We start from the raw sequence: 72,089 nt of genomic DNA, 5'->3' as shown, positions 1-72,089 counted from the left end.
GGAAAGCCGAGAAACCTGCTCTCTATTTTTCCCCCGTACAGACACTCGGTTTTCCCGTCGGTAAAACTCCGATGAGAGATTTTCCTCAGGAACCCCGACCGTGTTTTATGCTCCATCCGAGTTTTTCCCCACAGGAAAACTGCCAAAAATGGCAGTTTTTTGCTACACACGGCCGGGTTTTCTGACGGATAAAAGTCAGTCAGGAAACCCGCCGGGAAAAAAGAGAGCAGGTTCTCTTTTTTTTTGTCTGGCCGATTTTGCAGGTTTTACCATTGAAAAAACTACGTGGAAGCATGCACACCGCCGGGATTCCTGGCCAAAAGCTCTCCTCACAGTTTTCCCTTCGGGAAAAACATCCGTGTGTACGAGGCTACAAAAGAGAACAGAGACGCCTCTAAGTGAAGCAATATTTTGCCAAATGAGGTGCCTCTCTTCTGTTTTACACTCAGTTGTGACATGACGCTACTCTTATATCAAGACATCGCTTGTATATCAAGTCAAAATATATTTAAAAATGTAGCTTGTCTTGCAAAACGCTTTCAAACCAAGTTACTCTCAAACCAAGGTTTTACTGTATTCCTGTTACTGCACTTGGACTTGTGTATTTTCTGCCAGCCACATCACGGTGCACCTACCCGGAAGAGGTGCCTACTACCGTGATTTCAAGCTTCCATGGGGATCCCACAGGTATGACCAGGCCCGGACTGGCCATAGGGCACACCGGGCATTTGCCCGGTGGGCCGGTAGCCGCCGGGCCACGAGTTCATGTCTCCCCACTCTCAGCTGCTTGGCCGGCCTCTCAGCGACACGTTCGCGGCCGCCTCCGCGGCCGACTCTGCTGAGACGGCCGCATTTATTTCAGGCAGAGTTCCGGCCGGGTCCCCACTCTCAAGGAAGCGAGCTTGGCTTCTCCTTGTGCCGGTGCTGGCGCCGCTCACCACGGCCAGCTCCACGGCTGTCCAGCCAGCCTTCTTCTCAAGCTTAGAAGGAGGAAATTAAGAGGTCAAGACCGGTCATGTGACCATTAAGGGGGAGGAGATGCCTGGAGGAATCTCCTTCTGCCTGATGTCGGAAAGATGTATCTGCAGCCACAGATACCAGGGCCTGGAAAAGACTGCTAAAACGTAAGTGATGGCAGCATGTCTGTTTTTGCAAAAAAGTATGTTTTACACCCGCATTTACACAGCACGATGAGAGCATGCTTTGGTCTGGCCAGTGGTCTCTTTTACACAGTAAAAAATAGTTCAGCATCACTCTTTACTGTGTAAAAGAGACCACTGGCCAGACCAAAGCATGCTCTCATCGTGCTGTGTAAATGCGGGTGTAAAACATTGTGTGAGAGAGGGACAGTTCTTGGGCACAAAATGTGTCCTGCATTTAAAGTGTATATGTGATTTTTAATTTTATTTTTGTGTTTGTAATTGTGGTATATTTAGTACTGGTTGGCTTGGTAAGTGTGGTGCAGTGTTAACAAAAAAATCATACAGTATATACACTTTAAATGGATTATTTTATATATAATTTTGGGTAATATATTTTTAATGTGCCCTTAATTAACTGTTGTCTCTTAGCCTGGGTTCACACTAGATGTGAATTCACAGAAAATTTGCTGCGGTTTCAGCACTGAATCTAAAATCACAACCTGTCCATGTGAACCAATTGCAGAGTGTATGTTAAATTAACGACACCCCGCAATCGGTTTACAAAACGCAGCTCAGTTTGACGAATCGGATCGCATGGGTGTGAACACCCATGCAATCTGATTCTGGTGTGGACAATAAAGGGTCCTGCACCAGTTTGGTTTGAATGCAGTGCGATTTGAGCCATACAAATCCATGGCTCAAATCGCACCCCAGAGACACCACATGTAATTCACGCAGGAATGTGCTGTGATTCCTGTGCGAATTACATGTGGTGTCTCACACCGCAGTAGTGTGAACCCGAGCTGAGGCCCTAAAGCCAGCTGCAGCATTTCACTTGGCAGGAGTGAGCTCAGGTGTGTATGGATCCCAGTCTAAACTATCCTGAGCTTTCCAGCCAGGATAGCCCTGCAGCTGCACACTCCTCTTGTATATGTACAGCTGCAGACCATGAAATGTCTCAGATGCTTACAATTGGGGCGCACTATGACAGGAGGGGGCCGGGGTTTGATTAACCACTTGACACCCGCCCGCCGTTAAATGACGGCGGGCGGAATGCTCTATTGTTCTGACAGGACATCATATGACGTCCTGTCATTTAAAGCCTCTAGGGCGCGCACACGTCGCGTCACTGGGAACACAGTGCGCATGCGATTGGCCAGTAACTGTGCAGGGACGTGAAGCTCCGTGTGTAAACACAGAGCTCCACATCCTGTCAGGGAGAGAGGAGACCGATCTGGGTCTCTTGTACATAGGGACACAGATCGGTCACCTCCCCCAGTCACCCCCCACAGTTAGAACACACCCAGGATACACATTTAACCCCTTCCCCGCCCCCTAGTGGTTAACCCCTTCCCCGCCAGTCACATTTATACAGTAATCAATGCATATTTATAGCACTGTTCACTGTATAAATGTGAATGGTCCCATAAATGTGTCAAAAGTGTCCGATGTGTCCGCTATAATGTCGCAGTCCCGAAAAAAAAAACGCAGATCGCTGCCATTCCTAGTAAAAAAAAAATCATTATGTCCCCTATTTTGTAGGAAATATAACTTTTGCGCAAACCAGGTTATTGCAAATTTTTTTTTTTTACCAAAAATATGTAGAATAATACGCATCGGACTAAACTGAGAAAAATATATATATTTTTTTTTAAAAATGGGATATTTATTACAGCAAAAAGTAAAAAATATTGTGTGTTTTTTCAAAATTGACGCTCTTTTTTTGTTTATAGCCCAAAAAAATAAAAACCGCAGAGGTGATCAAATACCACCAAAGGAAAGCTTTATTTGTGGGGAAAAAAAGGACGTCAATTTTGTTTGGGAGCTATGTCTCACGACCGTGCAATTGTCAGTTAAAGCGACGCAGTGCCGGAAGCTAAAATCTTGTCTGGGCAGGAAGGGGGTGTATGTGCACAGTAGGCAAGTGGTTAAATAACAAACATGTCACGCTTCCCCGATCTGTATTAAAAAAAAAAAAAAAAAAAAAAATGGGCTGCTCAGCCTATAATGCCCGGGCCTATTTTTTGTCCCAGTCCGGGCCTGGGTATGACACATACATACTTACATTGATCCAAGCTGCAAAAATGGCCATAACTAAACTCCAACTTTGAAGAATACAAAACAATAAAATCAACAATATAAACAAATAATAATACTTCCCCATCATAACATCTAGTTCCTGGGCAACATATTTTTGTGCCCCGTTACTGGAACATTGATTTGTATGGTGAATGGGAGAAGAAGAGACAATTAAGCCAGGCAGTAAGCTGAAACTCCTAAAAGAAGTAGGACATCTGGTAACCCTTTGGACATATAAATGCTTCCTCCCCGGGAGAGTATCACATTGTCTTGTACTGTACAGGCGAATAACAATAAGTGAAGAGAGAACGCTCCATAGGCAGCTTCCCACAAAGCTAAACGCTGGAAAAAAGATTGAAACAGTTGCAGGAATCCTCTTTTGTTGCTTCCAGTTTCTACAAGGAGACATCGAAAGCAATTAGACACACAGAACAACCAGAACAAAACTGGCCCAAGAGTTGGAATGTGAAGAGCCCGATCACAAGGCTGATTACATAACTCTGATTGTCTCCTGAGTATTGTTCTGAAGGAGGTTTACCAGCAATAATGGCACCAGACAGTCATACTTATCAGAAACAGGACCGTCACTGATAAATCCTACACAACCATAGGCCCCTTCAATCAGCCCAGCAAGCCGGGAGGTATGGGCCTTATCACTTTTGACATTTGCCATTAGCTCTGGTACAGAGCTGTCACAGGAGGACCATGTAACTGTATGTAACACTTGATAACACTGTGGAGTTAAAAGCCACCCTAGGTGTGGAGGTGTCTGAAGGCCTTGGAGTATCACAACTAAATTCCATGTGGAGGGGAAGCTCAGATTGCGCATCCAAAGTGATTGATTTTTAAAAAGTCTCAATTAGCGTGCTACTTGCTTGAAATTCCACGGATCCGAGAACTGATATGGAGCGATATGCAGGAATTCCTACTTTGAAGTAAATGTAGATCCAACCACTATAACCCCTTATAATCTTATAAAGCTTATGTTTGGGGAAAACAAAAAAAAAATAATATATATATATTAGGGCCGTTACTGATTAAATTTTACGTGTTCGATTAATCGTTTTTTTTTATCGACTAATTTCGATTAATTATAACGCACATACAGATCCAACTACTTTTAGCTGATCTCCTTGCAGGCTGATAACCAGTGCAGCTACCAACCACTGGAAAAATGGATAGCAGGATGCAAAAAACACACAAAGGCGGCGCTCGATGGGAATAGCATCAAAACTTTTATAATCTTCAAGTAGGTAACCAAATAAATATTGCACTGGAGATAAAATCGATGTAGCTACATAAACTGTAAAAATGGTGCGAGTAATACCAAACGGTAGCAAAAGCAGTCATAAAAACATGTAGCTAAGTATGATACTGGTATAAAAATGTGTACAACGATACCACTGCTGAATCCAGATAAGGAGGGGTTAACATCAGTCCGTCGGCATGTAGATGTCCCGTGAAGGGAACTATCACAACTCCCAGTGGATGGCTAGAGGGAAGTGTAACAGCCCTCGCATGTGGCAGATAGTAAGGTCCCACCGGCATGCAGATATGAAGGCACAGCAAAGGAGCCCTTCAGATGGACACGGCAAGCCCCGCCGGCGTCCGTGACGTTACCGGATCTCCGACGGAACTACCTGAAGACCCGGAAGTCGGCGGAGAGGTGAGTACCGATCAATAGATTTTTGATTGATTGGAAAAATTTAAGATTATTCAAGGAATTAATATATATATATATATATATATATATATATATATATATATATATATATATATATATATATATATATATATATATATATATATATATACAGTGCCTTGAATAAGTATTCATATCCCTTGAAATTTTCCACATTTTGTCATGTTACAGCCAAAAACATAAATTTATTTTATTGGGATTTTATATGATAGACCAACACAAAGTGCACATAATTGTGAAGTTGAAGGAAAATGATAAATGGTTTTCAAAATGTTTTACAAATAAATATGTGAAAAGTGTGACGTGCATTTGTATTCAGCCCCTTTATTCCAAAAGCCCTCACTAAAATCTAGTGGAACCAATTGCCTTCAGAAGTCACCCTATTAGTAAATATAGTCCATCTGTGTGTAATTTAATCTCAGTATAAATACAGCTGTTCTGTGAAGCCCCCATAGGTTTGTTAGAAAACCTTAGTGAACAAACAGCATCATGAAGGCCAAAGAACACACCAGACAGGCCAGGCCAGGTATAACGTTGTGGAGAACTTTAAAGCAGGGTTAGGGTATAAAAAAAATATCCCAAGCTTTGAACATCTCACAGAGCACTGTTCAATCCATCATCTGAAAATGGAAAGAGTATGACACAACTGCAAACCTACCAAGACATGGCCGTCCACCTAAACTGACAGGCGGAAATTCTTTGTACAGGTTTCTTCCGAGGTACACTAAACTGTCATCTACATCTGCACTCCAGATGACGTCTTGATGAGGAAACGCGTAGGGTGGATTTTCTGAACATCTTTGTGTCACTTCTGGTCAACACCGCGAATTGTGGCTTATTATAGCAAAAAGTACAAAATATTACAAAAACAGACCGATGGACTGTTTTCATCGGACAAACCCACCGTGTGTGGGCCCCATCGGTTTGATTTCCATCGGTGAAAAAAAATAGAACATGTTTTAAATTTTACCTATGGATAAAAAACAGATAGAAAAATCAGATCGTCTGTATGGAACTCCATCGGTCAAAAATCCATGCATGCTCAGAATCAAGTCAGCGCATGCTCGGAAGCATTGAACTTTTTTTTCAGCACGTCGTAGTGTTGTACGTCACCACGTTTTGGCACGGTCGGATTATTGACTGATGGTGTGTAGGCAAGACTGATGAAAGTCAGCTTCATCGGATATCCGACGAAAAAATCCATCGCATTAGATTCCATCAGATATCCGATCGTGTGTACGAGGCTTCAGATTGCTGTCATCTGACAGTCTGAGTCCTGCCCTGTTTTATTAAGTTTGTCTTCTATTTATTTGGTTTTCGTACATGGTCGGTGTCTGTTCCTCCACATTCATTTAAGAATTTCCTCTTCAAGAAAAACATTTCAGACTATTGCTACAATTTGACAGCAATCCACACTGTAGTCAGTAGAATAAAATGTATCTTAATGTAATAAACAAAAAAAAAAGTCTACAGGGCTCAGTAAGAGCTACTTCCACTTCTTCGAAATTGTATTTAAAATTTTCACCAATTTGTATGTTTGCTGGAGTTACTGCAGCGTGCTAAAAATATCATTTTTCACTGACATAATTGTTTTTTCTTTGAAGCAAAATGGTCAGAAAGATAAAGTCTGCAGATTTTTTATTTGGACTGACATTCTCACCCAAGCATGTGGCTTAAACATGTGTATGAAATATTTTTAAATGTGGAAGTTCAAGTTCACGGTTGAGACAGTAATTCTAGATCCATTAAACGCCCTCGGAAAAAAAAAAAAAAATTGGTTGATTTATACATCATTTTTTTAAAATTCATTGATTCATTTGAAAAAGAAAAAAACAAATGACATTTTTCCTGTGGTATTGTTTTAACCCCCTCCTGACCGCCCACCGTCATTATATGTGATCTGTTTGAAGAGGAATACCGTTGTTATGGTAGCAGCTAGGTAGCAGCCAGCTAGATCTCAGAAGAAGCTCCACTCGGAACTCTTCAAAACAACACTAGGGAACAAAATAAATACAATCCAACCACAGCTAACAGCCACGGAAACACTCCACGCCCTCAACAAGGCCCTACTACAGTCAGCGAACTTAGTAGAACCAAAACGCAAAACGCGCATTCCGGGAAAACAACGCCAGCTGCTGTCGCTGCTAAAACAAGAGTGTAGAAGAGCAGAAGCGGCCTGGAAAAGAAGCTCTTCAGAGGTAAACCTCTCCACATATAAAATAATAACCAAGAAATACCACAAAGAAATCTTTATGGGCAAAAAAAATCACATCTCCAACACCATCTCAAATGCCCTAAACTGCCCACGCGAACTCTTCAAACTGGTCACTCAGACTATGAACCCAGCTTGTTTTGAGGCCCCCAATTCCAATTCACAACAATTTTGCAACGAATTATCGGATTGCTTCATTAATAAAATTGAAAAAATCCGTGCAAGCATTCTGCAAAATAGACCCCTCATCAACCCCTCCCCAAAGCCCAAACCACATACCCACATAAAACCATCCCAATCAACCAATTTCTCTCTAAAACCCATATCCATCGAGGCCACTAAAAATATCATTAGCGCTGTGCGAAATAGCACAGCGCCCACTGATATCATCCCCACTAAACTGCTGATAGAATGTGCCGATATATTGGCACCAACGATCGTGCAGCTTTTAAACCAATCATTCAAGGAGGGCACGGTGCCCCCCCCCCCCCCCTGCTGAAACAAGGTACAATAAAACCAATTCTAAAAAAAAACACCCTTGACCCAAAAGATCCTAACAACCGCCGACCCATAACAGGCCTAAATGTTTTCTCCAAGATAATGGGGAAAGAAGTTGTACAACAGCTACAACATCATTTAGACACCCATAAATTACTCGATCCGTTTCAATCGGTTTTCGTCCTGGTCACGGTACAGAAACAGCGATGCTCAAAATATGGGACAACGCCCTCGAAGCAGCAGACAAAGGAGAATCTTCTCTGCTGGTATTGTTGGACCTAAGCGCAGCTTTCGACACGGTAGATCATGGATTACTTCTGACTCGGCTAGTTGAAGTAGCCAGAGTCGCGGAATGTGATTTAGCTTGATTCTCCTACTTCTTCTTGGAAAACCGATCACAAACGGTGAAACTGGGACCTTTCACTTCTGAAAAACGGACGGTATCATGTGGATTCCCTCAGGGATCCCCTCTGTCACTGGTTCTTTTCAATATTTATCGGCGCCCTCTTTTTTAAATCATCAGTAACCAGAAGTTACTTTATCATTCTTATGCAGATGATACACAATTGTATTTTTTTTGCGTCTGCAACAAAAAGGATCATTCTCTTGGATTAGAGAAATGCCTTTTTTTAATAGAAAACTGGATGACAAAGAGTTATCTTAAACTCAACGGTTCAAAAACAGAACTTCTCCTGTTTCAAGCTAACCGGAAAAATCATCACGCGACAACATGGACCCCCCCCGCCCATTCTGGGTAAAACTATTACCCCTAGCCCCAAAGTCAAAAGTCTCGGAGTCATTTTTGACACCAACATGACAATGGATGCACAAATAGGGTCAGTAGTCAGCGGATCACACCATCTGCTGCGCCTACTACGCAGACTCACGCCCTTTATCCCCAAAGAATACATTGCAGTCGTGGTGGGAACAATTATCAACTCCAGACTTGACTATGCAAATGCCCTCTATCTCGGACTCCCGAAATACCAAATCACTCGTCTACAAGTCGTGCAAAATACAGCCGCTCGATTAGTGACCGGCAAAAAAACATGGGAATCGATCTCACCTTCACTGACATCCCTTCATTGGTTGCCGGTAAAAGACAGACTCACTTTTAAGGCACTCTGCCTAATGCATAAGTGTATTCAAGGAAACACCCCCCAATATCTATGCGAAAAAATAAAAACTTATAACCCCAGGCGCATTCTGCGATCCACCAATCAAAACCTGGTCGAGATTCCCAAAGCCAGATACAAATCCAAAGGAGAACGAAGGTTTGCCGTCCAGGGACCGCGACTGTGGAACGCCCTACCAACCACCATCCGATTGGAGTCGGACCACTTGGCCTTCAGGAGAGGGATTAAAACCCATTTATTCTAGGGTCATAGGGTTTCACGGAAGTGATACAGCGCCCAGAGGCGATTCAGTTCGCATGTGTTTGAAAAACACATGCGAACACCAGTTTGACACCATTCCACGAGTGGACGCAATTTTGAAGCGTGACAAATTGGGTATCAATTTACTTGGCGTAACATTATCTTTCACAGTATAAAAAAAATTGGGCTAACTTTACTGTTGTCTTATTTTTTATTTCTAAAATGTGATTTTTTTTTTAAAAAGTGCGCTTGTAAGACCGCTGCGCAAATACGGTGTGACAAAAAGTATTGCAATGACTGCCAGTTCATACTCTATGGCGTTAGAAAAAAAATGTATAATGTTTGAGGGGTTCCAAGTAATTTTGTAGCAAAAAAATAGTTTTTAACCACTTGCCGACCGCGCACCGTCGTTATACGTCCACAAGGTGGCTCGGCTGGGCGAGAGCACGTAGTATGACGTCCTCTCTCCCAGCCGCCACTAGGGCCGCGCGCCCCCGACTCCCGTGCGTGTGCCCGGCGGGCGTGATCGCCGCCGGGCACACGCGATCGCTCGGTACAGAGCGGGGACCGGGAGCTGTGTGTGTAAACACACAGCTCCCGGTCCTGTCAGCAGGGGAAATGCTGATCTTCGGTTCATACAATGTATGAACCGAGGATCAGTGTTTCCCCTAGTGAGGCCACCCCCCCCCCCCACAGTAAGAACACACCCAGGCATACTTAACCCCTTCCCCGCCCCCTAGTGTTAACCCCTTCACTGCCAGTGGCATTTTTATAGTAATCCAATGCATTTTTATAGCACTGATCGCTATAAAAATGCCAATGGTCCCAAAAATGTGTCAAAAGTGTCCGAAGTGTCCGCCATAATGTCGCAGTACCGAAAAAAAAAATTGCTGATCGCCGCCATTACTAGTAAAAAAAATATAATAAAAATGACATAAAAATACCCCCTATTTTGTAAACGCTATAACTTTTGCGCAAACCAATCAATAAACGCTTATTGCGATTTTTTTTTACGAAAAATATGTAGAAGAAAACGCATCGGCCTAAACTGAGGAAAAAAAATGTTTTTTTATATATTTTTGGGGGATATTTATTATAGCAAAATGTAAAAAATATTCATTTTTTTCAAAATTGTCGCTCTATTTTTGTTTATAGCGCAAAAACTAAAAACCGCAGAGGTGATCAAATACCACCAAAAGAAAGCTCTATTTGTGGGAAAAAAAGGACGCCAATTTTGTTTGGGAGCCACGTCGCACGACCGCGCAATTGTCTGTTAAAGCGACGCAGTCCCGAATCGCAAAAAGTACTCTGGTCTTTGGGCAGCAATATGGTCCGGGGGGTAAGTGGTTAACTTGTTAACACTGAGTCTGAAAAACAGGCCCGTTCCTTAAAGGATCACTAAAGAAAAATTATGTTTTCTTAGAAATAACAAACATGTTATACTTACCTCCACTGTGCAGCTCGTTTTGCTCGAGTGGCCCCGAACCTGGTCTTCTGGGGTCCCTCGGCAGCTGTCTCGGCTCCCTCCTGCAAGGACTCAACACCTTCATGCAAGCGAGCTTGCATGTTGTTGAGTTATTGCGGGCGCGCTCCCGTGATACAGTGGCGGCCATAGCCGCCAACTGTATCACTCGGCCCCGCCCCCCGGCCAATGGCTGCGCTGCTTTTAATCCATGCAATGTAGCCAGTCAACGGCCAGGCTGAACCGCGAAGAGGATGTCGGGGGCGAGTGTGGGACTTTCAAAGGGTCAGGTAAGTATAACGGGGGGGCTGGGGGGGCCAGTATTGACGGATGTTTTTTCACCTTAATGCATGGAATGCATTAGGGTGAAAAAACGTTTACCTTTACAGCCCCTTTAAGTAGTTAAAGTGATTTTAAAGTCTAAATATTTTTTACTCTCTAATGCATTCTCCATATTATGGTAAAACAAATACCCCACTACCTGTCCTACCTCCCACATTCCTAACCCCCCCGGTCCAAAACACTTACCTGACCCCATGTCACCGTTCCAGCACCACTGCCTTCACTTCCTGCTTTCACAGGAGAAACTGAGGCCATAGGCTCTTGCTGCTGTCAGTCAAATTCCTACCCCCTGTGAGGAGGGAGAGGGGCACGTGACTTACAGGTGCTGTGGCCTCCTTAGCACCCGGCCTACTGCAGGAGGCACCCAGAGAAGAGAGAAGCTGACAACGTTGGCTGGTGACTGCCAGAAGAGGAGGAAAGCCACCTTTATGTGCAATATCGTAGCACAGAGCAAGTAATTATAACCTTTTTATTTTAAAAAAAAAACCTTTTGCACTCTCCTGGTGCTTTGGGTTGCCACCTGTCCAGAATTCACCCGGATAGTCCAGGTTTTGAATTATGTGTCCGGGTTTTAGTCTGCCTGAAACCCGGACACATTATTCAGACTGGGCTGCGGCTCCCCAAGTAACTGAGATAGTAACACAAAAATCTGTTTCTATCTGGGAGCAGTGGGCCACTGTCTGCGGGGGCAGGTTTGACATTAATGGGGCACTGGGGGCGGGGGCGATGATGTCAGCAAGAGCAGTTTGACCGCATCCACTGTTTGCCACAGCGCGCTACATTACCACTCTTCTTGGGGCACCCAAAGATGTCCCAGATCTTTTATAATCCTATAGTGTATACTAGTGTATGAAAAAAAAGTGTTCAGCTTTGGTTCAGCTACACAATCTATTCATCTCTAAATGCTTGTGGTTCCTCTGCATCTCTTTCATATTTGTCCAAGTGGGAACAAGACCTAACATCCTCCATTGATCTCAAAGATGGTGGTAAAGTCTGGTCACACATAGCAAAGTACTCCTTTAATACTGTTACATTGTAAGCGGCATATACTGTTCTCCTCCGTTGGTACTGGGTAGACATGTGCATGCCGAAAAAAATAATTGTTTAAAAGAGAAGTATGGGTTTTAGCTTTATTTTAGATTCATACTTACCTTGGTGGATGGATCATCAGACCAACGCTCCATCTGTCCTCCGGCGTCTCTGCACTGAGAACCGAGCCACTGAACACCTCCGATGGCTCGGTTCTCACAGATTCCCTGTAAACTGTAGATTGTCCATAGCAACCAAAAAGTGTCCCTTTATGTCAAAAGTGGTTTTAGAGCAGCTAGAAAACAGCGATAATAAATTAGAATCACTTGCAGAATTGAGTGATAGCGATTTGTGGGGAAATTCGTCATCAAACACTGAAAGTAATGACAGCGACAATTCTGCAACTGAGCAAATTTCAGTGATTTTGATTTGATTACATTATTGAATAATTTTTATTATGATTATTTGTTATAATTATTTATAGCTATTTATTATATTATAATTTATGATTTTGTGTTTCAAACTTTATCATACCCGGGACATCTACTAGACTCTTGTTTGGACAGATTTAAGTGAGTTATTCCTAAGAATTACAGTCCTACAATATAAAACGCCATATTTCCATGCAAAATCATTTTACCGCTTCAGCACCTAAAACCAGAAAGAATCACACCGCCAGGGAGGTTAAGAGAAGCCCAGGCCTAAAATGCTCAGGCTGGACTTCTCCTTTAATTTAGATTCCTTAATCTAGTTATTTAGTTTCGTTAACTGCTTGCCGACAAGCCGCCGCAGTTATACGGCGGCAGGTCGACTCTGCTGGGCGAGGTCACGTAGCTATACGTCATCTCGCCGAGCAGCCAAAAGGGGTGCGCGCGCCCCCGCTCGCCCCTGATGCCGACGCGCGTGCCCGGCGGTCGCGATCACTGCCGGGCACCCGCGATCGCTCATTACAGAGCGGGGACCGGGAGCTGTGTGTGTAAACACACAGCTCCCGGTCCTGTCAGGGGGAGAAATGCCTGACCGATGTATGAACAGCGATCAGTCATTTCCCCTAGTGAGGCCACCCCCCTACAGTTAGAACACACCCAGGGAACATACTTAACCCCTTCCTCGCCCCCTAGTGTTAACCCCTTCCCTGCCAGTGTCATTTTTATAGTAATCAATGCATTTATATAGCACTGATCGCTATAAAAATGCCAATGGTCCCAAAAATGTGTCAAAAGTGTCCGCCATAATGTCGCAGTACCGATAAAAATCTTCTGCTCGCCGCCATTACTAGTAAAAAAAAAATATTAAGAAAAATGCCATAAAACTATCCCCTATTTTGTAAACGCTATAACTTTTGCGCAAACCAATCAATAAATGCTTATTGCGATTTTTTTTTTACCAAAAATATGTAGACGAATACGTATCGGCCTAAACTGAGGAAATTTTTTTTTTATATATATATTTTTGGGGGATATTTATTATAGCAAAAAGTAAAAAATATTATTTTTTTTTCAAAATTGTCGCTCTATTTTTGTTTATAGCGCAAAAACTAAAAAACGCAGAGGTGATCAAATACCACCAAAAGAAAGCTCTATTTGTGGGAATAAAGGATGCCAATTTTGTTTGGGAGCCACGTCGCACGACCACGCAATTGTCAGTTAAAGCGACGCAGTGCCGAATTGCAAAAAGTGGCCTGGTCTTTGACCAGCAATATGGTCCGGGGGTTAAGTGGTTAAATGTGGTTGATTCGTTCATTTCGTATTTGGAATTAGTTTGTATGTATTTTCTATGACTTTTATTCAAATTTACAAAATTATTTTTCAACTCAAAACGTTCGAAACAATACATTTTGAAACAGTCGAATCGAAAATTTTTGATTTTTTCTTTGATTCGAATGTGGCAGCCAAGTAACCAAACTTCTGTTTGATATTTATACACATTGATCTTGTTTGTATTAATAATACGTCTATTCAAAATATGCAAAGTGTTTAATAAAAGTAGTATCTTACTTTCAATATTTTACTATGTACAATACTATGCAGAAGTTTTAGCCAGCTGAGAAAAAATAATGTCAAGTACAAATGCTTTTAAATATTTATATTTTACTGGTTTCTTTTTATCAATTTTACACTTGCTAAGTGAACGAAAAAAAAGAAAAATCTTCATCAAATCATTACAATGACTCTAATAACACACACAGGGCCAAATCCACAAAGAAATTGCGGATCTTAGTTTTAGGCAGAAAAGTTACACTGGCGCAATTTTTGTATTTTAGGTAGCGATCCACAGAGCACTTACCTCTAAAATTGCGCCAGTGTAGCTGATCTCCTTGCATCTTAAGCGATCCCTAATTAAAATGGGCGATTCCCATTTAAATTAGGGCTCGCTCCCGCGCCGGACGGACTGCGCATGCGTGTGACGTCATTTTTCCCGACGTGCATCGCGCATACGTAGTTTACGTCGGGCTTTGTGGATAGCGACGGGTTCGTAAAGTTGCGACGGGAAAAAAAAAAGTTACGCGACGGGAAAAAAAAATCAAATTTTAAAAAAAAACGCGGCGATCGAAAAAAAGGTATGGTTTTGCATGGTCTACTAAAGTTAGTCCATATAAAACCAACCTTAGTTTTGCGCAAGCAAATTCGTAACTTACGCAAATCACACAATGCCTAAAGCTTTGTGGATCTCCGTAAGTACTAATTTGCATACGCAAGGAGGGATTTCGACTCGAAATGCCCCCAGCGGCGGATGCGGTACTGCATCCGAAGATTCAACAGCGTAACTAAATTACGGATGTCGGATCTTCTGCCTAACTTGGGAAAAATCCTTTTGAGGATCGCTCCCAAAGTTAGGCACAGAGATACGCAGGCGGAACAGCAGTTCCGCCTGCGTATCTCTTTTGTGGATTTGACCCACAGTCTTTGATTTCGACAATAAGTTAACAGTTCGAAATCAAATGGAATTCAATGTAAAATTTGGGTCGATATTCGGAAATTTCGTTATTCGCAGAATTCGGTACAATTTGTTTGTACTATAATTCGGGGATTCAGATATATCTGAACCTCAAAATAAAAAAAAATGTGTCTGAATATTTATTTGGGATGAAACAAGCCGCACATGTCTAGTAGGGTTACGGCCCACATTGTTAACTCAAACCCGTCATATAGTGATAGATGCTTTCAGTGTGCTGGTCAGCGCGGAGACAAGACCCAAGTTTGGTGATCTTGCTCGGCGTCTAGTGGGGTTTTGGTTGGGGGTTTTTGGACTTCTGTTCATCCTTTTTCATATTCTCATTCGTAAGCTTCTCCACTGTCCAACCCCAGGCCTCTTCTTCAGTCAGCAGAAGCTGGCCACTTATCTATTTTTTGGCACCAAACACTCAATAGCCAGGGCCTGGAAAAAAACGACTGTTCTGTTTGCAGAGGTGAAGAGCATCTTTTGCAACCTTAATGGTCAATGAAAAGTATCATCCATGATTCCCACTCTTTTCTCAAGTTTCTCAAAGTGTGGGCCCCTTGGTGGTCTAAAGCCCTGTACTCACGATCGGTTTGTCTGATGAAAACAGACCGATGGACCGTTTTCATCAGACAAACCGATCGTGTGTGGTCCCCATCGGTTTGTTTTCCATCGGTGAGAAAAAATAGAACATGTTTTAAAATGTACCTATGGATAAAAAAATTATAGAAAAAAACGATCGTCTGTGTGGAGGTCCATCGGTCAAAAATCCATGCATGCTCAGAATCAAGTCGACGCATGCTAGGAAGCATTAAACTTAATTTTTCTCAGCACGTCGTAGGGTTTTACGTCACCACGTTGAACACGGTCGGATTTTTGAGCGATGGTGTGTAGGCAAGACTGATGAAAGTCAGCTTCATCGGATATCCGACAAAAAATCCATCGGATTAGATTCCATCAGATATCCAATCGTGTGTACAGAGCTTTATGCTTTTCCTACTCTGTACCCGATCAGTCTGGATGTTCCCAGCTAAATTCCCAGTTATCTCTCTTCCTCCAACCTGTGGGAAATCTCTTCTCTTCTGCTTTACCCTCCTTTTCGCTTTCTTTTTTTCCTCGTTCTTCTCATTCTTTCGCTGATACCACCTTTTTTTTTTTTTTTTTTCCTATTCTTATTATATTTTTTGGTATGGTTTTTGTCTTCCCTATTTTCGGGTTGGTCTGACTTGTCAACACCTTCGGCTCCCTCCCCAGCCCCTAAATCCCAGGACTCAGGTGCGCAGTGTTGACCCCTGGCCCACACCACAAGGTCATTGTTGTTTATTAGATTTATACTTTATTATATTTCTTACATTTTTATTGTAATTTTATAAAAAGCCTTATAGCTTGTATCCCCGTGGGAGTAAAAATATTGTACCAGAAACAAAAAGCCTTTTAGTATCAATTTAAGGACCAATAAAACAGGAAAATGTTCTGTGTAGAAGAGGTGACACATAACATGACTGTTACGCCTCATTATATCACTGCAAAAAAGAGTCTCTCTGTCTGAGACTGTTGGATGACTGTCACTTTAAAAAACTCTTTGCTGGAAGCAAAAATGAGACTTGCCATTGCTGAACAATCTTTCTAAAAATGTAAATTGCCTGGCTGGTATAGTGATCCAATGGCTCTAATACAGGGGAGATAATTCTGAACAGTGTTAATTTTGTCGACTAAAACAAAAATGCCATTTTAGTCAAAAGACTTATGCCGCGTACACACGACCGTTTTTCATGACGAGAAAAATGCAATTTTTTTAATTGGTCGTGAAAAACGGTCGTGTGTAGGCTGCAGAACATTTTTTGCAACGAGAAAAATGGCCATTAAAAATTTAGAACCAGCTCTATTTTTTCTCATCATTTTTCACGTTGTTGTTTTTCTCGTCGTGAAAAACGGTCGTGTGTAGGCTTTAAAGACGGGAAAAAAACATGCATGCTCAGAAGCAAGTTATGAGAAGGGAAATTTGCATAATCAGCCCAAAGGTTGGCGCCATTCGAATGGAACTTCCCCTTTATAGTTCCATCGTACGTGTTGTATGTCACCGCGCTTTGCTTGAGAATTTTTTATCACGATCGTGTGTATGCAAGGCAGGCTTGAGAGGAATCACATTGAATAACGGTCGTGTGTACGCGGCATTATTTTTCCTGACGAGATTCCTGGCAAGATTCTCTTGCCGGGCCAAGTGTACACACACACCATTCAAAAGAACCGCCGTTCTTTTGACAGGCACGAACGTGGTGATGTCATCAACTACGACGAGCATGCACTCGTCACATTCGATGCCGTCACCACGATTTGGCTTCACCCTACCTATGCCTTGGAAGCTACCGCACATGCGTCAAAATCATTTCGAGCATGGGTTTCCATGGAGAGGTAAGTATACACACGTTTGGGTTTCTCGTCAAGAAAACACTGCCGAGAATTTCATGATGAGAAAATAGAGAGAAGGTTCTCTATTTTTCTCGTCGAGATTCTGGGCAGTTGTCTTGACGAGAAACCTCAAAGCCTTGTACACACAAACGGTTTTCTCGGCAAGAAAGCTCTGCCAGCAGTTTTTTTGCTGAGAAAAACGTGCGTGTGTAAACTAAATCGAAATTTGCTGCCAAAATTTACACTGTATATAGAAAAAATACTCTAGCCAATGAAAAAAACTAGAGCCAAGAGATCTGTTCTAACAGGCTCAAAACTGCCTGAAATACACCTGGAAAAAAACGATAAAAAATGCTAAATTCAAGCATTTCCAGGCATTGTCATTAAAGTCTGTTGGGCCAAAAACACCAAATTTTCCTCAAAAGTAGCTCATGTCGCTTTCGAAGCTTCAGGTGCCGAGCTACAGGAGTCTGAGTCTATGCAGTCACCATTTATTTTCATCTGATATTGGATGTTGAGTATTTTGGAGCTTCGAGCTACAAAATGCTTGGGTGTGAATGGGGCCTAAATAAGAACACTTGTGGCATAAAAATGAGTTTGCCAAAAAAATCAACCCCATTGAATTCTTCTTCAAAGACCTATCAGCTGGTTGGCGTCTACAGAGTTGACAGACTGTCGACATTGCAGCATTTGCCACTCCACCCCTAATCAGCCGGCAATGATAATCTCATGTCTGTGAATGAAAAACTGAATATTTCATAGTTGTCCCTCAGAAATGATTATGTTACCTTGTCATTTATTTCCAAACAAACTTCCCCACATAAATACGTGTACAAGTTGCAATAACACAAGTTTCATATGTAACATCACGCTTCATCATCATAAAACTATAACGATGCCCATGAGATGCCACAGCCCGATGGTTACCATTTGCGGAAAAAGAATGAACAAGAGCCCTAGCTTAGCCGAGGAGCAGAGTGATTTTTCCAATTTCGAGGGGTTATTTCATAAACATCTTATTTAATAAGACCTTTATACATTAGGCCTTCCCTGGCTATCAATGAAAGATGCATTCTAGTGGGAGCATATGTTTTTGGCTGCACACCTCTCCTCTTGGGAAAAGAGGAGAACATTTTCATAACAAAATCCTCAAAAATAAGCAATGTGAAAATAAATCAATGGAAAAACACTGGATCTTTGCAGTGGCTGCTGAAAAAAAAATACTGTTTAAGGGCTCAAGAGAACTCTGGTTACATTAGTGAGCTCATGGTGGGTTGTAAAAATGTGACTGTCTTTACTTTGACTAAAGCTGAACGTATTATTCTACTGGCTAAAGAAAACTGAGTATTTGACTTTTCAGTATTAAAAACACACACAAAGTATAAGGTGGACAGTGTTGCCTTTTCAAAGGGGGTTTTCTACTATACCTTAAGATATATCCAGTCTTCCCTCGAGCTTCTTTTTTGTGAACTTGGACCTAGATTCAAATATAAGCTTAAATCCCAACTTGGAGCTATTTTTCGGCTTCCAATCCTTCCTTACACTATCACAAAAAAGTTTTGCTATACTTTCACTTTAAAGAGATGTGGGCAGTCTTGCTGGGATGAATAAATAACATGTAATACCTCTCTTGGACAAAATTCTTCTCCAGGATTTGTCCATTACTCATCACATGACCAAAAGTCTCAGCATGAATGGTTTGCATGCTTCTTGAAAATGTCAGCAAAGGTAATCTTTCCTGTAAAGAACAAATGTTGGTCCTTCACATTTTTACAACTACTAGACACACAGTTTAACCTCGGAGGAACCCCTACAATAATTTTCCGGTCTTGGGGAACCCTGACCAAAACCAATTCATTAGGGGCAAATGGCAAAAATGCCTCTTATATCAGTGGTCAATAAAAAGAATGAAACCCCGGCAGTGGTGGTCAAAATGGCACAATTAAAACAATAATTAGTGTCATGTTACTAGATTTCTTCGCTGACGAAGTCCCGTAAGGACGTAACGCTGTGTATGGAGGGAGGAGCTAGTGCACAGACGTCACCGGCTGCCATCTCTAGATCCTTGGATCTTGCTACTTTGTTTTACTGGCAATTTTACATTAAAGCGGAGGTTCACCCTCAAACATAACTTTCTATTAATCATATCCGAATGCAGAATAAAGGATTGTACCGTTGTCATTTTTTTGTCAATCTGTACCCCTACCTGTATTCTGCTTGACTTCCGGGTCTTCTTCCCTGCGGGGAGTGGGCGTGTCGCTCCTTTTCCCCGACGACTCTATGCGTAATGCGAGCTGTGCGCAAGGTCTCCTGGGAGTGACGTATCCACACTCACAGGAGACCATTCGACCGTAATAGCTAGGCGCGTATTCTCGCGCTAGCTCGAGTGTCACGTGAAAGGGGGAAGCGGGTCACATGACTCGCAAAGCGCGTCATGTGACGAGGGCGCATTCACTGTATCCCGGAAGCATTTGCTTGGGGGATTCAGACTGCCCACAAGCAAGATGGAAACGTCCATTACAAGTTCTTATAAAGTATCGTTTCCTGCAGCATGACTATGAGGACAGCTGTAATTTTAGGACACGCAAGTGCCGGAGTAATAAAGGTAACTCCGGCAGAATAATAAATAAAAAAAAGAAGAAAACCCGCAGAACCCCCGCTTTAAGGGCGTCACTGTACGCTAGTATTATATGCCCTTTATTTTTAATAAACCTACGGAGTACACTTAGAGTGTGTATTTCTATCCTTTCATACTCACTGTGGATGGTCTGGCTCTACTGTCATGTTGCTAACCATTGCCGTGCTGGAGAATACCATTGCCATGCTGGAGATTACCATTGCTGTGCTGGAGATTACCACCTTGCTGGAGAAAGTGGAGATCACCACCGCCGTGCTGGAGATTACCATCATCGGTATGTGGATACAAGTGCATACGATCTTCTGGTGAACAGAGGTCCACCTGTTCTGGTAAGCGTTTTTGGCTTTGTGGTGGAGGGGTCTGTCACCTATTTATCACCAGTGGATTGGACCCCACCTCACCAAGACGCTTTCCCCGACTTAGTTGGGGTAGGTGGTACACTTTGGTGGGGGTGGGTCAGTCACGCCCTGTGACCTTTGACCTCTGGGAACCCGCCTTCTGACCTTTGACCTTTGGGGGAGGTCCCTGATCCAATTCCTGAGTCCTAGCCATATTCTTCAATGGGAAACTCTAACCCTAAACCCTAAACCCTAACCCCTAACCCTAACCCCTAAGGCCTCATACACACGACCGGTTCTGTCCATTGGGATTTATCCGCGGATCAGTTCCAGCAGACAAATCCGGTTGTGTGTACGGCCTAGCGGACATTTTTCGGCGGACATTTCTCCAGCCGACGGTTTTCAAGCGGATAAAAATTTCTTAGCATGCTAAGAAATCTATCCGCTGGAAACCTGTCCGTTGGACTGATCCGGTCGTCTGTACAGACTCACCGGATAAGTCCAAGCGATCCCCATCCCTCGCATGCGTCAAAGTGATTTGACGCATGCGTGGAAGTATTTACCTTCCAGGGTCGCGCGCGTCGCCGCGTCATCGTCGCGGCGACGGCGCGGCCACGTCACCGCGTATGTTTTGCGCTGGGATTTTGATCTGATGGTGTGTACAGCCATCAGATCAAAATCGGGAGCAGAAATGTCCGCTGGAAACGGACCGTTTCCAACAGATATCCTCTCGTGTGTACAGGGCCTAGCCCTAACCCAAATCCAGTAACATGTACACAAAGAAAATAATTAGTGCAGCGAAATAAAAATTGAGAGAAAAAGTCCATCCAACAATAATGAGGAGCTACAAGTCCCAGAATGGAAGACGAGATGCCTCGTGAAGGAAGGTGAGGTCCAACTGTGCAGGCACCATCAAATTGAAGAAAGAAAACAACAACAGGCGCCACTTAGAAAAGACCGTAAACTTTTAATGTATAAACAGCATCAAGTTACTCACATAGAAGTTACTGTATTTAGGCATAAAGATGGGGTCCATAGGACAGTCAGTCTCTTGGCCATATTGGTGAAGTCCACTTGTAGCAGCTGCTGTGTGTTGCAGAGATGAATGCAGGTGCTTGTTTTCCCAAACAGGAAGTTTCCAGGTAAACTGTGCGGCAGCTAGATAGAGGGCTGAAGTGCACACTGGGACACAACGGCGTGCAGAGAGGGGGGATGACGTCACAGGACCCAGAATGCAACGCGTTTCAGTGCTAGCACTGTGAGTTCTGGGGGATCACAGCGCGCACCTTTCTCAAGATTATCACACTAAGCTTTGAAGTGATAAAAAGCAGATTAACTGGCATTATGAATAATGATATCTGATACTCATGCCATGATTCCCTATTGACATTTGAATTTAAAATGAGATGACTTTCTAGGGTCTTCTCCCTTCCCCTTTGCCATTTCTGTTGTCTTTCTCCATGACCTCTTCTGTTTGCCTTTCGTTTCTCTTTCCTTATCTTTGCTCTTTGTTCTTACTGCTTGATATGCTCTTCCTAGTCCCAAAGTCTCTCCCCCTTTACATTTCTTAAAATATTTTCTTCAACTCCTATATCTCTACCTGTTAACCTTATCTGGAAGATGGATATAATCTTGGTTACCAGGTACCAGTAAAACCTTGGATTTCAAGCATAAATAGTTCCGGAAGAATGCTTGTAATCCAAAGCACTTGTATATCAAAGCAAGTTTTCCCTTAACAAATAATGGAAACTCAAATTATTCGTTCCACAACCATTTATTCATAAGTCCTTCAGTTTATAGTCCTTATAAAAAGATTATAGCAATGTGATAGGTTGTGTAACAATAACATGTCCATCCACAAATGACAGCCTTCCCAAGGGGATTGGAAGCAAAATCCAGCAGGAGCTACAGGGTATAAAAGAGAAGAGAGGCGCCTCTAAGTGTAGCAATAAGGTTACATTTAATGATGTTTGTGAGGGAGATTCACCCTCTCTATTTGTCCTGGTGACCATTATCATCGAGAGCGAAAGAAAACCCAGAATTTTCAATTGTCATTAGAACAAGAATAGAGGAAATCGTCCAAGAGAGAAATTAGTTCTGGACAGGAAGTGAAAGGAAATCTCACCAATGGGAAACAGATGTCAAAAAAACAAAACAAAACAAAAAAACGAATAGAATTATAACCCTCCCTTACTGTACCCCAAATAAAAAAAAAGTTTCGCTTCTAGTTCCACTTTAACCACTTGCCGACCAGCGCACGACTATGTACGTCCCCTTTAAGAAGCGTCATTGTGGGCACGCGCGCGCACACGCCGTGAGCTCGGTGAGTCCGACCGAGGGTCCTGCAGACTCGATGTCCGTGGGGATACCTGCAATCGTCTCACGGAGAGGAAGAACAGGGAAATGTTGATGTAAACAAGCATTTCCTCTTCCTAGTGACAGGACACTGATCACAGCTCCCTATAATCCGGAGCGGTGATCAGTGTAATGTCACACACAGCCCATCACCTCTACAGTTAGAATTACTCCCTAGCACACACTTAACCCCTTCAGTGCTCCCTACTGGTTAACTCCTTCACTGCCAGTGTCATTTTTACAGTAATCAGGGCATTTTTATAGCACTGATCGCTGTATCAATGACAATGGCGTCAAAAGTGTCCGATGTCTCCACCATAATGTCACACGATAAAAATCACTGATTGCTGCCAATACTAGTAAACAAAAAAAATATTAATAAAAATGCCATAAAACTATCCCCTATTTTGTAGACGCTATAACTTTTGCGGAAACCAATCAATGAACGCTTATTGTGATTTGTTTACCAAAAATATGTAGAAGAATACGTATCGGCCTAAACTGAGGGTAAAAAAAAGTTTTTTTTAATATATTTTTTGGGGCAATTTATTATAGCAAAAAGTAATAAATATTGTTTTTTTTTTCAAAATTGTCGCTCTATTTTTGTTTATAGCGCAAAAAATAAAAACCGCACAGGTGATCAAATACCACCAAAAGAAAGCTCTATTTGTGGGGAAAAAAGGACGTCAATTTTGTTTGGGAGGCATGTCGCACGACCGCGCAATTGTCAGTTAAATTGACGCAGTTCGAGTCGCAAAAAGTGGCCTGGTCTTTGTGGCCAGCCAAATGGTCTGGGGCTTAAGTGGTTAATGGGATACTTATGCCCCGTTTCTGTAGTAAACTGTAGCAACAATTTAGTAAATACGTGCGTGGACTAAATAGAGTTCCCACATCTGCTTTCTCCTTTACGGATACTTTTCATTTAAGTAATATAGCTCACAAAGCATTTTAGCTCAAACATAATTCTGTCCATTTAGGTTTCCTTTCAAAATATGGGCATAAGCAATGCACACTTCTGAAACATAATCGAGGGAGACAGCTCTTTGTGTGCCATTGGGGTGATATCACGCTACAAGTTTTATAGATCAACTTGTATTTTACTGCCGCTTACCAAATTCCGCAGAGTGAAAGTTAACCCATCTGCAGTGGCCTAGGTGTCTGCCAGAAGGAAGGCCTGGGAGACATTTGCCAAGTTTTAAACAGCGCTGTCCCGGGAATACGCTCAGAAGGCATGTATCTGGACCAGAGCAGGGAAATTTTCCTGTAGAGGAAGGATGTACACTGCAAAACCATTCCAGCCTAGGACTAAAGTTACATTTTATGAATAAATTACACATTCCTGGGTGAAGGAATAGCCTTGTGGTTAGAGCTATGGTCTGCACAGTGGGAGACCCAGGCTTCCAGCCAGCTCCCTCTTTATAGAGCAGTGTTCTGCTTACTGTTCTTTTATTTAAAATTTTGTGAAATTGCTTTGTTTTTAACGGAAAAACTATCATGTGTCGTCCAAGTATTTTGGCTTGTTAATGTAAAATTTATCTTAAAATGTTGTTATATGGTTTTCGTATGTTAATGTGCTTCTTGCATCATATTTTCATAAATACATTTCATATGTTGGGTTGTTGCCACTAGAGGCAGCAAACTGATTGCCACTAAGCAATTGACTTGTGTGAGAAGGTTAAAGGAGAACTGCATAAAGGAAAACAACAGGAAACATGCATTATTTCTGGTTACATGGTGTATTTGAAACATATTCTTAAAATGTACATATAGTCATTTTTTTGTTTTTTGTTTTTGGTATGTAAGGTACAGGTAAAAAAAAAGCCTGTTAATTTATTTGTTGCTGTCTGTGTTGTGTAAGGAAGACTTCCCTTCACATTTTATCCTGGAGATGCAACAGAAAGCTGTTGCATCTCCAGGATAAAATGTGAAGGGAAGTCTTCCTAAGGCCCCGTACAGACGAGCGGACAGTCCGATGAAAACGGCCCGCCGGACCGTTTTCATCGGACATGTCCGCTGAGAGATTTCGGTCTGATGGCTGTACACACCATCAAACCGAAATCCGCGTGGACAGAGAACGCGGTGATGTAGACGACACCAATGTTCTCTATCGCGCAAGTTCAATGCTTCCACGCATGCGTCGAATCAATTCGACGCATGCGCAGGATTTCTGTCCGCTGGTTAGACGTACTAACCAGCGGACATGTCCGCCGGACAGCTTCCCAGCGGACATGTTTCTTAGCATGCTAAGAAACATTTGTCCGCTGGAAATCTGTCCGCTAGCCTGTACACACGATCGGATCTGTCCGCTGACACTGGTCGGCGGACCAGTTTCAGCGGACATGTCCGGTCGTGTGTACGAGGCCTTACACAACACAGACAGCAACAAATAAATTAACAGGCTTTTTTTTACCTGTACCTTACATACCAAAAACAAAAACAAAAAAATGGCTATATGTACATTTTAAGAATATGTTTCAAATACACCATGTAACCAGAAATAATGCATGTTTCCTGTTGTTATCCTTTATGCAGTTCTCCTTTAACCTTCTCACACAAGTCAATTGCTTAGTGGCAATCAGTTTGCTGGAAATTGCATCTTAGTGACAATCCCACCTGCTGAGCTAAATGCTTTCTCAAAAAAAAGCACTTGAAGGGTGGTCAAAAGAACACTTGTGTGGCAAACTGATTAGGCTTGAGTGATTGGTCCAGTATGTAGGCCAGGGGTGCCCAACCTTTTGAAGAGCAAGGGCCACTTAAGCGACTTGGTAACCGGTCAGGGGCCACAATGAGCGCAGCGGGTGGATGGCAGCCCACTTGGCTCTATAGAGCCCACTCTACTCTCAGCACACCAAACTCGCAGGTAATTGAAGTCTTTGGCTCAGTGCAGGTAACCCACAGGTGAACTTCTCTGCACCTGTGGATCAGTTTGAAAGCAGCCCAGTAACCACTGCAGAACAGATATGCCCATATATACACTGTGATTTTACTAATAAACTTACCTTCAATAACAGTATTCTATTCTATTTTATTCCATCCCAGAACAGGAGGTCGCGGGCCACATCAGAGGGCTCCACAGGCCACATGTGGCCCCTGTCTTAACATGTTGACATCTTCCTGTCTGTTGTCTACAGCATCTGGTCCAGTGCTGCTGTCTGCATATTCAGAAGAAAGAAATCAAATATATTCTGTAGGATTCAGCATTTGCAATGTCTAGAGTTGTGCCAGTTCAAACTGTATTTAAGCGCAAGGCAAACCACTTTTATTGAACAATACAAAAAATTCACATAAACATCAGTTGCCCACGCAGGGGTTCTTCTACATCAGGGATTCTCAAACTATGGCCCTCCAGTTGTTCAGGAACTACAATTCCCATCATGCCTAGTCATGTCTGTGAATGTCAGAGGTTTACAATGCCTCATGGGACTTGTAGTTCCGCCACAGCTGGAGGGCCGTAGTTTGAAGATCCCTGTTCTACATCAACATGAATACAGTGGGGTATGCCTGTAGTCAACTAAAAATGCTCCCCGGTCAGCAGCACTGCTGCTCTTCTTACCAGTGTCTCTAAAGCCCTGTACACACAACTGGGATTCCCGGCAGTATAAAGTCCGCCGGGAATCCAGACGGGAAAACTGAGAACCTGCTCAGTGAGATTCCCCGTGTACACGGCCGGGTTTCCCGTTGGGAAACTGCTGGGAGAGCTTTGGCCGGGAATCCCGGGCGTGTGTATGCTCCCTCGCAGTGTTTCCCCATAGGAAAACTACTGGGTTTAAAACCGCCGGGAATCCCAGGTTCTCTATTTTCCCACTGGGATTCCCGGGAGTTTTCCTGTCAGGAAAACTGCGAGGAAGCATACACACGGCCGGTTTTCCCGGCCAAAAGCTCTCCTGGCAGTTTTCCTGGCAGGAAAACCGGTCGTGTGTATGAGGCTTGACTGTATTGTCCAGCTCTCTTGGTTCTCTTGGCTCGCTCAACCTTTAGTCGCAGTGCCTTGCTGCGTGACCCACTCCTAGCCTTTGAAAAGGTGTTCTCCTGACTCCCCGATAAGAACCAACCTGACTCCTTGGTGAGACCTCCTGTCTCCAAACTGGGAGCTTGAGCTATCCTCAGGCTTGAGTATATAAGGATCCTTCATACCTGTATACTCACACAGGCTGCAAGCATCCAGCAAAATCCAGACACAGGATTAAGAAATTCCTTCCCACCCAAGACACTCTGGAGCCTTCAAGCTCCAGGCCCCATTCCAGGTTTACAGAATCCAGAGAAAAGACAAAAACACAGCTTTCTCTGCTCAGAAATCATATAAAGCCTTAATGCAAATCCTGTGTCATTTTCTTCTATATTTTCAAAGTGGTAGGGCCTCACACTGTCACAGTACCCACAAATCATTTCACTATAAAATACTGACTAAACATCTGTAGTATCCAAAAAAGCATGCAGGTCCAGGGCTACAGATACACTTAAAGTGGTTCTAAAGGCATGAAGGTAAAAACATTCTCTGTGCAGCAGAACCCCCAGCTCCCTCTAATACTTACCTGAGCCTTATCTTTCTCCAGCGCTGTGCACGAGAGCCTAGGCATTCCAGGGACTCTCTTGCCTCATTGGCCATTGGCTCCCACTGCTGTAAATCACAGCCAGTGAGCCAATAAGAAGAGGGAGAGTTGGGGGCCGAGCTGTGGCTCTGTGTGTGAATGGACGCGCAGAGAAGCGGCTTGGGAGCGAGCCTACCTGGGTGCTTCCATAGCAAGCTGCTTGCTGTGGGGGCACTTGGCAGGAGGGAGGGGCCAGGAGCCCCGGCGAGGGACCTAAGAAGAGGAGGATCAAGGCTGTTATGTGCAAAACCACTGCACAGAGCAGGTAAGTATGACATGTTTTTTATTTTAATGTAAAAAATCCAAAGCTTTAATAGAACATTAACCCATCACCACATCAATGTGGAGGGACAGAATTTAAGGTAAAGTAAAGGTAAGTAAAATAAAAAAGTTAAAAAATGCAAAAAGAAAAAGTAAAGATAAGTAAAAAGTCAAGTAAAGGTACATTAAATAAAAAATAAAGATAGAGTAAAGGTAAAGCAAAGGAAAGCACTAAAAGTGCGCTTATGCTGTAAATCAGAGCGGAACCACACTTACTGCAAGCCTGTTTTCCACTTTAAAGTGAAAGTAAAATTAGAAACTTTCGATTAGAATAGATTTATCCAACAGGAAGAGAGTAAAAGTAAACGTAATCAATAAAATCTGTCAGCAATCTATCAGCAGTTGGTTCAAGTAGCTTGAGGCAGCTGCTGATGGACTGCTGTGCAAAAGTAAATCCCTGAAGAGGGGAGCAGAGAAGCAACCCCCACAATGCGTTGGCTTTGCTAACATTTTATCATTGGAATACATTTGCACTTGGACTGGAATATGGTGTAGTGCTTCGTTTCCTAACTACTCATCAGTGGCGGCTGGTGCTCCAAATTTTTGGGGGGATGCAAACAAACAAAAAAAAAAACAATTGCAGCCTCACTGTGCACATCAAACACAGCCACTGTGCCCATCAAAGGCAGCCAGTGTGCCCATTAAATGCAGCCACTGTGCCCATCAAACTCAGCCACTGTGCCCATCAAACGCAGCCACTGTGCCATCAAATGCAGCCACTGTGCCATCAATTGTCGCCACTGTGCCATGCCATCAATTGTCGCCACTGTGCCATCAATTGTCACCACTGCACCATGCCATCAATTGTCGCCACTGTGCCATCAATTGTCGCCACTGTGCCATGCTTTCAAATGCAGCCAATGTGCTATGCCATCAAATGCAGCCACTGTGCTATCATTTATCACCACTGTGCCCATCAATTGTCACCACTGTGCCATGCCATCAAATGCAGCCACTGTGCCATCAATTGTCGCCACTGTGCCCATTAATTGTCACCACTGTGCCATGCCATCTAACGCAGCCACTGTGCCATGAATTGTCGCCACTGTGCCATGAATTGTCACCACTGTGCCATCAATTGTCGCCACTGTGCCCATGAATTGTCACCACTGTGCCATGCCAAACGCAGCCACTGTGCCATCAAACTCAGCCACTGTGCCATGCCATCAAACGCAGCCAATGTGCCATCAATTGTTACCACTGTGCCATCAATTGTCGCCACTGTGCCATCAACTGTCACCACTGTGCCATCAATTGTCACCACTGTGCCCATCAATTGTCACCACTGTGCCCATCAATTGTCGCCACTGTGCCCTGTAAAATGCTGCCAGATTGCCCCCTCCCCCCGCTCGGCACTTACCTTTCTGGGGTCAGCCATTCTCCTTCCACCGCCCCTCGACGTCTTCTCCTGCCCTCGATGACGCTTCAGCCAATTAAGTTACCGGTAACCAGAACCGGTGAACCTGATTGGCTGAGATGCCTGTCAGTGTTAACCAGGGAACGCACACCCTGTGCGTCCCCTGGTTAACTATTTGGAAGCCGATTATAGCCCTCAGGCTGTAATCGGAAAGCCTATCAGAGCAGCTGGCTCTGATAGGCACTTCCAAAGCCAACCAGCTGCTGTTATTCTGATGGCCGGCGCTTACCAGGGGGCCGGCCATCTGAATAGTGGGCGGCAGTGACAATACATAGATTCATGCAATACATGAATATGTGTATTGTATTCAGTGGCAGAGGGCGCAGGAGCGAGAGGGGGCGGCGCTCCTGCGCCCTCTATGGACGCACCGCCACTGCTACTTATAGCTACCCTGAGCCAAGGTGATCGTGGGATTCCTATTGTGTGTAGAAGCTGCCAGCTCAATATAAAAACTCTCTATGTCTTTTCTAAGTAAGAACAATCATACAGGAGTTCTAGCCTTCCCCTACTCTACTAAAAAAAAAAACATTTTTATTTCTGTCAGTGTTGCTGACAAAGGAGCAGATTCAGGTACCTGCGCGCCTAGTTACGGCGGCGCAGCGTATTGTATTTACGCTACGCCGACGCAACTTACAGGAGCAAGTGCAGTATTCACAAAGCACTTGCTCCGTAAGTTGCGGCGGCATAGCGTAAATGGGGCCGGCGTAAGCCTGCGTAATTCAAATGTGGAAGGGGGGCGTGTTTATGCTAATGTATTATGACCTGACGTGATTGACGTGTTTTACGAACGGCGCATGCGCCGTCCGTGTACATATCCCAGTGTGCATTGCTCTCAAGTACACCGCAACGAAGGAATTGGTTTCGACATGAACGTAAATTACGTCCAGCCCTATTCGCAAACGATGTAAAAAATTCAAATTTCGAAGCGGGAACGACGTCCATACTTAACATTGACTGCGCCTCCTAATAGCAGGAGCAACGTTATGCCGAAAACGACTTACGCAAACGACGTAAAAAACTACCGCCGGGCGCACTTACGTTTGTGAATCGGCGTAACTAGGTAATTTGCATGATCTACGCCAAAAACTACGGGAGCGCCACCTAGCGGCCAGCGTCAGAATGCACCCTAAGATACGACGGCGTAAGATTTATGCAAGTCGTATCTTAGGCGTATCTTGCTTTCTGAATACAGAAAGAAGATACGCCAGCGCAGATTTGAATTTACGTGGCGTATCTATAGATACGCCGGCGTAAATTCTCTCTGAATCTACCCCAGAGAGTTCCCCTCACTTCCTGTCTGTTAAAATGTTAGCAGCAGGACAGAAAATGAAGGAAAGGCTCTCTAGTGGAGATCAGGTTAGCAGTAAAAGTTAGAGTGGGTCTTAAGCCCCATACACACTATCAGTTTTCCTGACAGTTTTCTCTTCAGGTTTACCAAAACCATCTAATATGAGGTAAAACCTCAAGAGTTTCAATTTGTATGCAATCAGGCAGGCCCTTGCACTACATGGTTTTGGTAAACCTGAAGAGAAAACTGACAGGAAAACTGATAGTGTGTATGGGGCTTAACTCTTCCCCATTCTGTCCAAAACTAAGAGCAAAGTTTTGGCTGGACATATACTTTAAGCTGGGGTGTGGCCAGGGGTTTATCTACCATGAGGCAAACAAGGCATTTGCCTCGAGCGACATTTTACAAGGGGGCGGCGCCGCTCCCAGGCAGAAGGGCAGAGGCGGATCTTTTTGTTTTTATTTAAACTTTTTATTAACTAACGTGCATTACAGTAACAAATCCAACACAATGTTCAACATGAACACGATAGCAGATAAAGTATATTTGAACCAACATGTATCAGGTTATTTGAAAATGTATATACAGCTTGCTTGGATCAGAAAATAAAAGATATAAAGCTTTCAATGAGTCACCCTTATTTCCCTGGGTATGAAAAATCAACATTAGGATGTTTGAATTCTGACAGTTGTTATAGTTTATGTCTGAGTCAATGGGCTTCTCAATAACTGGAAATGGTAAGTGTGGATGCCCACCACACATCCCGAATCTTATTATATTTTGATGGGCACCCTCTGTGTACATATACAAGTTTTTCATATGGCAGTATTTGGTTTACCATCTTTATCCACGTACACATAGAAGGAGGATTGGGTTGAAGCCACTTAAAGGGGTTGTAAAGGTAGAAATGTTTTAACTGTTAATTAATCTATGTTAGGTACTCATATCGAAAAATGTAATAACTTTCATTAAAATTATTTTTTTTACCTGTGAAAATAGAGCTTGTTTTTCTTCCTCCTGCTTTCCTTTATCGTTACTCTCCCCTATTTCTGGGTTTGCGGTGTGCGTGCATTAAAGCGACGTCACGGCAAGCACTGAACTACATTTCCCATTAGGCTTAGCATCATTGCGCATGCGCATTGCCATTTTTTCGCCTAATGAGAACGAGCAACGTTCTCGTCCACACGCCGCCCATTGACTGAAGGCAGCAAGGGGCGGGGTTAAGGCGGGCCAGTAAAGCTTAAACCAATGCACGGGAGGCGGAGTTAAAGCATATAGACACGCCCACTTATCCCCTGCCTCCGTGCCTGTGAAACGTCCACAGCGTCTTCACGCAGCACTGTAGTTCAAGAGAGGGAGTGAGCGCGATCACTTTCCACCAAGCATAACGGCTCAGATGCTGGGGGAAAGCTGAAGGAAGAGGGACAGGAAGTGACTTTTTTAAACATTGGTTATTGACATTTTGAGGGGAAAACTAAGGAACAGGTAAGTGAAATAGCAATGCACTAGCTTATAGCAAGTTAGTTAGACATTAAAAAACAAATCTTTACAACCCCTTTAAGTGCAATGACTTTCCTAGCCAGAAACAACGTCTCTTTCAGTAGAGCTCTGTAATACCTTTGCCATTGTTCCTCACCCAGAATACCCAAGAGGCATACTGTGGAAGTACAGGTAACAGGTACAGATAACAGGTATGACAATATTGAGAATACCCTATGAAAAAGTCACGTGAGCAGTGACGCAACGCGTCAGAGAAAGAGCCGAGTGCCGTCACTTCCAGTCGTGGCCGAGGCCGGAAGTCTCCATGTTTATTATGCTGGTTGTTATTATCCTGAACTGTAAGTTGCTACGTTTTAACATTATATTATTTTGGAAAATACCGCACCATGGAGCCCCCCTCTTATTTTAACATGTGAACATATTGGGAGATTAAAGGAACACTAAAGGTACAATTATTATTTTTTTTAAATAACATGCATGTTATACTTACCTCCACTGTGCAGATCGTTTTGCACAGAGTGACCCGGATCCGTGTCTTCTGGGGTCCCTCGGCGGCTGTCTCGGCTCCTCCTCGCAAAAGCTTTCCACGTTCATGCGAGCTCCCTCGCATGGTGGAAAGCTTTTGCGAGCGCGCTCCCGTGATACAGCAGCGGCCGTAGCCGCCGACTGTATCACTTGGCCCCGCCCCCCGGCGCGCCGCGTCATCCGCTGTGATTGACAGCAGCGCCAGCCAATGGCTGCGCTGCTATCAATCCGCCCAGCCTAGCCAATCAACGGCCAGGCTGGGAACCGAGCAGGACGACAAGCACGCGCCCGGGACTTTCGAACAGTGAGGTAAGTAAAACGGGGGCTCGGGGGGGGGGGCGGTGCTGTCAGATGTTTTTTTACCTTAATGCATAGGATGCATTAAGGTAAAAAAACTTTTACCTTTACAACTCCTTTAATTACCCTGTGATTGTAATCCTATCTTTGACGTCCTGGGAAACGATCGGTCATTGAGGAAATATCAGAGAGGCTTATTTTCTGACCTATATGAGGTGAGAGGCTGAGGCAGACCGTCTTGCGCACATTGGATGGGTGTTTGGCACTTGCACCTTACTGGGATGTATTTTTTTGCACAAGTTGATACGTCTACATGATACTATTAATGTTGGATTACCTTGGATTACCTAATGGGTCTTTTTGCACAGGTTCTTTCGGAACCACTATTGATGGCACTGTGATTTACATTTCTGAAAAGTTTGCACATATATATTTTTTGTACTGTATGCACTTTTATTTATATGAACTATCTACACATGTGAGATTATACTATCTTATGATGATTAATTATTTAATTTATTTTTTAGTAAGCACCACATTCCCTGTTTTGTCAATATTGAGGATAGAAGATCTGTCACCTGTTTCCAGTAACAAGCTATGACAGGGCATACCCAAATTATATGTGCAAAATCAACTTTTGTATAATTACATCTCGTACAGTTAGATGTGGGTATACAATGTATAGCATGCAACCTCGCCAGAGTAAGGCAAGACTGGTGTATCATGTATAGTTGTGTCAACTTTTTATTAATGGCTAGACACCTGTTAATAAGAGGAACAAGCCGCTTCCCAATCCTCCTTTGTTAAATCTGGTATGATTTGTTGCCATTTGGATCAGTGGATTTTTGCTAACAGTGGCATTTAAAAGAATGTATAGACTTCGGATATGAGTCCTCCAGGACCTTTGCGACTTAAATATGCCTAGGAGTGGGTAATTAGAAAGTTTTGAGACGTTAGTCGCAAACTGAGCATGCAATGCGTGCCTAAATTGAAGGTATTTATAAAAGTTTGTACGGGGAGGTCAGATTTCTGCTGTAAATCAACAAAGGATGAAAGGACAGTGCCATTATAGATATCCTCTAGAGTAGTTAAACCTTTTTGTTCCCAGAAAGAGTAATCCGTAAAATGTAGCGATTGAGAAAACATGTGGTTATGCCAAGAAGGAAGTGCAGCTTCAGTGTCCTTAAGTTAGGGTGACCAGACATCCCCGGTTTCAGGGGACAGTCCCTGGATTGAGGACACTGTCCCCAGATCAAGTCTGTCCCCGGTTTTGTCCCCGGATTGGATTTGAAAAGGGGCTGGGGCAATTTCAAAGACAGTCAGTGCAGAATAAAAAATAAGAAAAATCTGAATTACACACCCCCACTCGGCCACTCCTACTATCTTAAGGGGGCGGTGTATTTTGTTCCATTATCTGTGCCCCTTTCTGATGATCATGTGCTGGTCGGAGCGGAGGGAATATTTCTTCAGTTTCAGGTGCATGCCCATTCTGCTCCGCTCGCAAGTTTTTCTGCCTTGGCTCAAGTCCCGGCCAGCCACCTGCCTGCTTATCTCCTTGCCTTCCCTGGCGGAGTGATCTTCCTCCGCACCCCACCCAGTAGTAGACGGGGCCAGAGAGTAAGACTTCACAGGCTGTGAGGCGAGCAGAGAGTCGCTGATTGCCGCCATTACTAGTAAAATAAAAATATGTCTCCGGATTTCATTTAAAAAATCTAGTCACCTTACCTTAAGTCCTACAATACGTTTGGACCCTGCCCACAGCACTCTGGCCAAATCCAAAATTGGCAAATGCACCTTTTTTATGACTGTCTTTGGTGCCTCCAAAAGAGGCAGCTCTTTAACCTCCTCTTAGTGGTTGTTGCGCGATGATGCCTGCAGCTACAGGTAGTGTTTTTTGTTGCTGGTGGTCGGCTCTCTTGTCTCTTGTAATAGCAATCTGAGGAGCTTACTAGCCACTCCATTGCTATTACAAGGGGATGTCCCCCTCTCCTGCTGCCTTCCACAGCTTCCTCAGGCTCTCCCGTCCCACCGGGAGACCCAAGCGGCCAGCCTGGCTGGCCGCATAGCTAAGCTAAAGCTAATTTTTTCTCGGCAGTTCGTAACATTAAACCTGAAGTAATGACATGATATCACTTCCGGTTAACTTGGAAACCATCAGCACCGGTGTTTAAAAATCAAAAGCATTCAAAAACACAAATCTTGGTGTTTTGAATAAGAACCCCAGATCTCTCCATAAAGAGGACCTGTCACATGCCAATTGATGTCACAAGGATGTTTCACATTCCTTTTGATAAAAGTGATAAAAAAAAAATTCAAGCAACAGTGAAAAAAATAAATACAAAAATTACATGAATTAATAATAATAAAAAAGAGAAATTAAAGTGCCCCCATCCTCCCGTGCCCGCGCGCAAAGGTGAATGCACGTGGTACAAAAGGTAATAACTGCGGGGGAGGATTTGATGGAGGTGGCTTTGGTACCGTCCTCAGGTGGGTGTGGGATAGGCTTCAGTGGGCGCGCGCGCCCCCGCCGCGTGCTCCGTGAGTGTGACTGGGTGCCTGTGATCGTGTCACGGAACGGTAGAATAAGACATTTCCCTGTTCTGCCTAGCAACATGACAGAGATCTACTGCTCCCTGTCATCGGGAGCAGTGATCTCTGTCAGGTGCTAGTGAGAGCAGCCCCCCCCACATTTAGAATCACTCCCTAGGACACACTTAACCCCTTGATCGCCCACTAGTGTTTAATCCCTTCCCTGCCAGTGTAATTTACACAGTAATCAGTGCATTTGTATAGCACTGATCACTGTATAAATGACAATGGTCCCAAAATAGTGTCAAAAGTGTCCGATGTGCCTGCCATAATGTCGCAGTCACCATAAAAATCACAGATCGCCGCCATTACTAATAAAAAAAAAAAATAATAAAAATGCCACAAAACTATTCCCTATTTTGTAGACGCTATAACTTTTGCGCAAACCAATCAATATGCACTTATTGCGATCTTTTTTACCAAAAATATGTAGAAGAATGTGTATTGGCCTAAACTGAGAAAGAAATTTGTTTTTTTTTATATATTTTTTGGGGATATTTATTATAGGAATAAGTAAAAAATATTAGGGCTGGGGAAATTAAAGATTAATTCCTTGATTAATCTTTAATTTCTTTGATCGATCAAAAAATTTTTGATCGATCAAAATTCTTGACATCACCGGACAGCCTGGACAGTGAGACTTACCCTGCTGGATGCGAGCAAACTGCACCCATTGGATTGAGGTACCTTTGCATCTGTGGAGCAGGAGGATGCATCAGGATCTATCAGGGGAAGGGGGCAAAAATAACCATTGTTTTCCTGTCCTAGGCAGTTTTGTGCAGACAATTCTTTGTGTATCGACAACATTTGTTCCATGCTAAAGACTGTTCAGTTCTTCAGGGTATATTGTCAATAAAATGCGATCTTGTCTGCTTCCAGAAAATGTAAACACTCTGGTATGTCTGTGTGACTGGCTAAAGTGATACCTACTTGCCTACTATTAAGTGACTGACAGTCAATATACTAGATACGTTTTATAATTAAAGTTAAACTAACTTTCTAAGTTTTTCTTAAAGTTTAATAAGAAAAAATTACTTGCGTCAGTTCTAGAATTTGAATTTAAAACGTATTTGTGTGAACTGTGAAGTTAAGTCATGAATTGTGGAAACTAAGGGCCAGATTCACGTAGATGAGCGGCGGCGTAAAGTATCGTAGATACGTTACACCGCCGCAAGTTTTCATCGCAAGTGCCTGATTCACCAAGCACTTGCGATGAAAACCTACGCCGGCGGCCTTCGGCGCAAGGCGGGCCAATTCAAATGGGCGTGTCCATTTAAATTAGGCGCGCTCCCCCGCCGGACCTACTGCGCATGCTCTGTTTCGTAATTCCCGTCGTGCTTTGCGCGCCGTGACGTCATTTTTTAGAACGGCGATGCGCGTAGTGTAATTCCGTATTCCCGGACGGATTACGCAAACGACGTTCATTTTTAAATTTCGATGCGGGAACGAAGGCCATACTTTATACAGCAATACGATTGCTTCGTAAAGTTAATGCACCAAAAAAAAATAACTAACTTTGCGACGGAAAACTAGACTAGCGGCGACGTAGCGAACGTGAAAATCCGTCGTGAATCGCCGTAACTCCTAATTTGCATACCCGACGCTGGTTTACGACGCAAACTCCCCCCAGCGGCGGCCGCGGTACTGCATCTTAAGATCCGACAGTGTAAAACAATTACACCTGTCGGATCTTCTGGCTATCTATGCGTAACTGATTCTATGAATCAGTCGCATAGATAGAAACAGAGATACGACGGAGTATCAGGAGATACGACGTCATATCTCGTCTGTGAATCTGGCCCTAACTGACTAATGCAGAGTTGCAATGCAAGGAGATCAGCTAAAAGTAGTTGGATCTGTATGTGCGTTATAATTAACCGAAATTAGTCGATTAATCGATTAAAAAAAATCGATTAATCGAACACGAAAATTTTAATCAGTAACAGCCCTAAAAAATATTGCTATTTTTTCAAAATTGTCGCCCTTTTTTGTTTATAGTGAAAAAAAAAAACGCAGAGGTGATCAAATATCACCAAAATAAATCTCTATTTGTGGAAAAAAAAGGACGTCAATTTTGTTTGGGTGCCACGTTGCACGACCGCACAATTTGCCAGTTAAAGCGACGCAGTGACGAAACGCAAAAAGTGCTCTGGTCAAGAAGGGGGTAAATTCTTCAGGGGCTGAAGTGGTTAATCATTAAAACAAACTGACAGAAGGTGGATTTATTGGTGCTCATTTGCCATCATTCATTGATTTTTTAATGCTACAAATAATTAAACCAGAATTGGAAATTTGAAAGTAACAGGAAAATATTAAAAGCTGAAAGAGTTGATTTGAATTTGTACAAATCATTGGAACAGGAAGAGCTGTAACTTCGAAAACCTAACTGGCGTCAAACTTTTTGAGAGAGTTTATAGAGTTCTCCAAGGATCCACCAAATTGACTGCAAGCTACAAAATAATAGTCAAACGTTGTTATAACACTCTTCAGCCAACTCCTGCGATGAAGAAAGTGTTCACTACGGGAATAAAAAAAGTGCTTGGCGTGATTTTACATGATGGTTTTAATGGTCTGGCAGTGGTGGGGAACTTGTGTGAGGTTTTTTTGAGTACACTCCAGAGAATTTTCAACCAATAAAGAACTAAGAATACATAATCAGGTTACACTGAACCAAGATGCCCCTTGGTATTTTATTACAAGGTGATAGCTCTGAAGCACAATGTATCTTGCTGTTAGAGCACCATTGTTAGAGTGCCTAGAATTTGATACAGACTAATTATGTCAGAAAAGTCACTCAAGCATGGGCTGGGTTGACTGGGTCACTTGCTTCATTTTCATCCTGCATATTCAGAGCCTTGTAGATCCTGACTCGGAATTCACAAGTGAAATCTAGATAGAATCTGACACAACTCAGATGTTTATAGTAACGCAAAAGGAGATTGAAAATGAAAATAGACCTTCCTCTACACCCGTTTTAGTTCAAAATCATTCTTGACTCGCACTTAAAGGCAATATATCCTTTTTATAGCTATTTTTTAACTTGATTTTGTTGGTGGCAGCAGGGCTGTCTTAATGAGAGGGCACACCTGGGACAAATGGAACACAGTGTATTCTTACTGGCAGGATCGACGGGTTGGAACCTGTGTGTGACGGACCCATCCGTATACTGGACATATTGTGTTCGTCTGCTTTGCCGTTTTACATGAAGTCGCCCATTCGTATGTCGACCACGAGGCGATCGGACTATGCGGATGGGATCTGGGCGCTATTCCCCAATAATATGCCCTCAGTTCCAGGCTATCTGGGGATACGTTATATGAATATAAAATGTTCGGCAGTTATAAAGTTATAGATTTTAATGTCTGTTATTTCAGTCTCCCATCTGGTCCCCTAGGGGAGTGTCCACCAGGTGGGAGACCTGCATAAATAATATGCCCTCAGTTCCAGGCTATCTGGGGATACGTTATATGAATATAAAATGTTCGGCAGTTATAAAGTTATAGATTTTAATGTCTGTTATTTCAGTCTCCCATCTGGTCCCCTAGGGGAGTGTCCACCAGGTGGGAGACCTGCATAAATACGGGCGGGTAGCCCACAGTAAATGAGTTCGTGTTTTACCCTCATAATGGAGCTTGGTCTCGTTACTGGAGGGGATTGGGTTACTGGCCACTAAGGACGGTGTATGGAGAGAGTTGCCGGTTGGAACCTATTGCACTTCGGCGGTTAGCGGCGGTTCGTGTACTTTGGAGCTCGGGAAGAGAGGTACCGCAACAACTGGTGGCAAGCGACGGGATGAACCTCAGCGCCCAAAGAAACCACTACAACCAGGACCAAATGGAATTGCAATACCAAAACCTGAGAAGAGCTACCTTAAAGGATTTATTAGAGCAAAGAGGCGGACAGGCCAGTAACCTCAAAAAGGGGGACATTATCACATTATTGCTGGAAATGGATGGAGTACCAGCAGCAGAGGGAACCAATGGACTCAGCCCAGACGACAGAACCCCCGAAGAAGAGAGATTTGACCGGGCGGTAAGAATTAGGCTGGCCCATTATGGTCCCAACCCATCTGCGGAAATTATCGCCCAAGTCCAAGCCGCTGTGGAGGCCAACCTGCTACGCCAAAGCGGCACTGCAGCAGCCCCAGTCACAGCAGACACGGGGGAAAGAAAGAAGGTGCCGTTTGCAGCATTTAAAGCCTTCAGTGAGACAGAAGGAGAGATCGATGGGTACCTTGCCGATTTTGAGCGGCAATGTGCCCTGCACAAGGTACCCCTGGAGGACTGGATCCCTATATTATCCGGCAAGTTATCCGGCCGGGCCAGTGAGGCTTTTCGGGCCATCCCTGACGAGGAGATCGGGGATTATGTGGCCGTCAGGGAAGCTCTACTCTCCCGGTATGCCGTTACACCCGAGGCATACCGAAGGAGGTTCCGGGACACTGTAAAAACGACTGGGGACTCCTACGTTGAATGGGCATGTAAGGTGCACCGCACCGCCGCACACTGGATGGCGGGGTGCCAGGCTGTGTCTGGAGAGGAGGTGCTACAGATGTTTCTGTTGGAACATTGCTTCGACAAATTACCAACAGGGGTCAGAGAGTGGGTAAGGGACCGTAAACCCTCCACTCTCCATGAAGCAGCTCGCCTGGCGGATGAGTATACGGATGCCCGAAAATTGGACAATTCAGCCACCAAGGCTCCCGCCAGGGTGGAATACAGCAGCTACTATTTACCAACCCCCTATGAATCGGCCCTCAGCACCCCCTCCGTCGACCCAGTATCCCCGCTCACCCCGGTTTAACTCTCGGGAATACTCCCAACCCAGTCGGTGCTACCTATGCAATCAGCTGGGACACAAGCGACCGGAGTGCCCGATGAACAATGCCAACCAAAGTCAGTCCTGGAAGAGACCCCCAGGGGCCAATCCACGACCACCTCTCCCCGCAACTCACTGTGTGGAGGAAGAGGAATGCTGGGGTATTCTGCATGAGGCCGACCCCGTTCAGGCGGCCCACCGAGATAACAGGCAGCACCACAGACAGTGTGTCAAGGTCAATGGGAAGGAGGTCAGTGGCCTACAGGATACCGGTGCGACCATGACTTTACTCCAGAAGCACCTAGTATCCGAGAACCAACATACCGGGGACACGGTCGCAGTACGAGTAGCCGGAGGTGCCGTGTTCCGACTACCCGTTGCCCGGGTACATTTGGATTGGGGAGTGGGCGCTAGACAAGTGAACGTGGGGGTTATGAAAGACTTACCCGCCGATGTCCTCCTTGGCAATGACTTGGCCCCCCTCCTTTCAGCCTATACTCCCATGGGCCCCGCTGCAGTAGACGCTGTCACGACCCGGGCCCAGACCCGTGCCACCGAAGCCGGCCCACCTGCTGCTGCGACCCAGGTAAGACCCTCTACCCCGACATGTATGTTAGATCCGGCCCCTTTAGGCTGGGATACCCGAGAGATGTACGAAAGGGAGACTAGGGAAGACCCGACGTTAGCGAAGTACAGGGCCAGGGCCGACTCAGGGGAGGAAGGAGTAGATGGGGAGCACTACGAGTGGGTGGGGGATAGGCTGTACAGGATCCCGAGACCGTCCCAAAAACCGAGCACCCCTCCGCACAAGCGACAGCTAGTGGTACCTGCCAAGTACCGGCAGGAGATTTTACGGATTGGGCACGATGTGCCGTTAGCGGGCCATCTAGGCTCCCACCGCACAGCTCATAGGATCACACAAAACTTTTTCTGGCCCAATTTGAACCGAGACGTGCGGATGTATTGTAGCACGTGCGACACCTGTCAACGGGTAGGAAAGCGGGGAGATCACCCAAAAGCTAGGCTTCAGTCGATGCCTATCATTGGGGAGCCCTTTTCCCGCATAGCCGTTGACCTTGTAGGTCCACTGGCCAGGGCTAACCCCTCCGGTAAGAAGTACATTCTTACCGTGGTGGACTATGCCACACGTTACCCAGAGGCAGTAGCGCTGTCTAATATCGAGGCAGAGACAGTAGCTGATGCCCTGGTTAAGATATTCACTAGGGTCGGGTTCCCTCAGGAGATTCTCTCTGATCAGGGAACTCAGTTTACCGCTGTGCTCACCCAGCAACTGTGGAAGGTGTGCGGCATTAAACCGCTGCTTAGCTCACCGTATCACCCACAGACCAACGGCCTCTGCGAGCGATTTAATGGTACCCTCAAACAGATGCTGAGGACCTTTACTGACACTTGCAGAGACTGGGAGCGATTCCTGCCTCATCTGCTATTTGCATACAGAGAGGTGCCCCAGGAATCTACTGGGTTCTCCCCCTTTGAGTTACTCTATGGGAGAAGGGTCCGAGGACCCCTAGATCTCATTAGAGGACACTGGGAGGGGGAGACAGAGCAAGAAGGGACCCCCATAGTGCCATATGTCCTGGAACTCCGGGACCGCATGGAGAAACTATCCCCGATGGTAAGGGAAAATCTCCAGGCGGCCCAGGGGAGACAGAAGCGGTGGTACGATCGGGGCGCCCGACAGTGGGTCTTCCAGGTTGGGCAGAAGGTTCTAGTGCTCAAACCTGTGAAGGCAAACAAGATGCAAGCATCTTGGCAGGGCCCGTATAAAGTATTAGCGCAGATATGTGATACTACCTACCTTATAGCCAGCTGTTCAGATGAAGGGATCCAGCGATCCTTTCATGTGAACATGTTAAAGGAGTATCAGGAGCGACCAGAAGATGTTGCGGCAGTCTGTGCCCCAGCTACGGATGACCCCGAGAACTTACCTTTACCTGACTTGTTAGAGAGGAATCCCCAGACGGACCTTACGAGCCTTGTGCAGCTAGGAGACCGGTTAAACCCAGCAAAGAAGGTACAGGCAAGACAGCTTCTGTGGGAGAAGCAGGCGACGTTCTCCCAAGAACCCGGGTACACCACACTAGCTATGCACAAAGTCGAGACGCCCGGACAGAACCCCCTACGACAACCCCCATACCGTATCCCTGAAGCAGTCCGAGAGGAAATGCGGACGGAGATACAGGAGATGACTCGGCTGGGGGTTATCAAGCCGTCAGACAGCCCTTGGGCCTCGCCTGTAGTCCTGGTGCCTAAGAAAGATGGGACCACCCGGTTCTGCATAGATTACAGGCGGCTCAACGAACGGACCACCACTGACGCGTACCCGATGCCCCGGGTAGACAAATTATTAGACCGCATTGCCAGGGGGCGCTACCTGACCACCATTGACCTGTGCAAGGGTTATTGGCAGATCCCCCTGGCCGAGGATGCTATCCCTAAGTCGGCCTTCGTCACCCCATTTGGCCTATTCCAGTTTAAGGTTATGCCATTTGGAATGAAGAATGCTCCGGCTACCTTTCAGCGTATGGTGGATAGACTCCTCGATGGCTTCCAGGACTTCGCGTGTGCGTACCTGGATGACATTGCGGTCTACAGCGAGACTTGGGAAGACCATTTAGTCCACGTGGGGGTGGTGCTGGACAAGATTCGGGCCGCCGGCCTGACCTTGAAGCCAGATAAGTGCCATTTAGGCATGGCAGAAGTGCAGTACTTGGGTCACAGGGTAGGATGTGGGACCCAGCGACCAGAGCCAGCTAAGGTCGAGGCGGTAGCTAACTGGCCCACACCTATCACCAAGACCCAAGTGCTAGCCTTCCTGGGGACGGCAGGGTATTACCGATGTTTTGTCCCCGACTACAGTACGGTGGCCAAGCCCTTGACGGACCTGACTAAGAAAAACTTACCTAAGCAGGTCCTGTGGTCGCCAGCTTGTGAAGCCGCGTTTCGGGCCCTGAAGCAAGCTCTAGTGAATGCCCCTGTCCTGGCTGCCCCAGTGCCTAACAAACGTTTTCTCGTCCATACAGATGCTTCCATGTATGGACTGGGGGCTGTGCTAAGCCAGGTCCGGGAAGATGGAGGGGAGCACCCTGTCGCGAATCTCAGCAGAAAACTACTACCCAGGGAAGTGAGTTATGCGGCAGTGGAGAAGGAGTGTTTAGCCCTGGTCTGGGCACTAAAGAAATTGAGTCCTTATTTATACGGACAAGAATTTTCCCTCATTACGGACCACAACCCCCTAGTTTGGCTTAACCGGGTCTCAGGAGACAATGGCAGACTGCTGAGGTGGAGTCTGGCACTACAGCCTTACAATTTCACCATCAGCTACCGACCCGGTAAGCAGAATTGGAATGCGGATGGATTATCTCGGCAAACAGACGTCTCTACGCCTTCTCCGTCCGGTCATCCCCAAGTTGACCCGTTAAAGGATCAAGCCGGGTCTGCCGGAGTGTTCCACAAGGAGGGAGCCATGTGACGGACCCATCCGTATACTGGACATATTGTGTTCGTCTGCTTTGCCGTTTTACATGAAGTCGCCCATTCGTATGTCGACCACAAGGCGATCGGACTATGCGGATGGGATCTGGGCGCTATTCCCCAATAATATGCCCTCAGTTCCAGGCTATCTGGGGGTACGTTATATGAATATAAAATGTTCGGCAGTTATAAAGTTATAGATTTTAATGTCTGTTATTTCAGTCTCCCATCTGGTCCCCTAGGGGAGTGTCCACCAGGTGGGAGACCTGCATAAATAATATGCCCTCAGTTCCAGGCTATCTGGGGATACGTTATATGAATATAAAATGTTCGGCAGTTATAAAGTTATAGATTTTAATGTCTGTTATTTCAGTCTCCCATCTGGTCCCCTAGGGGAGTGTCCACCAGGTGGGAGACCTGCATAAATACGGGCGGGTAGCCCACAGTAAATGAGTTCGTGTTTTACCCCCATAATGGAGCTTGGTCTCGTTACTGGAGGGGATTGGGTTACTGGCCACTAAGGACGGTGTATGGAGAGAGTTGCCGGTTGGAACCTATTGCACTTCGGCGGTTAGCGGCGGTTCGTGTACTTTGGAGCTCGGGAAGAGAGGTACCGCAACACTGTGCATTAGATTTAAAAGAAAAATGCTTAAAGTGGAGTTCCACCCCCCAAAAAAAATGTCATTAATGTGCATGAAATAATATAAAAAAGATTTTTGGAGAATCTTTTCCAAAAGATATTTGGAGAATTTTTTTTTTTTACTTACCTTTTCTTGCCTGTTGCTATGTGGTCCCTTGAAATCTACCTCCTTCCTCTCCACGGCTCCTTTTGTCACTTCCCTCGGCGCCTCTGCTCGCTACTGCTCCTGGGAGATGTGTGTCATCATTTCCCAGGAGTCAGTGGGCAGTGCCGAGGGCTTTATTGCCATCACAACTGGGCGGGCACTTATGATGACGCCGCCCTTTGTGATGGCAACCTGAGTAGATGGCGCTGTGAAAATTACTGAATGCGCTCGGGAAGAGAACGGGCGGTGCATGCTGGTCGCTCAACAGCACCATATCCCGGAACTGGATGCCCACAAGCAAAATGAAAACGGCCAGCACAACTTTAGGGGGGCGTGTTGTATGGAAATGAGGCTTGACCTCACGTTTTTTGACGTTTTTTGACACTGCGCATGCGCCGGGCGACTACATTTCCCAGTGTGCATTGCGGCTAAGTACGCCGTACGGGCCTAATGATTTAGATGTGGACGTAAACGACGTAACTCTCGATTCGTGGACGACTTGCGCAAACGACGTAAAAAATTCAAACCTCGCGGCGGGAACAGCGGCCATACCTTAACATTACTAGTTCACTAGAGCATAGCTATAACTTTAGGCGGCCTATCCCTTACGGAAACGACGTAATTCGACGGCGTAGGCCTGGCGTACGTTCGTGAATCGGCGTATCCCCTCATTTACATAATCTACGCCGGCCGCAATGGAAGCGCCATCTAGCGGCCATCAGAAACATTGCAAGCTAAGATAGAACGGCGCAAGCCGGCCTATCTTAGCTTTGTTTAAGCGTATCTCTGTTTGAGCATACGCTTAAACAAACGCAGGCGTAGATTCAGAGTTAGGTTGGCTTATCTACTGATAAGCTGGCCTAACTCTTTGTGAATCTACATATTTGTGTTTGGGCCAAAAGTTGCAGAGATGGCAAGAAGGGAATATTTGAATTGTGTAATAAAGGTGACTGACCTGTGACAGCATCTGACGAAAGTCACAGGAAACGTGTTAATGAACTGATTAGAGACAATCAGCAGATCACTCAGCAAGACATTTTTGACAGACATTTGTAATGTGGATCTCATGATGGCTATTTTTGGATACCGGAAGGTTTGTGTACTTTGGGATCCATACAGAAGCAATTAAGAGGCTGCATTTCACCACTCTACCACATCCACCATACAGTTCAGGACATCACATTGCAACCAGTGAAGAAGTTGAGAATGATGCCAGGACATATTTACGGAAACACAGTGTGAACTTCTACTGTGACGGCTTCACAAAACGTATTTATCATTGGCGAAAATGCATACAGTTATCTGGTGACTATGTAAAAAATAGAAATTTACGTAATTAAGGAACATTTTATGAGAATAATTTCTGTGATAAGAGACATGGAGACACTACTTTTCATTCAACCCTCGTAAAATACCTGTTGATGCTGCCATAAAGGTCCTTGCTCAGGTACTTCTTGGTATGAGGTAAAAATGGTCCCTCAGTTGTGTCCCTTCGTTTTCATCCTCAAGTAAAATATACATGTACACTGCACTTTACAGATATATTGTACATTCGCATCAATCCCTGTCCTCAAGGAACAAACAAACTAAAGTTCCTAACTCACATTCATACATACACATAGTAGGGCAAATTATCCAACCAACATGTCTTTGGAGTGTGGAAGGAAACCAACGTAAGCACAAGGAGATAATGCAAACTCCAAGCAGGTATTACCATGGTTAGGATTGTGAACTCAGGACCCTAGTTCTTCTAGGCAGAAGTGCTAAGCACTTAGCCATATTCACATCTCACATGCTCCCTGGAATGGTTGCGGCTGATCCACCCACCAGGATCTACTAGGTTACAGGGCATTGGGACAAAAGTCCTGCAGGATGAGCTCACACCTCCCTGCTCTATCGAATCTGACAGATGTGCCCAATCAGAGCATCATTGTGTGTATTTCTCTTATACAGTATTTATAAAATACCCTGTGTTTTGGTGGGTTTGTGACGTCATTATGATGTCAAAGGTCAAGGGGCAGCCCCTTTTTGCTGTTCTTTGATTGGTGAATGATACTTTAAATATCGCTGCATTGCAACTTGCACTTATTACATGCCTGGTGAAGGGGTCCTGTGGTCATAAAACATCCCAATTTACTCTTCTTATTTCATAAATTCATGGATGTTGATTTGAAGATCTATGATGTACAGGAAATAAATGCTTTAACTTCCGTTGTCAACCTGTCACATGCACCCCTGGTAAAGACTACAAGCAGCCATGCTGACACAAATTTCACAAGCATAGACTACTGTTGTCACTGTCTCTGGAGCAATGATGTGTATGTAGCGGGTATAACCTGGGTAGTGGAAGCGTAAAGGAAGGAACCCAACACAACTGTTTCTTTCCATAGTTTTGTATCCCAGAGAAATACAACTTGAACAGCAAGCACATTTTAGAATATAGCTATTTAGGGGGTAATCCACAAACACCCGGCGCAACGTAACTTTTGTCATTTAAGTTACACCGCCGAAAATTGCACAAGGTAGTGCCCGATCCACAAAGCACTTACCTTGAAATTTGCAGCGGTGTAACTTAAAATCGTCCGGCGCAAGGCGTTCCTAATTTAATGGGGCGAGTCCCATTTAAATTAGGTGCGCTCCCGCGCCGGACGTACTGCGCATGCTCCCGACGTCATTTTCCCGACGTGCTTTGCACGGTTTTACGTTGCGCCGGGTTTTGAGAATCGCGACGGGCGTAAAAAAAAAAAATACGAGTTGCGGCGGGAAAAATTTTTTTAAAAAAATAAAAAGACACCGTCGCGGGAAAGAAGGGTCTACTTTTACATGGTTTACTAACTTTACACCTTGTAAAAGCAGCCCTAATTTTGCGATAGCAAACTAATACTTACGGAGAAAAAACGAAGCTGAAAAGCTTCGTGGATCTCCGTAAGTGCTAATTTGCATACCCGACGTGGCATTTCGACTCGAAATGCCCCCAGCGGCCGAGGTACTGCATCCTAAGATCCGACAGTGTAAGTCCCTTACACATGTCGGATCTTCTGCCTATCTATGAGAAACTGATTCTGTGGATCAGTTCCATAGATAGAAACAGGGATACGACGGCGTATCAGTAGATACGCCGGCGTATCCCTTTTGTGGATTACCCCCTTAGTCCTTGCAAAAAGGTGACTAAGCCAAAAATGCCTTCCTTAAGCTCTGAAAGTTGATGGTTTTCTTACCAAGTAAACCACTACAATACTGAACAGTTTATCTGATGAGCAGCTTTCAGATATTATTTCTGATTGTAAATCTGGCACATTGGCTTGCAGATTTTACTGGACTTTCACCTGATCCCAATTGCCAGGGCTATCCGTGTTCCAATTAAACAGGTTCTAACTACAGTGTCTGTTTCTTCCTACCAGACTTGTTCCTCCCCCTATCTATATTTTCCACCCTTTGATGATGGTGATTGTGTTATATATAACACATTTGCATCTCAAAATGGGGGCCAAAATCTTGCAAGAGCTCTATGCCAAAACTAGACACACACTCTATCAACATGGCATCCACAGCAAAGGACAAAATAGTGCTATGTTGGGCACCCTCTAGTACCACTACTAAGCAACACTTCTAAAGTACAAAGGGGGACAACAGCTAACCCAACAGAGCCACACCATCACTCCTTGGGTCTAGCTGAGGCTGCGGGTACCCTTCTGCCAACACCCAGCCAATGTTGGAGCTTATGTAAATAGTAGTAATAGTTTTGAGAGACCCACCAAATATGACCATGTGTGTGCCCAGTCTTTTTTGAATTTTAAAGGGTAAGTTCACCTTTGTACACTTTTTTTTTCTAAATTCCAGCTTCCCTATGCACCAATATAGCATTCATGTACTTTTTTTGTAAAAATATCAAAGCATTAAATTATTATTATTATTGTTATACAGGATTTATACAGCACTTAACAAAATGAAGGCAGACATTACAGTTACATTACAATCTGATACAAGAGGAATCAGAGCCCTGCTCGTTAGAGCTTACAATCTAGGAGGGAGGGTCAATTGATACAAAAGGTAATAGCTGTGGGGGATGAGTTGATGGAGAAAGTAAAACAGTGTATTAGTTAGAAGCAGGATAGGCTTCTTTGAAGAGAATGGTTTTCAGGGATCATCTAAAGATGGATAGATTAGGGGACAGTGGGACAGATTTGGGTAGGGAGTTTCAAAGGATGGGAGGAGCTCTGGAGAAATGCTGGAGGCATGAATGGAAGGAGGTGACAAGGGAGCTAGAGAGCAGGAGGTCTTGGGAGGACCAAAGAGAGCGGCTTGGTTGATATTTTTAGGTGTATAAACATGGCCATATACTATGCAATCTGAATGTATATTGTGTATTTTAGTAAGAAGGGTAATCACTGATTGATTGCATTTCATTAAAAAACATGCACCTGGGAATGGGTGGGTGGATGATGCAGGGTATGTGCTAATGAGGTCAGCTGGTCAACTCCTTCCTGTGTCATGACCTTAACTCTGATCAGGAAGAAGACATTACTAATGGAAACATCTGAAAACTTGGATTAGGACAATAAAATGAAATAACTGTAGATTTAATGGAAAGCTTTGATATTTTTGAAAAAAAAGTAGATGAATGCTATATCGGTGCATAGGAGAGCAGGAAATTAGGGGGATAAAAAAAAGTTTACAAAGGTGATCTATGTAGAGCTGCAGATGACCGTTCTACCTCTATGAGGTGTATCTACTTACTGCTTTACCTTCCTTGCACAGCTCATATCTCCGGTATTCCTCTCTGTATTACCCGAGTTGGTTATAGCTGTTAAGCGCCAAACTAGCATAGCGTGAATATAAGCAAGTTGGAAAGGAGGTTTAGATTTACTTTAAGTATTGAAAATAGGAAAAAAACTGTAGGCCAGTGTTTACTCTTGACATCTCTTTCCTCTACAGATCCTGTTGATGTTGGTGACTTTTCAGTCAACATTCACTAAGTTGTTGTTTTTTTTTTAGTCAGGAGGAAGCAGCCATTTTGAAGAGGGTGTAGATAATATGGATTCCTGTCTTTCAGAAGAACAATCCTTTAAGCCTTTTAGTTGCACTCAGCTGAGATTTGTTTAGTGTTTCTTGTGAGGCTGACTTTCCCTTTTCTTTGTTTTGAACACAAAGATGGCTGACATTTTTCTCTGCCTTCATGTCCAGAGAGAGGTACTTGACTTGGTAAACAAATCAACCAAATCAGCCCGTTCACCCTGTCCTTTCTAAGAATGTCTGCAAGTTCAAAGTACTTTAACCTGGCCTAACTTTGAAGACCACCTCTGAGAGGTAAGAATGTCTGTGGTCTTGTTAAACATTAACCATTGAAATGCTAAAAAAATAAGCTATAAATAATTGTAAAGCTATTTAAAAAAAAAGTAAAATAACAAACATGATTTGCTTACCTTCTCTGTGTAATGTTATTGCACAGAGCAGCCCCAAATTTTCTGTTCTGGCTCTTTAGGGTTCTCCTTTTCTCCAAGCCACATGCTATGGGAGCACCTTTGCGGGCTCAAAACTGGGCTGTGAATGCAGGAAGAGAGAGAAGAGCGGGGGGGGGGGGGTGAATGACAGACAATGGAAAAATGTATTTAGGTAAAAATCATTCTGCCTTAAGAACCACTTTAAATATTTTTTTTTATGCTGTGGTTGTGTTGTGGTTCAACACACAACATTGAGCTTTTATGAATACACACTTTCTGTAGAGTTAAATGAAAATGTATGTAAAGCGTAAGGACGTACAGCAAACAAACAACGCAATGCACAAATATGAACTTTTTTTCTAATGAGGAACTTCACTCCTTATGTTTTTTCATCCCTTATCTGTATTTGATTCTTTTCATAAACCATACTCACACGCCCAGCCAATCAAGCATTGTCCACCTGCGATCTGCTTTTCAGGTGACATAGACTAATGCCCCGTACACACGATCGGTTTTCCTGTTGGAAAAAATCTGATGAGAACTTTTGGTCGAGAATCCCGACCGTGTGTATGCTCCATCAAACTTTTTACAATGGGAAAACTGTGGAAAAAGATTGGTGGAGAGCAGGATCTCTTTTTCCGGAAAAAAACTGAAAAAAAAAACTGAAAAAACTGATCTGAATTTCCGATCGTGTGTACAAATCCCAATGCGCAAAATTCATATGCATGCTCGGAAACATTTCGACGCATTCTCAGAAGCATTGAACTTCATTTTCTTGGCTCGTCGTAGTCTTTTACGTCACCGTGTTCTTGGATGTCAAAAGTTCACCGAACTTTTGTGTGACCGTGTGTATGCAAGGCAGGCTTGAGAGGAATTCCATCGGAAAAACCATCCAACTTTTTTCTGTCGGGAAAGCCGATTGTGTGTACAGGGCATAAGGCTGGCCATACATAGGACGAATTCCAAAATAATTTCCTTTTGAAAATCTGATCTAAAGATTTTCATTCAAATTTCACACTATTAGTGGGCCACAGCAACGGCTGATGTTCATGCGGCCATCGAATTAGAGTGATTGGGCATGCTGGACATTTTTTGAAAAACAAATGATTTTCCCATCAATGATGGGAAAATCGTGTTAGAAATATAATCGAAAAATCGCAAGGAAAGAGAAGAAGATTGCCAGCCACGGAAATAATTTTCTGTAGCAGTATGAGGTGAAATTGAAGGCTTGGTTGGTCAAATTTCAAAATCAATGGTGGCACCATTGGAATACAAAACACCCGAAATTCTGATTTTTGAAAGAAAACTTGTTTGGAATTCGACCCATGCATTGCCTGCATAAGTCCCAAGCCACCATCTTGGTCCTTCTCACTAGTGGGAGCTGGCTGCCCCTTCTTGGTTCAGGCAGCTAGCCCCTGATGATGCAGACCAGGCCCTCCATCCAGCTGTGTGTCCCTGGTCCTGGAACCTTCTAAGAGATATCAGGAGCCTAGGGGAGGAATGAGGAAGTTGCTAGTACTTGCTTCCCCAAAAGATAAAAAAAATATATATATTAAAATGTGCCATGCTATGCTAGTGCTATATTTTAAATGAAGGTCCACTTAAATGGTTACATTAGATAGAGCTGAGTATATAGTAGCAGTTAGCTATAGAAAATGCAAAGGTTCTTCAGCACATCAGACATACTGTACCTCAGGCTTTGTAAATGTGTAAATGCCCTCTACGTCAAGGGTGGGGTCCACAATCATAGGATGCCCCTTTCAATATCTCAATAAATGGAGGTGTGATAATTGAAGCAGAGTAAGGTATTTACTGTGGGTAGGCTTATACTTTGTGTAGTGAGGTGAGGGGCGCTATATCAAAATAGTGGATGCGTGTCACAATGTGCGTTTGAGTAGTACACAGTGTAACTGTGTGCCCAAATCTATGTGAAAAACCAAACAGATTATAGTTTAAACTCTATAAGTACAATAGTGCCAAATGCTGTGGAAAAAAAAAAAAAAAAAAAAAAAAAAAAAAAAAAAATTAAAATTAAATTAAAAGAATGTCCAGCAAATAAATAGTTAAGTGCAAAATGGATCCAGTGTTGTATCAAGTCCAGGTGCAAAATGCAAATAATCCAATCCCAAATCGCAGGGAAAAGTGCAAATGCTAAAGTGCTTGTGAATCATCAAAATAGCCAAAGTGCGAGAAAGAAGTGATCCGCCTTCACCTATAGGTCACCAGAATAATAATGGATGGCTCCTTACCACACGGTGTTGACCAGATTACTTAAAATATGGTCAATCAGGCTTGTTTTAAATGAGGATCAGCAGGGTCTCATTGGATTCCAATGTCAGCGATTGCAGCAAATGGTGTACCAAGAAAGGAGAAGAGATACCACCATAGTGTAAAACCATTTAATATCCAAAAGTTAAAATTACAATGCCAAATGGCCTCTTACTGTTGCTGGTGCCCGTTCCCGGCACTGAGGCTGTAGGTGGTGGGGATAGTAAGACAAGATAAGAGATGGCCGCGTCCTGGTCCACTAGCGTGCGTTCCACCGCTAGTTGTCCATCAACCAGTGAGACCGGAAGGTCTCCAAGCGGTATCCAAGCGCGCACGCATAGCCACGCACTTCCGGTCTCACTGGTTGATGGACAACTAGCGGTGGAACGCACGCTAGTGGACCAGGACGCGGCCATCTCTTATCTTGTCTTACTATCCCCACCACCTACAGCCTCAGTGCCGGGAACGGGCACCAGCAACAGTAAGAGGCCATTTGGCATTGTAATTTTAACTTTTGGATATTAAATGGTTTTACACTATGGTGGTATCTCTTCTCCTTTCTTGGTACACCATTTGCTGCAATCGCTGACATTGGAATCCAATGAGACCCTGCTGATCCTCATTTAAAACAAGCCTGATTGACCATATTTTAAGTAATCTGGTCAACACCGTGTGGTAAGGAGCCATCCATTATTATTCTGGTGACCTATAGGTGAAGGCGGATCACTTCTTTCTCGCACTTTGGCTATTTTGATGATTCACAAGCACTTTAGCATTTGCACTTTTCCCTGCGATTTGGGATTGGATTATTTGCATTTTGCACCTGGACTTGATACAACACTGGATCCATTTTGCACTTAACTATTTATTTGCTGGACATTCTTTTAATTTAATTTTAATTTTTTTTTTTTTTTTTTTTTTTTTTTTTTTTTCCACAGCATTTGGCACTATTGTACTTATAGAGTTTAAACTATAATCTGTTTGGTTTTTCACATAGATTTGGGCACACAGTTACACTGTGTACTACTCAAACGCACATTGTGACACGCATCCACTATTTTGATATAGCGCCCCTCACCTCACTACACAATATATGCAAGTCAGTCACCTGATTTTATTTGGGAGCAGCTTCACTCAGTTAGTCACTTGATTTATCAAGTATATAATTTAGTGTAATTCATTTGGCGCGAGATTTATTTTTCCTGTAGGCTTATACTTTGTCCTTGTAACCACTTGCATGTCACATTTGGCCCCTTAATACAGGTAAGTGTCCATACTTTAAAAGTCAGCAGCTGCAGTATTTGTAGCTGCCGACTTTTGAACATTTTTTTTTCCCGTGGCCAATTTAAACCCCCTTCCTGCCCAGGCCAATTTTCAGCTTTCGCCGCTGTCACTGTTTGAATAACAATTGCGCAATCATGCAACACTGTACGCATATGACATTAAAAAAAAAAAAAGAATTACACAAATAGAGCTTTTTTTTGGTGGTATTAAATCACTACTGGGGTTTTTATTTTTTGCTAAACAAATACAAAAAAAAAGTAATTAAAAAAAAATCAGTTTTCATAGTTTGTTATAAAATTTAGCAAACAGGTAATTTTTCTCCTTAACTGATGTGCACTGAGGAGGCGGCACTGATGGGCACTGATAGGCTGCACTGATGGGCACTGAAAGGCTGCAGTGATGGGCACTGATAGGTGGCACTGATGAGCACTACTAAGGAGGTACGGATGGGCACTGATGAGGCGACACTGGTGGGCACTGATCTGGAGGCACTGATGAGGCGGCACTTATAGGTGGCACTGATAGGCGGCACTGAAGGGCACTAATAAGCAGCATTGAAGGGTACTGATAGGCAGCATGGATGTGCACTGATAGGCACTGGTAGGTGACACTGATAGGCAGCACTGATAGGTGGCACTGATGAGGCACTTATGGGCACTGTTTGGCAGCACTGGTGGGCACTGGTAGGTGGCACTGGTAAACACTGCTTAGCCGTACTGATATGCATTGGTAGGTGGGCACTAGTTAGTAGCAGTGGCTCTCTGTGTATGGGACCAATGTCCCATTTTCACAAGCTGGTAATTGGCTTAATTTTTTCTCCTCACACTGTCTGCGTGAGGGGAACACAAAATCCCATTACCGCCTTCTGTGTACATCATGTGATCTGCTGTCATTGGCTGATCTGTGATCAGCCAAGTCTCATGAACTTGTTGATCACCCGCAGGGGGCGCGCAGGCAGTGCATGCACGGGAGGACTTACATGGACGTCCTCCTGGCAATTTTAGGCCTGCGCTGTGGCTGTCTTCCAGCTATTGCGTCAGCGGGAAGAGGTTAAACCTGCAGATATATTGGCATATCTCTACTAATGAGTTTAGAAGCTGGAAGGAGAGGTGCTAGAGTTTATATATATATATATAAATCAAATGAAAATAATGTGATATAAGTTTCTATTGTTATTTTTTTCCCTTAAAAGAGAAATATGGACTTCTCCTCCCGAATCATACATATGTAGGGGGATGCATCATTGACCCGATGCTGCATATGTCCCCCGCTGGTTCAAACACAGCCGATCGCTTGCTTCTCAGGGCTCCCTAAGCAGAGAGCAGGTGATTGTCAGTGCTCACTGGGGCTGTGGACAGGCCCGGATTTACTCCCTTTGCCACCCCAAGGCCAGGTCCTTCAATGCCGCCCCCGCAGTACAGGGGGGGACATTATCCAGCGGGGGACTTTTTTGGCAGGACACTGAGAAGCGGGGAGGGGGGTGCTGACATTGAGAGGCGGGGGGGTGCTGCTGCTGAAAATTGCATTGAGAAGCGGGGGGTGCTCACCTACTCTTCCCTCAGTTTTCTCTCCTCTCACCATCCGTGACATGACAGGAGGGAGCTCCCGAAATGAAAGTGAAAGTGGTGAAAGTGTCCTCTCCTCTCAGCCACAGTGCCGCCCCTGCACCCACTGCCACCCCGAGGCCTGGCCTTGTTGGCTTTGTCTGGAATCCGGCCCTGGCTGTGGAGGGGACGGGAGTGGCTGGCTCGGGCTCTCAAGTGCCGGTCCAGACTTCATTGTCGCCATCTTTCCTGATCCTGGACTGGCTCTGTGACGTCACCTTAAAACGGGTCACAGGAGTGCAGAATGAACTGCACTCCTGTGATCTAAATGAGAAGTACAGTCAAACGAGCTTTGGCTGTACTTCTTTTAAGTTCTCCTTTAAAGGCTCAAAAATGAAAGCCGAAAGATTATACAGCTAAAACAAGCTAAATAAATAAATCAAAAGCGAACATATTTCTTACATCTGCCATCACAATCTCTGAATGGCATTTGCACGAAATTTTGAGCTTGAAAATTGTTTTTACATTCCTTTTTTTTCTTCTTTTAAATCTTATACGTGTGGTTCAGTTGAAATGTGTTGACATATTTCTTAACATTGGAGAAGTTTTAATATCCACCATTAGAAGAAGCATGGGATATTCTTGGACTTGCTAGTGTATGCAAATCTTACACTGTTACACTGGGCACTTTCTTTACCAGCTATACGTTTATGGAGTCATGCAGACAAAACATTCCTAAGTCTTGTGTTGAGTTTCTGTTTATAAAGAGACCATTATGTTCTCTTCTAACCCATGTTTGAAAAGAAAAGGGAGCAAGAATTTTGTGTTTTTAAGTTTAACAAAGAACGTGCTGTCCTTAAGGCATGACTCCACTTTCTCAATGTTTTTGGACAAGTCTGATATTGTAAAATAGGACAATGACATTTCGGGGACCCATATATATTGCTGATATCACTTTCCACCCTCTGTTATAAACCATTAGGTTACTCCACACTGCAGTCAGCAGTTTGCAGCCCATTCATAAAAATGCAGACTGCAATATTAAGCCTGTGGCACATCATGGAGTTCTCTCTGCTTAAAGCAGAGTTCCCCCCAAAAATGGAACTTCCGTTTTTCGGAAACCCTCCCCCCTCCTGTGTCACATTTGGCACCTTTCAGGGGGGGAGATACCTTTGTAATACAGGTATTTGCTCACACTTCTGGGCATCGATATCCGAGCCACCTGCGGGTATCTACACCACTTCCTTCGTCCCCCCGCTGTCTTCTGGGAGACACACAGGCCCCAGAAGACAGCAGGGACCAGTGGGATAGCGCAGCGCGTGTCATGCATATGCAGTAGAGAACCAGGAAGTGAAGCCCCAATGCTTCACTTCCTGATTCCCTTACTGAAGATGGCGGCGGCAGCACTTGAGAACAGAGAGATAGATCGGCTTCAGGTGCTGACATCGTGGGCGCCCTGGACAGGTAAGTGTCCTTATTTTAAAAAGGCAGCAGCTGCAGTATTTGTAGCTGCTGAGTTTTAAAAAAAAATAAATATTTGGCGGACCTCCGCTTTAAAGCGAGACTAAACTCTGGTTTAAAAAAATATATTCAAGTATATATTCTTGACTCAAAAAAAGTACCTTCTGTTGCTTTCAGCCTCCACCATATCTTCAACTTTCTTTTGCTGTGATCCCACTTCCTGTTAGAGGATAGCTACGTTCTCCATGATCCAACTGTATGTAGGAATACACCCTCTCTTGCTGCTCCCAAGATGAACTAATGGCTATGGACCATGGAATGTGTGCGTTTTGCTTTTCAAATACATTTTGAAAAAAAAGGAAGCCCTATGATTAGCTGAACTGTTTATCACACTGCCCCCTACTGCCAGTTCACTGCAGCCAGAATGGACAGCTGACACATACTAAACCGCTACTGTTTAGCACACGGCAAATGTGTAGGGCAGTTTTAATGGGCCCTAAGTGAAATTAACCTCCCTCCTCCCACCCCAGCAGAACTTTTCCTATTCTTCTGTATATTCTGTATATAGCCCTACATGACAGAAAGTGCACAGTCCACATGGGATTTGCTGCTTAACTGCAGACAGGAAACTATATTCAGGGAAAAGACATACAACATACCATAGATGCAGCTACAAACTTATGAACACTGCCATCTACTGGTTGAAGGATATATCGCTGACAATGGTCCCAAAAATGTGTCAAAATTGTTCGAAGTGTCCGCCATAATGTCGCAGTCACGAAAAAAATTGCTAATCGCCGCCATTAGTAGTAAAAAAAAAAAAATATTAAAAATGCAATAAAACTATCCCCTATTTTGTAAACGCTATAATTAAATTAAATTTTTTGCGCAAACCAATCTACAAATGCTTATTGCGATTTTTTTTACCAAAAATATGTTGAAGAATACGTATCGGCCTAAACTGAGGAAACATTTATTTTTTTATATATATTTTTGGGGGATATTTATTATAGCAAAAAGTAAAAAATATTGCATTTTTTTCAAAATTGTCACTCTATTTTTGTTTATAGCACAAAAAATAAAAACCGCAGAGGTGATCAAATACCACCAAAAGAAAGCTCTATTTGTGGGAAAAAAAGGACGTCAATTTTGTTTGGGAGCCACGTCGCATGACCGCGCAATTGTCAGTTAAATTGATGCAGTGCCGAATCGCAAAAACTGGCCAAGTCCTTTAGCTGCCTAAAGGTCCGGGTCTTAAGTGGTTAAAATGATCGTGTGTGGGCTTCACATCATTTTTCGGGTTCTGAAAATTTCGAACATGCTGCATTTTTTAACGACGTTTTAAACGATGTCGTTTTTCGGGTTGTAAAAAATGATCGTGTGTGGGCTAAAACGTCAGAAAAGCGCGAATCGTCTTTTACTAACAGGAAATCAGCTAAAGCAGCCCCAAGGGTGGTGTCATCCGCATGGAACTTCCCCTTTATACGTGTACGTCACCGCGCTTTGCTAGAGCATTTTTTAAAAATGATCGTGTGTGGGCAACGTCGTTTTAATGAAAACATTGGAAAAAACAACGTTTGTTCTACATGCCGAAAAATAATCGTGTAGTCTAGAAATTAGATGTGTAATTTATGTCCCTAGAACGATTTCTACTTGCGACTATTAAGCGAAAAAAGTTGTACGAGCTGTCGTACGATATTTGGATCGTGTGTACGGGGCAATGAAAATTGGTCTGGTTAGGAAGGGGGTTTAAGTGACCAGTGGTTAAAATTTTTTAAAAGTGGTTATAAAATGTCTAATTTGCATGGGCTGCTGCTGTATCTGCAGGAGACACAGGAAAATGTCCCTGAACCCCTAAATAAATAAAAGATCATTGCAAGCACCCCTGTCAGTGTTTAACAGTTTGTCTCAACTTTCTAACATCGGGGAAGACAGTACAATTACAATACAATTCAAAACAGGAGGGATCAGAGGGCCCTGCTCGTTAGAGCTTACAATCTAGAACAAAGGGTCAAGTGGAACAAAGGGTAGTAGCTGGGGGGGATGATTAGATGGAGAAAATGAAAATACAGTTGTTAAGTGTGGGTAGGATAGGCTTCTCTGAAGAGGCGGGTTTTCAGGAATCGTCTAAAAGCTAATTAAGTAGGAGATAGATGTACAGATTAGGCTAATGAGTTCCATAGGCTTGGAGAGGTTCTGGAAAAGTCCTGGAGACGAGCATGGGAGGAGGTGATGAGAGAGCTAGAGAGCAGGAGGTCTTGAGAAGAGCGAAGAGAACGATTAGGTTGGCATTTTGAGACTAGTTTAGTGATATAGCTGGGGACAGAGTTTTGGATGGCTTTGTAGATAGTTGTTCGTATTTTGAATTTAATTTGTTGGGTGAGCGGAAGCCAGTGGAGGGATTGACAGAGAGGAGTAGCGGAGACAGAGCGTTTGGTAAGGTAGATGAGTCTGGCAGCAGCATTTATGAAGGACTGAAGGGGGATAGAGTGTGTAGAGCTAAGCCAATGAGGAGGGAGTTGCAGTAATCGAGGCGAGAGATGACCAGGGAGTGAGATAAGAGTTTTGTTGTGTCATTGTTAGAAAGGGGCGTAGTTTGGAGATGTTGCAGAGGTTGAGGAGGCAAGATTAGGACAGTGATTGGACGTGGTGCTTAAAGGAGAGTTCAGAGTCCAGGACTATTCCTAGGACCTTGGCATACGGGGATGGGCTGATAGCTGTGCCATCGATTTTGACAGAGAGATCAGGGGAAGAGACAAGTGGGGGAGGAAAAATGATTAGTTCAGTTTTGGATAGATAACATTTGAGGAATTGGTGGGACATCCAGACTGATATATCTGATAGTAAATTAGTGATATGTGAAGAGACTGAAGGGGCGAGTTGAGGGGAAGAGAAATAGATTTGAGTGTCATCAGCGTAGAAATGATATTGGAAGTCATGGGAGACTGGGAGGGAGATCAGCTGACCCAGGAAGGAGGTGTAGATTGAAAATAGGAGAGGTCCAAGAACAGAACCTTGGGGGACCACAACAGAGAAAGGAAAAGGAGAGGAGGAAGTAGAGTTGTAAGTAACGCTGAAGGTGCGGTTGGATAAGTAGGTTAGAGAACCAGCGAAGAGTACAATCACGGAGACCAAAGGTGTGGCTTTTTTGAGGAGGAGGGGGTGGTCAGCCGTATCGAAGGCAGCAGAGAGGTCCAGGTGTAGGAGTACAGAATAGTGTCCCTTCGTTTTGGCCGTTAGTAGATCGTTTGTTAGTTTTAGAAGAGCAGTTTCTGTGGAGTGTTTAGGATGAAATCCAGACTGAAGGGGATCAGGAAGGCTATTATCAGCAAGGTGGGCACTCAGTCGATTGTAGACCAGATGTTCAAGGAGTTTGGATAAGAAGGGGAGCAAGGAGATGGGGCATAGGTTGGTAAAATTGGATGGGTCCAGTGAGGGCTTTTTAAGTATGGAGCTGACAAGTGCATGATTTAGAGAGTTGGGGAAGATGCCAGCATGGGGGGAGAGATTGAAGATGTGGATTAGAGAGTGTAGAAAAGAGCCAGAGGGTGAATGTAGTATTTACAAAGGAACGGGATCCAGAGGGCAAGATGGATGTTAGAAAGTAATTTAGCAACCTCGTCAATAGTGGTGGAGGAAGTTAAAAAATAACAGACATACTTCCCATATTATCAGGTGAAAAAAAAAAAAAAAAAAGATCAAAAAGGTAAAATGATGCACCTATGATCAAGTAAACTGCAATTATATTACATTTACTGTTTTGGGATTTAATATCACTTTAAACCACAAACTGTACCTTGGTTCTCAGGCAGTTTAGGGACATGCTGTGGAAGGTTGAGGATTTATTTTTAACTTAACAGCATCAATCAATGTCAGGGAGCCCAAAGCGCAGAGGTCACAGCGAAGGGGCACAGTCCAGTAAGACAGGAAACACACTTATTTGGTTCAAAAATAGTTTACACATCCTTCTCCTTCGTAGATCACTCATTTGCTGTTTAAGAAAAATTAGGAGTTGACCTATTTGGCCGATTTCAAGGAATTTCAACTGAAAGTGTCATTTGTTATTGTTATCCACACTTTGGGTAACATTCATCAATTCTGTCGCACAGCAAAGCTACGCTAAACAGAAGCTGAGAGTCAGATAAAGAGACAGATTTACTATAAGGCCCCTTTCACATCCAGGTTTTTTTTTTAAATGTGCTTCTTTAACAGATTATTTTTACACATTTTCAGCCAGAGCTGGTGCCTGTCAGAATTAGGCACGTGTTGTTCATTTTGTTTCAAATTTAAATTTGGACGTATTTTTTTCATTATCAAATTACAATAGTAACACATTTAAACAAAGCCAAAGTAACGAAAACAAAATTTCGGACCAAATTTGAATTTGAATTGTTTTTGAATCAAATTAGAATTGTTTTTAAATCGAATTTGAATTGTGTATCGAATTCGAATTTCCAAAGAGAATAAAATAGAATAGAAAATAAAGGAATAGAATATAAAAGAATATAATAGAAAACAATAGAATTACAAATAAAAGAATAGAATATAATAGAGTAAAACAAAAATAAAAAATAGAATAGAATAAAAATGGAATATAAGCATCTTCTGAAATTTGTATTTCAAATAGAATATATATATATGAATTTGAATACAATAGAAAATAATAGAATAGTAACGAAAAGAATAGAAATAAAAATAATAAACTGAATAAAATAGAAAGAATATAACCATGTTCGGAAATTCTAATTTTGAATAGAATAAATTTGAAACTGAATATAATATAATATAATATAATATAATAGAAAATAATAGAATAGAATAGAAAAGAATAGAATAGAAAACAAAACAATAGAATGGAATGGAATAAAAAGAATATAACCATCTTCCAAAATTAAAATTTCAAATAGAATACATTTTATTTCAAATGGAATTTAATTTGAACCATCCCTCCACAAGGGAAGAGGCCAAGTTATTTTTTTCTGCCTGGTATGGTTCAGGATGGAGGGAGGCGCTCGCTTGTCCCTTCCCTTTTCTGACCTGCCGGGCTGCATGCTCAGATAAGGGTCTGGTATTAATTTGGGGGGGGACCCCACGCCGTTCTTTCCCCAATTTTTTATGCCGAAAATTATTTTTTGACATTTAACTGTCAGCAGGAAACCTAGCTGACAGCTGATGACTCAATGGTTGTTAAGGACACACTGGCCGGCTTCCCAGCCTGCTCCTTAGCAACTAGATATATACAGTGTTTTTAAGGGGGGAAGCAAAAAATGCATGAAAAACGCATAAAAAATGAGGGCTTGAAAATGCAAAATTCACCGCAAAACGAGCCAGATGTGAACCTAGACTTATTATGAATTTTGGGGTATCTGACTAACTTTGCAAAAGACAACTGTGTAGGGCTGACACCACTCAGTCCACACAAAATGCTGTGTTTTGACAGCTGTCTTGTGTACACTTTCTCTGTTACTTTAATTACTCCTACTAATTCTCATCTTGAATTATAGAATGATGAGCCTGTATTATGAGAGAGAGAGAGAGAGTAAGACCCCTTTTACACTGGAGGCGTTTTTCACGCCCAGGCGCTGCCAGTGTAAAAGGCCTCTTACGAGTAGTTTAGCAAAAGTAACCTGGTCAGGGCTGACACCACTTACTCCACAAAAATGCTGTGTATTTTAAGCCCAGAAAAGGAATTTCTGACAGATCAACGGGTATTTTCTGTACATACAGGGTCTTAAAAGGGATAAAACACAGGAAAATGCACATGTATGATAGGGATGTGCTGCATGTGCTTTTTTTTTAATATTTTACCTTGACATACATGTTTTTTCAAAGTCATTTTTGCTGTACCACTGAGTCATTTTATTGTTATCAAATAGAAGAGATCAGAACGCAGCTGGATCCAGAAACAAGCTGCCAAACAGCTCTGCAGCCCATGTTCTGTGCGCCTAGAAAAGCCCCTTAGTGTCTGTTGAATCCATCAGTCCTTATTGACAAGTCTGGTTAAATTATCAAGTTGTATTTAATTTTCTATAAGCTTAGGAAAATGAATGTTGCAGCCAAGACCTTGGTGTTTTCTTTTCCTGAAATGATGATTTATACGTCTTGGCTGCAATAGACAGGGTGTCAGACATATTTCATACTTCTGCGTCTTTGACACTTCAAGTACTCGCGTTGCCGTTGTAACTCCCAACCTCAAGCATGTTTCCCATTACAGACATCCAAGTGACTGCCATGCACACTGACTCACCAAGCTGTTTTACATTTTCACAAAGTATATATCCCAATCGCAATAAAATACAGATGGTGTCACACCGATTAAGCATTGTATATTCACTGTTTCCTTTTTTCCCCTCAATTCTTCTTCACCCATATATTGACATGAAGTCTTGTTAGCAATAAAATGTTAAGAAATGGAGCCATGTTAAATAGGTCGGATTTAGAGAACTTTCCAGTGGAGCAAATATACATTTACTTGGCTTGGAAATTTAAAAAGAATTTGTAAAAGTACCCGTGTGTGAAAAATTAGATGCACTTTGCCATTCTCTGACTTCTGGGCCCAGTGTCGGCCGGTTCATAAGGGGTGGAGGGGCACCGCCCCCTCCCAAAGTTCCCAAAATTACCGTATATACTCAAGTATAAGCCGACCCGAGTATAAGCCGAAGACCTCATTTTACCACAAAAAAATGGGAAAACTTATTGACTCGAGTATAAGCCTAGGGTGAGAATGCAGCAGCTACTGTAAGCAGAAAGGAGGGTCAACAATGCCCATTTACACGCCTCGCTGTGCCCATTTGCAACCTTACTGTGCCCATTGCAGTCTCACTTGCTATACCTCACTGTGCCCATTGCAGTCTCACTGTGCCATATCTCACTGTGCCCATTGCAGTCTCACTGTGCCCATTGCAACCTCACTGTGTCATACCTCACTGTGCCCATTGTAGTCTCACCGTGCCATACCTCACTGTGCCCATTGCAGTCTCACTGTGCCCATTGCAGTCTCACTGTGTCATACCTCACTGTGCCCATTGCAGTCTCACTGTGCCCATTGCAACCTCACTGTGCCATACCTCACTGTGCAATACCTCACTGTGCCCATTGCAGTCTCAGGCCTCGTACACACGATCGGTTAACTAGAGGACAACGGTCTGATGGACCTTTTTCATCGGTCAAAACCGATCGCGTGTGGGCCCCATAAGTTATTTAACCATCAGTTAAAAAGAAGCCAACTTGCTTTAAATTTTAACCGTTAGTAGGCACAACCATCAGTTAAAAATCCACGCATGCTCAGAATCAAGTTGACGCATGCTTGGAAGCATTGAACTTCGTTTTTTTCAGCACGTCGTTGTGTTTTACGTCACCGCGTTCTGACAAGATCGTTTTTTTAACCGATGGTGTGTAGGCGCGACCGACCATCAGTCAGCTTCATCGGTTAACCGATGAAAACGGTCCATCAGACCGTTCTCATTGGATGGACTGATCGTGTGTACGTGGCTTTACTGTGCCCGAGTACCTGGATTCTTGACAGGCGTCCATTTTTTAAAAGTCGCGGCTTCCTCCTGGCGTTCCGTTCATTGATAGGCATTTTACTATGTGTTCCGCCTATCACGGAGGTCCTCTCATCCTCAGCCTCAGTTTCCCAGCAGACACTGGGGTAGATTCAGGAACAATTTCCGCCGGTGTAGACTGAGATGCGCGGCGTAAATGCCAATTTGCGCCGGCGTATCTCCGCGCCGTATTCAGCAAACAATATTACGCCGTAACGTAGATTTTTTTTTTTCGTTTGGACCTTTCCACGCCGGTGCGGCGTGGGCGCCCATTTACGCTGGTCTGAACTAGCGCGGCCCTGGTTTTTCTATTTTAAATATGCAAATGAGGGAGTTGGTCCGATTCAGCAAATTACGAATTGCCGGCGCAGGCTACTCCCGGTGCGTGTAACTCTGGTTTGCAGCGGAAAGTTACCCTTTATAAAGCAGGGGTAACTTTGCACCAGACTTGCTCAAGTCAGCTGGAGAGGGCCCGGATGGCCCGGATGGGAACCCCCTTAAAGGTCCGGAGGCCACCAGGGTCCCAGATGGCAACCCCCCTTTTTTTTATAAAAATAAATTACCAAATAAAGGGGGCTTTCCATCCGGGACCTCTGGGCCCTTTAATCATAATAATAATGATAATAATAATTATAGATATATATTTTTGTCCGAAAGGCACTGGCCGTGAACTTGTTCTGCATACAGACGGCAGAACTTTTTCAGCCAACATTCACGAAACTACATAGTTTTTCTGCTCTTTTGTCCGATGGAGCGTACAGACGGTTTGATTATACGACAAAACACGTCCATCGGAATATTCGATCCCAAAGGTGTTGAGGTCAGGACTCTGTGCAGGCCAGTCCAGTTCCTCCACCCCAAACTCACTCATTTATGTCTTTATGGTCCTTGCTTTGTGGACTGGTCCAAATCATTTGATGAAAGGGGGGATTATGGTGGGGGGTTGTTTTTCAGGGGTTGGGTTGGCCCCTTAGTTCCATTGAAGGGAACTCTTAAGGCGTCAGCATACCAAGACATTTTGGACAATTTCATGCTCCCAACTTTGTGGGAACAGTTTGGGGAGGGCCTCTTCCTGTTCCAACATGACTGCTCACCAGTGGACAAAGCAAGGTCCATAAAGACATGGATGAGCAAGTTTGGGGTGGAGGAACTTGACTGGCCTGCACAGAGTCCTGACCTCAACTCGATAGAACACCTTTGAAATGAATTAGAGCAGAGACTGCAAGCCAGGCCTTCTTGTCCATCAAAAAAATATAATTACAAATATATTAAAAAAAATATATAAAAAAAAAGGGGGGTTCACATCTGGGCCCCTGGGGACCCCCGGGCCCCTTACAGGTGTACTGCCTGTACCCCCCTGATGGCGGCCCTGGTCATAAGTCTCCATTGCTGTTATGAGGGCTGACATCTCCTGGGTGTTAAAGTTTTTTTTCCTCCTCTGCCTGTGGGGAACGGGAGTAGCCATCTCACAGCAAATGTACCTTCCCTGGGGGGGAATAAAACTGGATGTACATTTGCATCGGCTGGGCGTAAGTTGGGCCGGCGTATCTCTGTAAGTTGGGCCGGCATAGTTGTGAGCATGCTCAGAAGGGAACGGACGTACTGAGCATGCTCCGTTCAAGATACGCCGGGCGTAAATCACTGCTCCACGTTCAGAACATCATTTGCATAAGGTCACACCCACTTCCACTTACGCCGAGGAAATTAAGTTAGGCCGGTGCAAAGTTAGGCACAAGTGCTTTGTGAATACCCTACCTGCCTCTCCACGCTGGTCCGGCGTAGTGTAAAAAAGATGCACTACGCCGGTCCAAAGATGCGCCATTGTACATGAATCTGGCCCACTGTGTTCAGTGTTCCGCCAATCACAGACATTCTTACATCCTCGGACAAGATGAAAATGGTCCGTCGGACCATTCTCATCGGATGGACCGGTCGTGTGTACGTGGCCTGACTCGAGTATAAGCTTAGGGGGGTATTTTCAGCCCTTAAAAAAGGGCTGAAAAACTTGGCTTATACTCAAGTATAGTTTGCCAAAGAAGAAAGCTACTTTAACATGTTTAAAACTGTTAGTCATATAATTTATTAAAAAATAAATAAATAAAGTTCATATGTGTGTGCGGGGTGCCAGACTAATGGGTGTCTATTAGGTCTGTAATTGTTTGAAAAGCATGTGAGGCTAAGGCTCTAATTTGCCTTTTTCACGTTTTTCACAATGTGCATTAGATGCTACAGCAAATCATATACAGTATCTCACAAAAGTGAGTACACCCTTCACATTTTTGTAACTATTTTATTATATCTTTTCATGTGACAACACTGAAGAAATGACGCTTTGCTGCAATGTAAAGTAGTGAGTGTACAGCTTGTATAACAGTGTAAATTTGCTGTCCCCCCAAAATAACCCAACACACAGCCATTAATGTCTAATGCCGCGTACACACGGTCGTTTTCTGCGATGTAAAAAAACGACGTTTTTAAAAACGTCAATTTAATTGACCGTGTGTGGGAGAAAACGACGTTTTATGTCTTCTGAAAAACGACCAAAAAAAATTGAAGCATGCTTAAATTTTATGTGTCGTTTTTCAAAACGTCGTTTTTGACTTCACAGAAATTGACCGTGTGTGGCAAAAAACGACGTTTCAAACGACGTTTTTACACCCGCGCATGCCCAGAAGCTAGTTATGAAGCGAGCTTCAATGGAAAAACGTGGTGAACGTAACCTCGCTTTGCTAGAGCACTGTGAAAAAACGATGGTGTGTAGGCAACATCGTTTTTGAAAAGTGTCGTTTTAAAAACGTTGTTTTTTACTTCACAGAAAACGTCGTTTTTTTACATCGCAGAAAACGACCGTGTGTACGCGGCATAAACCGCTGGCAACAAAAGTGAGTACACCCCTAAGTGAAAACGTCCAAATTGGGCCCAATTAGCCATTTTTCCTCCCCGGTGTCATGTGACTCGTTAGTATTACAAGGTCTCAGGTGTGAATGAGGAGCAGGTGTGTTAATTTGGTGTTATCACTCTCACTCTCTCATACTGGTGACTGAAAGTTTAACATGGCACCTCATGGCAAAGAACTCTCTGAGGATCTGAAAAAAGAATTGTTGCTCTACATAAAGATGGCTTATGCTAGCAGAAGATTGTCAAGACCCTGAAACTGAGCTGCAGCACGTCCCAGAAGGAAGTCTCCTCTAAAGATGATGCACAAGAAAGCCCGCAAACAGTTTGCTGAAAACAAGCAGACTAAGGCCCCGTACACACGGTTGGTTTGGTCCGATGAGAATGAACCGAAGTTCATTTTCATCGGACCAAACCGACTGTGTGTATAGGCTATCGGTCTGGTTTCCTTCGGTCCAAAATTTCTAAACATGCTTCAAAACCGAACCGATGGACCGCTGCCCCATCGGACCAAACCGATGGTTAGTACAGAAAAGCATTGGTTCAAAACCCGCGCATGCTCAGAATCAAGTCGACGCATGCTTGGAAGCATTGAACTTCGTTTTATTCTGCACGTCGTGTGTTTTACGTCACAGCGTTCTGACCTGCTCGGATTTTGGACTAATGGTGTGTACACATATCAGGCCGTACGGCCACTTCAGAGGTGAACTGATGAAAACGGTCCGACGGGCCAGTCTCATCGGTTTGGTCCGACCGTGTGTATGGGGCCTTAGAGCATTGATTATTGGAACCATGTCCTGTGGTCTGATGAGACCAAGATAAACTTATTTTGTACAGACAAGTGTCTCTTGCCTACAGTCAAGCATGGTGGTGGGGGTGTTATGTTCTGGGGCTGCATGAGTGCTTCCGGCACTGAGGAGCTACAGTTCATTGAGGGAACCATGAATGCCAACATGTACTATGACATACTGAAGTAGAGCATGATCTCCTGCCTTTGGAGACTAAGACACAGGGCAGTATTCCAACATGGTAATGACCCCAAACACACCTCCAAGATGACCACTGCCTTGCTAAAGAAGCTGAGAGTAAAGGTGATGGACTGGCCAAGCATGTCTCCAGACCTAAACCCCATTAAGCATCTGTGGGGCATCCTCAAACGGAAGGTGGAAGAGCGCAAGGTCTCTAACATCCACCAGCCCTGTGATGTCGTCATTGAGGAGTGGAAGAGGACTCCAGTTGCAACCTGTGAAGTTCTAGTGAACTCCATGAGTGAGTGAGTGAGTGAGTGAGAAACTTGTAAAGCGCAACACATGCGAACTGAATCGCCTCTGGGCGCTGCATCCATTTCATGGGTAAGGAACCCCTTGACCTCAGAAGAGATGGGTTTTAATCTTTCTCCTGAAGGCCAAGTGGTCCGACTCCAGTCGGATGGTAGTTGGTAGCGCATTCCACAGCTGAGGTCCCTGGACTGCAAATCTTCGATCTCCTTTTGACTTGTATCTGGCTTTAGGTATCTGGAGTAGGTTTTGATTGGTGGATCGCAGAACGCGATTGGTGTTATGGGCTTTTATTTTTTCGCATAGATATTGGGGGGCGTTTCCTTGAATACACTTATGGATTAGGCAGAGTGCCTTGAAAGTGATTCTGTCTTTTACTGGCAACCAATGAAGGGATCTCAGTGAAGGTGCACAAGAGGGTTAAGGCAGTGCCGCAAAATAAGGGTGGCCACACAAAATATTTACACTTTGGGCCCAATTTGGACATTTTCACTTAGGGGTGTACTCACTTTTGTTGCCAGCGGTTTAGACATTAATGACTGTGTGTTGAGTTATTTTGAGAGGACAGCACATTTACACTGTTATACAAGATGTACACTCACTACTTTACATTGTAGCGAAATGTATTTTCTTCAGTGTTGTCACATAAAAAGATATAATAAAATATTAACAAAAATGTGAGGGGTGTACTCACTTTTGTGAGATACTGTAGAATGCATTTAAGTACAAAAACCTTGAGCTTTACAACCACTTTAACTCTAGACCCAATGAAATCATCTTGTTTGCTGGTACTTGAGAATTTGAATTTTTCACTACAGTGTCTGTGCTATTCAGAAACATTACAATAAGTTAGAAAGTCGGCCTTCTAGCCAGCTACTTTCAGAAAGACATATTGCCATGCAGGCCTTGTATAACTCTATCATTGAACCTTTTAAGGCTTGAAATAAAAGAAAAGTAGTAAGGGAGACCACAGCAGCACATTTGTCTACCACATGCTGTCTGTAGCTGTCATATAAGCTAGAATGAAAATTCATATGAGGAAACACAAGGAAATTGTCTCATTTTTACTTTTATAAGTGAGTGCTGAAGCAGGGCCCATTTATACTGGTGTTTTCAATGTGCTGTATATCTCCAAACCTCACCAAAAGCTCAAGAATAGGGATGAGCCAAACACCCCCCATTCGGTTCGCACCAGAACCTTCGAACAGACCGAACATTCGCGCGAACATTTAGAACCCCATTGACGTCTATGGGACTCGAACGTTTGAATTCAAAAGTGCTCATTTTAAGGCCTAATATGCAAGTTATTGTCGTAAAACGTCTTTGAGAACCCGGGTCTTGCCCCAGGGAACATGTATCAATGGAAAAAAAGTTTTAAAAACGGTTGTTTTTTTCAGGACTCCTTTAGGTGAGGACACAGGCAATAAACCACGTAAGAATACTGCAGCTTGGAGTGCCCAATGCTAAGGAGTTTTTGGGCAGAGATTAAAAATGCTTTACAGTTTTGCTCAGATTATGAGATTCCGGAAGATCCGGAATTCTATCTTCTGCATTTAAACCAAATACCAGAAAGAGCCTATAGGGAAATGATTATATGCCATCTATTAGATGCCGCTAAGGCCTGTATAACGAAGAGGTGGAAGTCACCAGTTCCACCAACAGCGGAGATGTGGATATGTAAAGTTAGGGAAATAAGCAAATTAGAAGAGTTAGTCCTGACAACACAATATAAAAGGGAAAAATATTTAAGAACTTGGACTCCCTGGAAGTCCTATATGGACCACAGGGGGGAAGGTTAAGGGGGATAAGGCTGAATGGTATAGAAGGAGCCCGGGAACTTGGATTGGGTATATGTGGGATTTAATGAGAAACCACAGAAATATGGAGAAGGGTCGGAGGAGAGGGAAGTAGGGTGGGTTGTTGTGTTTTTTTTTTTTTTCCCTTTCTTCTTTCTCTCTCAGGGATGTTCGGGAAGGGGAGAGATATGTAAGAAGGAGATATATGTTTGATTTTGACAACAAGGTTAAAGGGGATGTATAATAATAAGATGGACTGTGACTGTTGTTTTGTAATAATGTTCTGTTATGTATTTTTTTTTCTTTTTTAATATATATGTGTTGTACTGATTTGTTTTAAAATAAAAAAAGAATTATAATCTAAAAAAAAAAGAATACTGCAGCTAGCACAATCACCTGCCTGCCAGTAAATTAGGAAGAACTGATCTAGCTAAACTATACAATGTATAAATATATGTACAACACCTGGAATGTATATATATATCCTCTACACACTGTAACATTAACTGACTAACCTGTCTGCCTGCCTGGTCTATCTACCTGCAAAAAATGACACTCTCTCTGTCCTCTCTTAACCACCGCAACACACTACACAAGGCCGACCTGCAGGCGGCCTTTTATAGTGTGGGGCGTGTACTAAACCCTCTGAGCCATAATTGGCCAAAGCCACCCTGGCTTTGGCCAATCATGGCTCTCCGTTTTTTGCGTGCAGTGATTGGCCAAGCATGCGGGTCATAGTGCATGCTTGGCCAATCATCAGCCAGCGGTGCCGCAGTGAATTATGGTCTGTGAAACGTAACTCGAATTTGGCGCGACCAACCTGTTTTGTTCGTATTTCGACGAACGATCGAACATACGATGTTCGAGTCGAACATGAGTTCGACTCGAATATGAAGCTCATCCCTACTCAAGAATAGCTCTTTACCTTTATTTTCAATTGTACAATTTATAACCTTGCTGTTTGGTAAGGTGGTTTTTCTGAAAATATTGTTTTGTAGCAGTTTGTGATTTTGGTAGAAAATTCCTAAGTATAAATGGTAGCACACGCAAAATGGACTTTAGTTATGTTTTATATGCATTTTCATTTAAAGAGCTGTACAGAAAATGTCCTACCCTGTTTTAATGTGTAGAAACCCTTTGGTGTTCATGTTTGGTCTGGGGGAACCATTTAGTTTCCCCCTTTATGAGTCTCCATCTTCTTCCAAGTTGTAGGTACGACTGCCCTGAGTTCCGTCTGAGCAGGGTTCAGAAGAAGTTTGGATGCTGAACCAAACCCCCATGAAATTTGTGCCAAATATGTCAAATTAAAATTGCCCGTTTTCTGGGCTAATAGGCAAGTGTCAAAAATACCATGGGAGGGATTGGGCACAACACTGAGGAGCATGTAACAATGCAATGCAATGCTGTGAAGGTTCACATTTCTGTGATGTACAGAAAGTGCTGAAGCAGCACTGATATTTACAAAAGAAAGACTTTAGGCTTGCCAGCAGATAGCATGTTATTGGTAGCTGTCAGGGTCGGATATATATTCTGGAGGAGTCTGTGTGCTCTTTTTTTTTTTTTAAAGAAGCTGGCAATTAATCTTATTTGCCAGCAATTTAAACTGCGTCGTGACCCCCCCCCCCCCCCCGTTTCTACACCTTATCAGGCCACATGCCCTTAAAAAGGGGGGTACATTGCCAGGGAGATCACCCTTGGCAAAGCACCTTGTACCCATTGTGGGCTGTGGAGGGGGCGCTGGCTCAGGCTCTCAGCGGATTGCTGAGAGGCTGAGCCTGTTGCAGGTCCATACATGTGGGCAGATCACGACTTCATTGTCACAAACTTCCCCAAGCCTGTACCGGCTCTGTGACAACACAGGGGAGCACTCTGGTTTACCTGAGGGACTGGTAACCTGAGGACTTACTGCCTTTAAGGATCTTTGCCAAACATGGACTATATGGACTCTGTGCTACCCATGGAATCTGGGCCAGGGTTCATTAAAGTTTAGGGATGGATAGCTCATCATGACAGCTCTCTGGTGCATCCACCTGGTTTAGAAGGTTGGAAAATCTTCTAGAACCAGAGGGCGGGGGTTAAGAGGAGCTGCCATGCATATTTACGAAGCCTCAGCCAATCCCCAGTAATGGGCTGGCAGGAGGCAGAGAATACCACGTAAATAGACATGGGCCATGCTAGCAGGGGCAGTCGAGTGGAGGAGGCTGTCTGTGGCCCTTGAGGTGAATCCCCTAGTCTTCGGGGGGTGTCCTGCTTCGGGCTGGGGCTCGAGTGCTGAAGAATCCTGCTAAGACACAAAGTAAGAAGTCTTCCTGGAGGCACGAGTGCAAGAGAGGACAGAGTGAGTAGTGCAACACTGTGGGGCTTTACTAAGGGGGGAGACTGCCACATGTAGCCAGCCTCCTTTGAAGACAGTGGTGTGCTTAAGTCTTCAGT

Source organism: Rana temporaria, chromosome 4 (genome assembly GCF_905171775.1).
Source record: "Rana temporaria chromosome 4, aRanTem1.1, whole genome shotgun sequence".
In the NCBI taxonomy this organism is placed as follows: domain Eukaryota; kingdom Metazoa; phylum Chordata; class Amphibia; order Anura; family Ranidae; genus Rana; species Rana temporaria.
Note: the sequence above shows the minus strand (reverse complement) of the source record.